This window comes from Chiloscyllium plagiosum, unplaced genomic scaffold (genome assembly GCF_037043375.1).
Source record: "Chiloscyllium plagiosum isolate Xiang-an unplaced genomic scaffold, Cpla_swu_hap1 HiC_scaffold_18, whole genome shotgun sequence".
Classification (NCBI taxonomy): Eukaryota; Metazoa; Chordata; class Chondrichthyes; order Orectolobiformes; family Hemiscylliidae; genus Chiloscyllium; species Chiloscyllium plagiosum.
Genome location: NW_028270156.1, coordinates 31,824,741 through 31,896,829, shown reverse-complemented (window position 1 = coordinate 31,896,829; position 72,089 = coordinate 31,824,741). Strand labels below are relative to the sequence as shown.

Here is a 72,089-nt window from a genome sequence, read left to right as displayed (position 1 = left end):
CACTTCCCGCTCCTCCGCCCTTGAGCCCCGCCCCTCCAACCGCCACCAGGACAGAACCCCACTGGTCCTCACCTACCACCCCACCAATCTCCATGTACAGCGCATCATCCGCCGTCATTTCCGCCACCTCCAAACGGACCCCACCACCAAGGATATATTTCCCTCCCCTCCCCTATCAGCATTCCGTAAAGACCACTCCCTCAGTGACTCCCTCGTCAGATTCACACCCCCCACCAACCCAACCTCCACTCCCGGCACCTTCCCCTGCAACCGCAGGAAGTGCAAGACTTGCGCCCACACCTCCCCTCTCACCTCCCTCCAAGGCCCCAAAGGAAACTTCCATATCCGCCACAGATTCACCTGCACCTCCACACACATCATCTATTGCATCCTCTGCACTCGATGTGGCCTCCTCTATATTGGGGAGACAGGCCGCCTACTTGCGGAGCGTTTCAGAGAACACCTCTGGGACACCCAGACCAACCAACCCAACCACCCTGTGGCTCAACACTTTCCAATTCCCCCTCCCACTCCACCAAGGATATGCAGGTCTTTGGACTCCTCCATCGCCAGACCACAACAACACGACGGTTGGAGGAAGAGCGCCTCATCTTCCGCCTAGGAACCCTCCAACCACAAGGGATGAACTCGGATTTCACCAATTTCCTCATTTCCCCTCCCCCCACCTTGTCTCAGTCAAATCCATCGAACTCAGCACCGCCTTCTTAACCTGCAATCTTCTTCCTGACCTCTCCTCCTCCACCCCAGTCTGGCCTATCACCCTCACCTTGATCTCTTTCCACCTATCGCATTTCCGACGCCCCTCCCCCAAGTCCCTCCTCCCTACCTTTTATCTTAGCCTGCTGGACAAACTTTCCTCATTCCAGAAGAAGGGCTTATGCCCGAAACGTCGATTCTCCTGTTCCCTGGATGCTGCCTGACCTGCTGCGCTTTTCCAGCAACACATTTTCATATCAGGTAGTGATGCATCCTGACAGAATGCTCTCAATGGTACACCTATAAAAGTTGGCAAGGATATTCACTGTCATGCCAAATTTCCTCAGCTGCCTGAGGAAGAAGAGATGTCGTTGGGCCTTTGTAACCAGTACGTCCACATGAAGAGTTCAAGAAAGCTTGTTGTGGGTGACCACTCCCAAGAGCTTGACACTGTCCACTTGTTCCGAATCTGTGCTGTTAATGTGTAGGGGGGTCTGAATAACATCCCACTGAAAGTCAATAATGAGTTCCTTGGTTTTGCCAGCATTGAGAGCTAGGTTGTTCTCAATGCACCATTTTTCCAGGTCTTCCACCTGTCTGTAGTCTGTTTTGTCACCATCTGAGATTCAACCAACAATGGTGGTGTTATCAGCGAACTTGTAAATGGCATTAGTCTGGTATTTGGCGACACAGTCATGGGTGTACAGTGAGTACAGTAGGGGGCTGAGTACACACACCTTGGGGGCTTCAGTGTTGAGTGTTAAGATGAAATATTATCCCCAGTCTTCACTGATTGTGGCCTGTGGGTTAGGAAACTGAGGATCCAGTTGCAGAGAGTGGGGCTTATTCTGAGATCACTAAGTTTAGTAATCAGTCTTGGGATAATAGTGTTGAAGGCTGAACTGTAGTCAATGAGTAGGATTCTTACATAGCTATTCTTGGTGTCAAGATGTTCCAGGGAGGAGTGAAGGGCAAGTGATGCGGCATCTGACGTGGATCTGTTGGTCTGATAGGCAAACTGGAATTGTTCAAGAGTAGTGGGGAGGCTGGAGTTGATTAATGCCATGACCAGCCTTTCAAAGCACTTCATGACCACTGAAGTTAGGGCCACTGGGCGGTAGTCATTGAGACATGCTGCATAGCCTTCTTAGGCACAGGGATGATGTTGGCCTCTTGAAACAGGCAGGGACAGTGGCCTGCTGCAGGGAGAGGTTGAAGATGTCTGAGAAGACCTCTGCAATTGATCTGCGCATGCTCTGAATGCACGGCCTGGTACTCCGTCTGGTCCCATCGCTTTCCTTGGATTCACACGAAGGAAAACTGAAGGAAACTGAGATTGTAATTTAAATACATGCTGAGGATGTTGTATTTCTTTCTTTTTGCATTTTTACTTTATTACTGCATTGCTTCTTTCTTTCTACCATTTGTTTACATGCTTGGTAAATATTTAAGGAATGAAACTAATTGGTTGTAATTGCTTATCACTTATTTCAACTGTGACTTAAAACAGTTTTGGCATCAGTACAGGCTCCTCCTTTTGACATGCTTTTTTTAAAACATTGGTACACTTCCTGATTGATTCTGAAATAACAGCAAACCTAAACCACATTTCAACACAATGACAATGAAGGAATGACATTGTATTTCTAAGTCAGGATGGTGAGTGGCTTGGAGGGGAACTTTCAGATGGTGGTGTTCCCCTATAACTGCTACCCTTGTTCTTTCAGATGGTAGTGGCCATGGATTTGAAAGGTGCTGATTAAGGGGCCTTGATCACTTGACGGAGTACCAGGCCGTGCATTCAGAGCATGCGCAGATCAATTGCAGAGGTCTTCTCAGACATCTTCAACCTCTCCCTGCAGCAGGCCACTGTCCCTGCCTGTTTCAAGAGGCCAACATCATCCCTGTGCCTAAGAAGGCTATGCAGCATGTCTCAATGACTATCGCCCAGTGGCCCTAACTTCAGTGCATCTGGAAGATAGTACAAACTGCTGCTACTGAGCATCAGTGGTGGAGGGAGTGAATGCTTGTGGATGTGTCACTAAACAAGAGGACTGCTTTATCCTGGTTGGTGTTGAGCTTCTTGAACATTGTTGTAGCTTCATTCATTCAGACATGTGGGGTTTATTCCATCACATTCCTGACTTGAGCCTTGTAGGTTATGGACAGACTTTGGGGAGTAAGGAGTTGAGATACTCGCCAGAGTTAAATGACTCCCTCACTTGATTTCTTCCCCTTTTCCTTATTTCCACCCAAACTCATTCCACGTCACAATCAATTGCGCCTATCTCATTACTCACCACCATAGTAGTGTTAGAACATAGAACATAGAAAAGTACAGCACAGAACAGGCCCATTGGCCCATGATGTTGTGCTGAGGTTTAATCCTAATGTAAAATATAGTAACTTAACCTACGCACCCCTCACTCACTGCTCTCCATGTGCATATCCAGCATTCGCTTAAATGTTCCCAATGACTCTGCTTCCACCACCACAGCTGGCAACGTATTCCATGCATTCACAACTCTCTGCGTAAAGAACCTTCCTCTGATGTCTCCTTATACCTTCCTCCTAATATCTTCAAACTATGACTTCTTGTACCGGTCAATCCTGCGCTGGGGAAAAGTCTCTGGCTATTAACTCTATCTATTCCACTCATTATTTTGTACACCTTGATCCGGTCTCCTCTCTTCCTCCTTCTCTCCAGAGAGAAAAGTCCAAGTTTATTCAATCTTTCTTCATAAGGCAAGCCCTCCAGTCCACACAGCATCTTGTTAAACCTTCTTTGCACCTTCTCCAAAGCCTCTGTATCTTTCCTATAGTAGGGTGACCAGAACTGGACACAATATTCCAAGTGTGGTCTCACCAGAGACTTGTAGAGCTGCAGCAAAATCTCACAGCTCTTAAACTCAATCCCCCTGTTCGTGAAAGCCAAAACACCATATGCTTTCTTAACAACCCTATCCACTTGGGTGGCAACTTTGAGGGATCTATGTACTTGCACACCCAGATCCCTCTGTTCTCCACTCTGCCAAGAATCCTGTCTTTAATCCTATATTCAGCATTCGAGTTCGATCTTCCAAAATGCATCACTTCGCATTTATCCGGGTTGAACTCCACCTGCCATTTCTCAGCCCAGCTCTGCATCCTGTCTATATCACTCTACAGCCTACAGTAGCTCTCTATACTATCAGCGACACCTCCAACCTTTGTGTCATCTGCAAATTTACTAACCCACCCCTCAACCTCCTCATTCAAGTCATTTATAAAAGCTACAAAGAGCAGAGGCCCAAGAACAGAGCCCTGCGGGACCCCACCCAACACTGACCTCCAGGCAGAATACTTTCCAGCTACAACCACTGTCTGCTTTCTGTCAGCCAGCCAATTCTGAATCCAGAGAGCCAAATCTCCCTGTATCCCTTACTTCCTGACTTTATGAATGAACTGTGTTAATTCATAAAGTGTGAAATCATAAATTAGTGTTAACTGCTTTTAGTAACAATGCTACCCCATCTCTTTTTTTTTCTTCTTTTCTGCCTGTTCTTCTAAAACATTGAGAAACCTTGAGTATTGAGTTGCCAGTCCTGGGCACTCTGCAATCATGTCTTTCTTGTTGTTATCAATTTCACATTCATTTATTTCTGTTTGTGTCATCAAGCTAACTATTTAGTTACAAACACCGTGTGCATTTAGATAAAGAGCGTTAAATGTTGCTATTATTATTTATTCTCATTCTAATTTCTGTACAACCTGACTCCTGAACTCATGGTCCATACATGGAAAGGTGACATGAATTTCAGATGTAAGGTGAGATGCCTTTGACAACAAGGCAGAATTTGACTGAATACAATAAAATTGACGTCAATGTAAATCAAGGTGGAGGGAGGACTCTTCACTGTTTCCAGGCACACGTGGCATAAAGGGAGATGGTTATGGTCATTCAGCTTAATCACAAGACATTTATGCAGGTGTTTCTCAGGTTGCATCCTATCCTCAACTATCAGCAGCTGCTTTCCTCCATCATAAGGTTGGATGTGGGGATTTATACTGATTAATTTGCTGATTAGCAGTACTATTCATCAATTGTCAGATACTGAAGCAGTCCACACCCACATGCAGCATAATCTAAACATCACAGCTGTGCTGATAATAGTCAAATAAAGTTCAAGCCACAAAGGTAGCAAACAATAACAATCTTCAACAAAAGAGAATCTAGCCTATCTCCTCTTGATATTCAACAAACATTAACTGAACTGCACTAGCTATGTTAACACTGTGACTACAAGAACAGATTAGAAGCTAGAAATCTTGTGGCAAGTAACCCACATCGAGACTGCACAAAATCTGTTTGTCATCTTGAAGACACAAGTCCGGAGTGTGATGGAATGTTGTCCACCCGTGGTCGAGTGCAGCTCCAAAAACATTCAAAAGGCTCAACACCATCCAGGACAATGGTGTGCTTGATAAGCACCCCGTCCCTCACCTTAAATATTCACTGCCTCATCACTGACACATGTATGTGGCACCTACAGGATACACTGCAACAACTCGCCAAACCTTCTTATCAGCATCTTCCCAACCTGCAACCTCGACCAAGTAGAAAGGTAAAGGCAGAACTACACCATCATTTGCAAGTTCCTCTCTAGGTCACACACCATTTTTATTTTGAAACATGCCATTCCTTTACGAGGAGAAAGTGAGGACTGCTGATGCGGGAAAGTCAGAGTAGAAAAGTGCACAGCTGGAAAAGCACAGCAGGTCAGGCAGCATCCGGGGTGCAGGGGCACAGTCAACATTTTGGGCATAAGCTGATGACAGGCTTACGCCCCCATAACCCTTGACTGTTTCACCATTCAGAAGTTATTGTAACTCAGTCTAAGTACATTCAATGATCCAGCTTTCAGCGGGCTGTGTAGTCTTTCCTACACTATGGTCATTTCAAGGAACAGAGGAAATTGTCCATTTTGATAATGGAATTAAGTTGGTTTATACTGAATAAGTCAAATCAGTTTCAACTAAAGATCAAAGTTTATCACGGTGAATAAAATTTACAGTTTGGTAAGGATTGAAGATTACAGTTAAAGAGGGAAATTTGCAATTAAATTGTTCACAATTTCAAATCAGTGGGAAGACAATGAGCCACGTAAGGAGATGTTAGTTCAGATTACATAAACTTGGTCAAACAGGTAGGTTTTAAGCAATGTCTTTATGAAAGAAAGCAAAGTGTAGAAGTGTGAGGGCAAATTCAGGAGCTTGAGGCAGTTATCTGAAGCCACATTGACAAATGATGGAGCCTTTATAATTGGAAATCAGATCACAGGAGATCAAATGGAGTGGAATGCAGATATTTCAGATGATTGTGGAGAGGAGATGACAGTGATAAGGAGGGAAAAGGGCATACATAAAGGTACTTGTGAAGACTTTGAAGTAAAGACGTTGCTTGATTGGAAGCCAATATGAGCACAAAGCTAACAGTGGAACACAACCTTGTGTGAGTTAAGGTAGACAGCTGAGTTCCAGATAACCTCCAATCTACGGAAGGTGTAATGTGGGAGATCAGCTGTGGATGCATTGAAATACTTGAGTCTAGAAGTAACAGACATTAATGAGGATTTCAGTAGTACATGAGCTGAGGCAGACAGAGCAGAGTGATGTTATGAAGGTGAAATAGATGGACTTGGAGAAGACATGAAAATGATATCAAAAGCTCATCTCTGAATAAAATGTAATGGCAAGCCATTGAACAGACTGACCACATTTCAAGTGTTTTCAGGGAGTGAGATGGATATGGTGACTAGGGAATGGATTTTAGTGCAGGATGCAAAAACAATATCTTCAATCTTTCTAACATTTAATTGGAGGAAATATCTGCCTATCTGGATATCTGCCTTAGCAACAGTGCAGGATTTTGGAAAAGTGGTTTTGAGGTGTAAAGTTGAGTACTATCAGTGTATGTGTGAAAACTAAACTTTGGATCATACTGGCCAAGTTTTCATTGTGATGAAAGATAGGAAAGGGCCAAGGATGAATTCTGAGCTACACTAGAGGTAACAGGAACACGAAGAAAAGCCCGTGTGATTATCCTCAGGGAATGATTGGATGGATAACGACAGGATCATGAGAGCTATCTCTGGATGACAGTGGAGCAGCTCAGAGAAGGAATATGTGATCAGTTAAGTTGAATGCAGCAGACAGGGGAGGATCGAAGAGGAGACACAGTTACCTTTTGTCACAATCACATAGCAAGTCTTCCAAACAGAGTGGGATGGGGGAATCCTAATTATTGGGATTTCCAACCTAAAGTTCTGGGAAAGATAAGAAGGCACTTGGGAGTGCAAGGACTTTGGAGATGATAAGGCGGTAGGAGATGAGACAGTATTTTTCCAAATCAGTGGGTTAAGGATTATTTTCTTTGGGGGGGGGGGGGGGGGGAGGGGTAATGGCAGCAGATTTAAAGAAAACACTTGAATTGTTTGCAATATCAGCTAATGTGGGACCAGGAGAGTTGAGTGACCAGCAGTTTATTAGAAATAGGATTGAGGGAATAAGAGATGAGTCTCGTATAACATAAGCTCAAAGAGAGGATGAGAAATGATAGGAAAGAAACTAGAGAAAGGCGCAAGTTTAAGACTAAGGCAGGGAAGCATCAAATAGGTTTGACAAGTCGGGATAATAAAAGGGATGATTACATTTTCAGTTAAAGGGAGTGATTTTCATTTTGGTCAGAGAAGTGAGGCTGGTTTCAGCAAAGTGATTTACACTTTCAATTCAGAAGGATGAATGGTTCTTTCCTCAGCAGCCTTCACTCTCAGAAGAAAATGATTTGTACCAAGATGGTCAACTCTGCATTAAACAAAACAAGGAACTGCAGATGCTGAAGATCTGAAACAAAACAGAAATCACTGAACTGTCACCAGATTTGAAACGTTAACTCTGTTCTCTCTCCACAGGTGGTGTCAGACCTGCTGAGTTTCTCCAGCAATTTGTGTTTTTGTTTCTGCATTAACCATCATTTGGCAAGGCTCTGTATTCCCACCCTGGCATGCCCCATTCGCTGCTGTGGGAGACAACCAGCTGAGAGGGTGCAAGATTTGCTCTTCCCATTTTTTTCTCCCATGTCATCTTCTCAGTCAGCTGAGCTTTCTGTTACTGCTCACCTCTTTCAGTAGCGTTCCAAACAGTCAACATCCTGAGGTGGCTGAATTCCAGTTTGTGTTTTTAATGTACATTATTTTCATACCTCACTTACAGGTGATTTTGTAACAGAAGTGTCAACATTTAGCAGATCCTGACCCAGTGGCCAGTTCATTCTACAGATGAATACATGGCCGTACTTCATCCAAAGATGTTGTTGGCTTCACAATAAGTGAATGATGATATAATTGGCGCTGGGGTCTCATACTGGATCCAATGTGGCTGGTTGAAGTCACTGTTTCTGGGCATGGTAATGTAAAGTCAGACTCCTTCAAGAACTGTCTATCTGTGATGAGGTTTTTCAGTGAGCTTTCAACTCTAAAATATTGGTGAAAGGGTTTTGAGAGAAAGAGAGAGGGTTTCTGCATTGATGAGCCTGTCCTACCAAGAGATCTGAAGATGCATCTAAAGGGATGCTAAATGTTCAGCCTTTTCTCCAGCCTAGCATACGCTGTCTAGGTCTCAGTACTGCAGAATTCACGGAGGATGAAGGCTTCCTAGACATGCAGTTTAGTGTTCTCAGTCACTGTTGTTGTTCCACACTTTCTTACTCACTTCAACATAAACCCAGCTACCACGTTTACATGATTTGGAGATGCCGGTGTTGGACTGGGGTGTACGAAGTTAAAAATCACACAACACCAGTGATAGTTTCACTTCTTGAAAGTGGGGTTGAAAGAAGTGAAACTATCACTGTATTCTAACAGATGAAAGGCTTAACAGACAATCAATTTTTCAATATATAATTTCAGTTACATCACACTGTAAATTTTTGCTATAAATTCTGTGCGTTAGGATTGAGCTTTCCACTATCACCTGATGAAGGAGCGTCGCTCCAAAAGCTAGTGTGCTTCCAATTAAACCTGTTGGACTATAACCTGGTGTTGTGTGATTTTTAACTTTGTACCACTTTTACAATGTACCTGATGATTACAGTATCAAGTTACAGATAACTGAATTGGAAGTTCCAGTAAAGCTAGTATCAGTAGATTCAGTTTTGACCTGATAACACAGTAGAGAATGCCAGTAAAACTTATGATGTTCACATTAACAGTGGTAAAAGTGGAAGTGAAACATGTAGAATTGCCAAACTTTGTTATTTTTCCAGTTTATTGTGTGATATTCCTGTCTCCAATCATGAACTGTGTTTATTGCTGCCATACATATATGTTGCAAGCTTGAATGAGAATCGACTGATGAGAGTAGTGGGCTGAAAGTGCACAGTCCTTTTCCACTGTGTGAGAGAGAATTAAGGTGCTCTGAATTAAGATGTGGGATTTGGCAGAACTTGAGATGGCACTTCCACATGTCCAGGCAAAATGGTCAAGGTTTGAGTAGAACCTTTACAAATTATGAAGATGTGTATCCAAATTATTTATTTAAAATATCATTGGTTAGTCTTATATACAGATCGTTCTACTCTAACGCATGTTGCCCCAGTGCGAATTCGCTGTAATGCGATTGATGAATCGGGGATGCTATTTGTAAAGCATGAACTTTTAAAACGTATGTTGGCTGTAGTGATTATCTCACCAACACTTTAAGCACTGTTTCTAAAGTGCAATTTTTCTATAATGTTGGGTTGCACAAGAACACAATCATCGTGTTTTAGAAGAACTGACTGTATAGCTTGATCTATTTTTTGGAAAGAACCCTTCATGAAACAAAAGATATTGATTCAGCAGCAGTAATGTTGCACTTACATTAAATAAAATCAGCTGCCTGGATGGAGACACTGAGTACAACATGTTCAAAGAGAGATCATATCAGCCGGGTAGTGGGTGTAAAATATATTCATTTCAAACATAGACATAACTTGCCACAGGAGAAGTAGCCTTTTCCCTATCTCTCTCTCTCTGAGACCCCTCTCATCAAAGTTTAAGTTGAAAACCCATCATCATGTTATCATGCCCCTTGACATTCAATAACATTATTATCACTGAAATCCCACTTTCAAGTCACAGCATTAACATTGGTACCAGCTAGGTTGCAGGAATTTCCAGAAAGGTGGCATGGTGGCTCAGTGGTTAGCACTGCTGCCTTACAGCACCAGGGTCCCAGGTTTGATTCCAGCCTTGGGTGACTGTCTGTGTGGAGTTTGCACGTTCTCCCTGTGTCTGCGTGGGTTTCCTTCTACAGTCCAAAGATGTGCAGGTCAGGTGAACTGGCCATGCTAAATTGGTCGTAACGTTAGGTGCATTAGTCAGAGGGAAATGGGTCTGGGTGGGTTACTCTTCGGAGGGTCAGTGTGGACTGGTTGGGCCGAAGGGCATGTTTCCACACTGTAGGGAATCTAATCTAATCTAATTTACACAGACTGCCTTGAGCTTCTCTCCAGAGAGTCTCTTTTTGCCAAAATTTACTCCCCTTGCCTTCAGCCCTCAAGGCATCCACAAGACAGTTCAATCATTGAGCACACAGGCAAGTCTGCAAATTTCTTCTGAAGGCTGACGCTCAGAATGAAGTAGAAATCTCTCAGTGGAATAGACTCATAGGCTCTGTTCTGTCTCTGGGCTTTTCTTGAGTTCTAACCTGGTTTTCTGGGCATCTCTTGACCATTACTCTCTGGGCTCTCAGCCTGTTCTCGCTTCCTGAACAGGTGCCTTCTGCCAACCCTGAGAGGTAACCCATTCGCCTGGTTCTGGTGCTCCTCCTCTGGCTCTTGCTAGATTTTGAGGAGGGGGTGGGTGTGACTGAAAGAGTGAGTGAGTAAGGGTGATTGGAGATTGAATGACTGACAGACTGAAGGGGTGTGTGTCTGTATGGGAGTGTCAGGCTACACCATGCAGTCAGTCCCCAATTCAAAGCTCCCTATGGCTGGTAAAGCACAACTAGTCCCTGCCCAGCTCTGCTGATATATTTAGGTACAAAGTTATTTCTAGTTGGATTTACCTTGTCCCAGGGACAATCCAGTACCTCTGGTGATAGAATGGTAGAGTCATACAGCATAGGAACAGACCTTCGGTCCATCTAGTCCCCGCCAGTCATGTTCCCAAACTAAACTAGTCCCACCTGCCTGTATTTGGCCTGCATCCCTCCAAACCTCTCCTATTCATGTACTTATCAGAATGTCTTTCAAATGTTGTAACAGCAACTGCATCCACCACTTCCTCTGACTGTTCATTCCACACACGAACAACTCACTGTGTAAGAAAGTTGCCCCTCAGGTTCCTTTTTAAATTTTTCTCCTCTCACCTTAAAAATATGCCACTGAATTTTGAACTCCCCCACCTAGGGAAAAGACACTTGACAGTCACCCTCTCTATACCCCCTCCTAATTTTACAAACAGCAATAAGGTTGCCCCTATGCTCTTGTGAAAAACATCCAAGCCTTCCCAGTCTATTTTTATATCTCAAACTCTCCAGTCTTAGCCACATCTTGGTAAATATTTTCTGAGGAGAAAGTGAGGTCTGCAGATGCTGGAGATCAGAGCTGAAAATGTGTTGCTGGAAAAGCGCAGCAGGTCAGGCAGCATCCAGGGAACAGGAGAATCGACGTTTCGGGCATAAGCCCTTCTTCAGGAATGAGGAAAGTGTGTCCAGCAGGCTAAGATAAAAGGTAGGGAGGAGGGACTTGGGGGAGGGGCGTCGGAAATGCGATAGGTGGAAAGAGGTCAAGGTGAGGGTGATAGGCCAGACTGGGGTGGGGGTGGAGAGGTCAGGAAGAAGATTGCAGGTTAGGAAGACGGTGCTGAGTTCGATGGATTTGACAGAGACAAGGTGGGGGGAGGGGAAATGAGGAAACTGGTGAAATCCGAGTTCATCCCTTGTGGTTGGAGGGTTCCTAGGCGGAAGATGAGGCGCTCTTCCTCCAACCGTCGTGTTGTTGTGGTCTGGCGATGGAGGAGTCCAAAGACCTGCATATCCTTGGTGGAGTGGGAGGGGGAGTTGAAGTGTTGAGCCACAGGGTGGTTGGGTTGGTTGGTCCGGGTGTCCCAGAGGTGTTCTCTGAAACGGTCCGCAAGTAGGCGGCCTGTCTCCCCAATATAGAGGAGGCCACATCGGGTGCAGAGGATGCAATAGATGATGTGTGTGGAGGTGCAGGTGAATTTGTGGCGGATATGGAAGTTTCCTTTAGGGCCTTGGAGGAAGGTGAGGGGGGAGGTGTGGGCGCAAGTCTTGCACCTCCTGTCCAGCAGACTAAGATAAAAGGTAGGGAGGAGGGACTTGGGGGAGGGGCGTCGGAAATGCGAGGTACAAAACATCGATTCTCCTGTTCCCTGGATGCTGCCTGACCTGCTGCACTTTTCCTGCAACACATTTTCAGCGCTAAATATTTTCTGAACCCACTCCAAATTTATAATATCCTTCCTATAACAGGGTGAACATGAAACTTGAAACGGTTCAGATAAGTTTTACAAGGATGTTGCCAGGGTTGAAGGATTTGACCTATAGGGAGAGGCAGAACAAGCTGGGGCTGTTTTCCCTGGCGCGTCGGAAGCTGAGAGGTGACCTTATAGAGGTTTATAAAATCATGAGGGGCATGGATAGTGTAAATAGGTCTTTTCCCTGGGGTCAGGGAGTCCAGAACTAGAGGGTATAGTTTTAGAGTGAAAGGGGAAAAATTTAAAAGGAGCCTAAGGGGCAACTTTTTCACGCAGAGGGTGGTATGTGTATGGAATGAGCTGCCAGAGGAAGTGGTGGAGGCTGGTACAATTACAACATTTAAAAGGCAAATGGATGTGTATGTGAATAGGAAGAGTTTAGAGGAATAGGGCGAAGTGCTGGCAAATGGGACTAGATTGGGTTGGAATATCTGGTCGGCATGGATGGGTTGGACCAAAGGGTCTGTTTCCGTGCTGTACATCTCTATGACCAGAACTGCACCCTGTGCCCCAGAAGAGGACTCACCAAAGTCCTGTATGGCCACAACATTATGTCCAAATTCCTACACTCAAAGGTCTGAGTAAATGAAGGCAAGCATTCTAAATGCCTTCTTATCCACCCTATCTCCTGTGACTCAACTTTCAAAGAGTTATGTACCTGAACCCCTAGATCTCTTTTCCAACTCTGTCCAGAGCCCTACCATTAACTGTATAAGTCCTGACCTTTTTGAATTACCAAAATACAATATCTCACGTTTATCCAAAGTAAACCCCATTTGCCACTCCTCAGCATATTGACCCAATTGATCAAGAACTCTTTGTACTCTGAGATAACATTCTCCACTGTACACTATATCACCAATTTTGGTGTCATCTGCAAACTTACTAACCACGTTCTCCTATATTCGCATCCAAATAATTTATACAAATAATAAATAAAAGTGGACCAAGTACAATCCCTGTGGAACAGTGCTGGTCACAGGCCTCCAGTCTGAAAAACAACCTTTCACCACCACTCTGTCTCCTGCCATCAAGTCAATTTTGTATCCAATTGGTAAGCTCACCCTGAATCCTGTCTGATCTAATAACTAGACATAATTGCATTTTCCTATTGATTTCAATGGATTTTTCCTTTGGGGGTATTGTCCACAGAGGTCTGTCCATGGGTCCTTGGTTCATGAGTACCAGGGTGTGTTAACATTCGCAGTAGGAGCCTTGCAGCTGAAGGGACCAGTTGGTTGGATGGCTGCTTTGTGATGCTCTGTGACACCAACAGCACAGATTCAATTCCCACTTTCTCAATCTCTCCGCTCCACCTGAAGAGTGCTGACCCTTGGGTTAAACTCAGCAGCATTCACCTCTCTCTCTCTCTCTAAACAGAGACTGTCCCTCTGGGACTATGGAGACTTGACCTTCATCTTATAACTGAGGGGAAACCCTTCCTCCTTCTGAAAGGAAGGAGCCTGGATGACCCTGGAAGAGACACTGTGGAGGACTCCATCCCCGAGGAGGGGGGTGGGGGGGAAGCGGGGAATAGAAATTGACACACAGACTGCCCTTTGAAAGTGAGAAGGAAACCAGCTCACAAAACCAGAAAGCACAATACAACTCTGTCCCCACCCTCCCCCATGGCAGCCACTGGAGACTCACAAGTTTACAGTGTCCATTTAAGGACTCAAGTTTTCAGGAGTGAAGGTGAGAGTTTCAGTTCAGCGGCTCGTTGTGATTGTCACATTGGGAGAGGGACAGAGAGAAGCAGAGAAACTTGCCGTGTGTCTCCCCTCACCGCCCAGTCTCAGGGAAACCAGGCTGACACAGTGTCCTGGCAGCACTTTCCATGGAAGTTCGCCTCACAAGGAATTTCCAGAATAAAAACGAGGGTTCACGTCCGGCTGAGGGAGGAGAGGCATGAGGAGGGGCCGAGGCAGGAGGCGGCGCTGCTGAGAGGGAATGTCACATCCCAGCCCCAGACTGTACTGTCTGCAATCTCACATCCCCAGCGAGCCTGCATCAGCTGAAGGTAGGAAGGGGTAACCTTGTTTTCTAAAAAAAAGAAAAAAAAATTGGAGAGGAAATGCCTGAAGCTGGCGACGACTTTCCAAACAGGGATTTGGGTGCTAGTTCAGGGCGAGACGGGGGATGGATGTGGGGGATAGTTATTTAGCAGCAACCCCAGGACGGTGAGCTCGTCCCACAGCACAACATGTTTTGCAAAATCAGGTAGTCTTAGTGAGGAGAGAAATTGAGATTATATTTTAAACCTGTGCCCTCTCATTGCGACATATCCTCGAACTTGTATCCCAGCAAGGGTTTAGAAGTATGGACAAATTCACGAGGAAGAAAGTCACGAGAGCAATATTTTTCAAGTTCTAGGTTTCTGTTTGTGTGTGTGTGTGTGTGGGGGTGGGGGGGGGGGCTGCTGCAGTCAAATGTTGACTGTAAAGGAAAACACTTAAAAGGTCCCGTCCTTCAGCTCTCTGGCAGTGTTTTGCAGCAGTGATGTTAGTTGTGTAACAGAGCTGAAGTTCCCAGTGTGAGGAGGGAACAGCCTCTCTCCCCCCCCCCCCCCCCCAGTGAATTAGTGAGGCTCCAGACTCCAACCACTGGAGCACCTCATCCAGACTGACCCACCCACTATATTACTTTGTCTTTTGGAGGAGTTCTCTCAGCAGAACAGTAAAGAACCATATTATTTCACAGAGAAGCTATTGGCCATTTAGCTCTGAACCACTGGAAGAAGCAGCTTATTTGTTCTGATGACATTGCTGTGGGTGTGAGCCTTAGCTGGGTGAGATGATAACAGCCCTGATGAAGGGCTTTTGCCCAAAACATTGATTCCTCTGCTCCCCGGACACTACCTAACCTGTTGTGTTTTTCTAGCACCACACTCAACTCTAATCTCCAGCTTCTGCAGTCCTCACTTTCACCCTCAGATAGCAACAGTTTAAAGGGTGGGCAAGCTGAGAGGTCTCAAGGCCATTTTCCAGTTTAGCAAGTTTACAGGCCAATGAGGAAGTAAGTGTTACTGGATCAGTTTCTAACAAATGAGATGGGTTCAAACAACAAAGAACATTACAGCACAGAAACAGGCCCTTCAGCCCTCCAAGCCTGTGCCGATCCAGATCCTCTATCCAAAACTGTTACCTATTTTCTAAGGACCTATATCCCTCTGTTCCCTGCCCTTTCATGAATCTGTCTAGATACATCTCAAATAACGTTATCATGCCCATCTCTACCACCTCCGCTGGCAATGCATTCCAGGCACCCACCAGCCTTTGCGAAAAGAACTTTCCACGCATATCTCCCCTAAACCTTTCACCTCCCACCTTGAACTCGTGACTCCTAGTAATTGAGTCCACCACTCTGGGGAAAGTGCTTCTTGCTATCCACCCTGTCTATACCCTCTCATGATTTTGTAGACCTCAATCAGCTCCCTGTCAACCTCCGTCATTCTAATGAAAATAATCCTAATCTACTCAATCTCTCTTCATAGCTAGCACCCTCCATACCAGTCAACATCATGGTAAAACTCCTCTGCACCCTCTCCAAAGCATTCAAATCCTTTTGATAATGTGGCAACCAGAACTGTACGCAGTATTCCAAATGTGGCCAGACCAAAGTTGTATACAACTGTAACATGACCTGCTAACTCTTGTACTCAATACCCTGCCCAATGAAGGAAAGTATGCCGTATGCCCTCTTGACCACTATTGACCTGCATTACCACCTTCACGGGACAATGGATCTGAACACACCAATCTCTCTGTACATCAATTTTTCCCAGGACTTTTCCATTTACTATATAGTTCGCTCTTGAATTGGATCTTCCAAAATGTATCACCTCACATTTGCCCGGAATGAACTCCAGCTGCCATTTCTCCACCCAATTCTCCAAGCTACCTATATTTGGAATTCTGTGACTCTCCCCTTCGTTATCTGCTACTCCACCAATCTTAGTGTCATATGCAAACTTACTCATCAGACCACCTATACCTTCCTCCAGATCATTTATATATAATCACAAACAACAGTGGGCCCAGCACGGATCCCTGTGGAACACCATTGGTCACAAGTCTATATTTTGAGAAACTCCCTTCTACCACTACTCTCTGTCTCCTGTTGCCCAGCCAGTTCTCTGTCCATCTAGCTAGTACACTCTGAACCCCATACGACCTTACGTTCTCCATCAGCCTAATATGGGGAACCTGATCAAATGCCTTAATGAAGTCCATGTCTATGACATTTACAGCCCGTCCCTCATCAAAAAACTTTGTCACTTCCTGAGAAAGGTCTATTAAGTTGGTAATGCATGACCTTCCCTGCACATAACCATGCTGTCTATCGCTGATAGGCCCATTTTCTTCCAAATGGGAATAGATCTTATCCCTCAATATCTTCTCCAGCAGCTTCCCTACCACTGGTCTATAATTACCTGGATTATCCCTGCTATCCTCCTTAAACAAGGGGACAACATTAGCAATTCTCCAGTGTTCCGGGTCCTCCCCCATTTTTAAGGATGCTGCAAAAATATCTGTTAAGACCCCATCTATTTTTTCTCTCTCACTTCCCTCAGTAACCTGCGATAAATCTCATCCATACCTGGGGACTTGCCCACCTTAATGCCTTTTACAATACCCAACACTTCCTCCCTCCTCATGCCAACTTGCCTAGAGTAATCAAAGATCTATCCCTAACCTCAACATCCATCATGTCTCTCTCCTCAGTGAATACCGATGCAAAGTACTCATTAAGAATCTCACCCATTTTCTCTGACTCCACCCATAACTTTCATCCTTTGTCCCTGAGTGGGCTAACCCTTCCTCTAGTTACCCTCTTGCTCCTTATATATGAATAAAAGGCTTTGGGATTTTCCTTAACCCTGTTTGCTAAAGATATTTCATTACCCCTTTGAGTCCTCTTAATTCCACATTTCAGGTTGGTCCAACTTTCCCGATTATTCTTCCAAAGCTTCATCTGTTTTCAGTCACTTAGACCTTATATATGCTTCCCTTTACTTCTTAGCTAGTCTCACAATCTTATCTGTCATCCATAGTTCCCTCATCTTGCCATTTCTATCCCTCATTTTCACAGGGACATATCTCTCCTGAACTCTAATCAACCTTTCTTTGAAAGCCTCCCACATATCGAATGTGGATTTCCCTTCAAACAGCTGCTCCCGATCCACATTCCCCAGCTCCTGCTGAAGTTTGGTATAGTTGGCCTTCCCCCAATTTAGCATCTTCCTTAGGATCACGTTCGTCTTTGTCAATGAGTATTATAAAACTTATGGAATTGTGATTACTATTCCCAAAATAATCCCCTACTGAAACTTCACCCACCTGGCCGGGCTCATTTCCCAACACCATGTCCAGTATGGCCCCTTCCCAAATTGGACTATTTACATACTGCTCAAGAAAACCCTCTTGGATGCTCCTTACAAATTCTGCTCCATCCAGACCTCTAACACTAAGTGAGTCCCAGTCAATGTTGGGAAAATTAAAACCTCCTATCACCATCGCCCTGTTGCTCCTGCATCTTTCCATGATCTGATTACATATTTGTCCCTCTATCTCAAGCTTGCTGTTGGGAGGCCTGTAGTACAGCCCCAACATTGTTATCGCACTCCTCCTATTTCTGAGTTCTGCCCATATTGCCTCACTGTTTGGATCTTCCATAGTGCCCTCCTTCAGCACAGCTGTGATATCTTCTTTGACCAGTACCACAACTCCTACACTCCTTTTACCTCTCCCTCTATCCCACCTGAAGCATCGATATCCTGGGATATTAAGTTGCCAATCATGCCCTTCCCTCAACCAAATCTCAATAATAGCAATAGCATCATACTCCCGGGTATTAATCCAAGCCCTAAGTTCACCTGCCGTACCCACTACACTTCTCGCATTAAAACAAAAGCACCTCACACTACCAGTCCCTCTGCATTCATCTTCTGCTCCCTGCCTACTCTTTCCCCTTAGTCACACTGACTTCATTATCTCGTTTTCCTTCCAGGCTTTAGTTATTATCTCCGTCCTATCCATTAACCTCCTCATTTGGTTCCCATCCCCCTGCCACATTAGTTTAAACTCTCCCAACAGTGTTTGTAAAAGCACCCCAAGAACATTGGATCCAGTCCAGGTGTAGACCGTCCAATTTGTAATAGTCTCACCTCCTCCAGCCCCGGTCCCAATGGCCCAAAAACCTGAACCCCCTCCCTCCTGCACCATCTCTCAAGCCATGCAATTATCCTGCTTATTCTATCATTCCTACTCTGACTAGCACGTAGCACTGGTAGCAATCCTGAGATCACTACCTCTGAGGTCCTACCTTTTGACTTGGTTCCTAACTTCCTAAATTCTATTTGTAGGACCTCATCCCATTTTTGGCCTATGTGCACCATGACAACTGACTGTTCACCCTCCCCCTTCAGAACGCTCTGCAGCCGATCTGAGACAGCCCTGACCCGTGCATCTGGGAGGCAAAATACCATTCGGGAGTCTCGTTTTCGACCACAGAACTGCCTATCTGTTCCCCTTACAATTGAATCCCCTATGACTATAGCCCTTCCACTTTTTTTCCAGCCCTCTGTATAGCAGAGCCAGCCATGGGGCTATGAACTGGGTACTGTTGCCTTCCCCTGGTGAGCCATCTCCCCCAACAGTATCCAAAACGGTATACTTGTTTGGGAAGGAGATGACCACCAGGGACACCTGCACAGCCTTCCTGCTCTTTCTTTGCCTTTCACTAAACATGCTATCCAAAACCCTCTCAACATATCGGATGCTCCGCAGCTCCAGAGCCGTCATGTGGTCTAACCAGCTGCAGCTGGACACACTTCCTGCAGGTGAAGGAGTCAGAGACATCCGCCGTGTCCCTGGGCTCCCACATTGACCAAGAGGAGCATAACATGGGTCTGAGATCTCCTGCCATTTTTAATCTAGGCTTATCTCAGTCCAACTACAATATCAAATAATGGATAAAAGAGAAAGGAAAGAAAGAAAAATTTTTACCAAACGCATGATAAAAAAATAGAAAAGCCTCCTCTATCAACACACCACTGAGTCTTTCCTACTTTGGTTAGAGGGGGTGGGTGCATGATGCTACACGTGTAGTATCTCGGGTTCAGCTGGTGCCCAAATATGTCAGTTTGCTCACCTTCCCAGAATGCAGTTTGACAGCTCCCACTCAGCTCCTCGCTCTCACTGCGCCCGCTGCTGTTGCAAAATGAAGGCTGCTGACTCTCGACTTTAGTCCTTTTCAAGGGAAATTTACCTTCCCAGCAGCCTCCTGATCCTTGCTCTCATCACTCCCACTGCTGCAAAACGAAGGCCGCTGACTCTCAAGGTGAAAAAATAGAAAAACCTTATCTCATCAACACACCACAGAATGTTTTTTTCTTTGGTTAGAGGAGGAGGGTAGGTGGGAGACGTGGTGTCAATAAGGGAATATTTGGGGATTTTAGTATCTGACAGCTTAGGATAGCTATCGAATGGAACAAGGGGCAGTCTGGAGTAAAAATGTCCAATTGGAAGAGCAGCTGTTTCTGATTAAAATAAATGTGCCTTGAGTGAAGGAGAATGGAAGATGAGCAGACTGACATGTCGGTAAATAATAGACTGCCTTTATAACGGAGGTGGTTCCAATATGGTCAAGAGCCTTCTAACTTGGTGGAAAGGGAATGCAATGGAAAAGTCCTTGAATGACAAAAAACAGTAAAATGACACATAAGGCAGGTGTTAAATGATAATACAAGTGAAGATTAGGCTGGAAATAGAACATGCCATGGGAAACTGAGAACAAAATAACAGCAAAAGCAGTAGGAGAGTGCAGTAACAACCAGCATTGAGTACATCCAAAAGTTCTTTATACATAGAGGTGCGTTGAGGCCAATTAATGATTTAAAAAAAAGGGTGAAGGCAGGGTAATGGTTAAGAAACAAAATGAATAATTTACTGCCTTTACCAGGGAAGATGATGTTTTGAAGTCAGAGTGAAAAAGGTCATTGACACTTTGAGTGGACTAAAGATCACTAATGAGGAAGTAATTAGCTCTTGTTAAAGTTGGTAAGTTGCTTGCACCTTCTCAGATGCATCAAGGATAATGAGCATGGTATTGGTAGAACATGGGGAGGTGCTGGCCATAATCTTCTGAACGTTCTTTGACATTGATGATACCAGAAAATAGGAGATTTGCAAATGGTTACCCCATTGCTCAAGAAAGGATCACCAGTTTAACCTCAGTGGTGAGAAAGCTTCTTGAAACATTAACACAGAAAGAAAATTAGCAGTTACTTGGGCGTGTATGGATTTGTTAAGGAAAGTCGATCTGAATTTAACAGGAAGTAAATATTAGGTCAGTTTATTTGATTAGAGTCGTGAAGGTAGTTAATGAAGTGCATGAGGGCTTCCAAAATGTGGTGTTACATAACAACCTTCTCAGTAAATTTGAGATAAAATGGAGAAAGGCAGCATGGATACTAAATTGATGAGTGACAGAAAAAATTGCAGTGAATCATCGTATTTTGGACTGGAGGGAAGTATTCACTGGGTTTCCAGTGATTGGTGTGAGGATCCCTACTTTTCTTGATATCTAGGAATGACTTACACTTGGGGATGTAGGACACAGTTTCAAAATTTGCAGAAGTCTGAATATTTCCTTTATTGGTCAGAGTATAAGGGTTGGGAGGCCCTGTTGCGGCTGTACAGGATGTTGATGAGACTGTTTTGGAATATGGTGTGCAATTCTGGTCTCCTTCCTATCGGAAAGATGTTGTGAAATTTGAAAGGGTTCAGAAAAGAGTTACAAGGATGTTGCTAGGGTTGGAGGATTTGAGCTACAGTGAGAGCCTGAGTAGGCTGGGGCTGTTTTTCCTGGAGCGTTGGAGGTTGAGGGGTGACCTTATTGAGGCTTAAAAAATCATGAGGAACATGGATAGGATAAATAGACAAGGTCTTTTCCCTGGGGTCAAGGGTGAGAGGGGTAAAATGTAAAATGGACTAAAAGGGCAACTTTTTCACACAGAGGGTGGTACGTGTATGGAATGAGCTGCCAGAGGAAGTGGTGGAGGTTGGTAAAATTGCAACATTGAAAAGGCATCTGGATGGGTATATGAATAGGAAGGGTTGGAGAGATATGAGCCAGGTGCTGACAAATGGGATAGATTGGGTTGGGATATCTGGTCGGCATGGATGAGTTGGACCGAAGGGTCTGTTTCCGTGCGGTACATCTCTATGACACTATTTGTAAATACTATTGAGTGGACGGTAGTGATAAGCACCCAGATGGTATAAACAGGCTAGTGGAATGGATGGAATGACAGTCAGGAGTGTGGTGTTGGAAAAACACAGCAGATCAGGCAGCATCCAAGGAGCAGAAAAATCGACATTTCAGGCAAAAGCCCTTCATCAGGATGGAATGATTTATGAAACTTAATATCATACTCCTGAAGTGATGCATTTTGGTAGGAAAATCTCTGTAAGCACATTAATATCTTCCTATGTTTGAGCAAAGATAACACAAAGCACTGAGCTTGGAAGTCTGGATTAGAGTGGTGCTAGAAAAGCACAGCAGGTCGAGCAGCATCCAGAGAGCAGGACAATCGACATTTCAGGCAAAAGCCCTTCATCAGGAATGAGCTTGGACATGGCAGGCTTGCTGACGAATGCAAGGTGTTTATTCAATTCCTCTGCTAATTCCTGGTTTCCTTTAATTATTTCCCCAGCCTCATTCCCTGAGGAGCAAATGTTGACTTCAGCTTTCCTCTTCCTTTTTATATATTTAAAGAAGCACTTGCTGTCTGTCTTGAAATTGTTTGCAAGTTTATCCTCAAAAGTTTGTTTTATCGCTTTTTTTGTGGTTGTCTTTTGACATCTTCCCAATCCTCTAGCATACTACTGATCGCTGTCACATTGTATGATTTTTCCCTTCAATTTGATGCTCTGCTTAACTGCCCTGGTTAATTGTGGTTGGTTTATCCCTTCCTTGAATCCTTCTTCCTCACTGAAATATGTCTTTGGTGTGAGCTGTGCACCATTTCCTTACACCTCTGCCACTGCTCCTCAACCATCTTTGCGGCTGATTTCCTCGAATTCCAGGAGCAGCAATTACTGTTTTATATGCTGTGGCATTGTTTTGGAACTTTGGGAGAGAAAAGATCAAGACAATGGCACTTTGAGAAGGAGGAAGACAGACAAAAGGCAGCAACCAGGTGGTCAGAGAGAGAAACCTACATTGCTGTCTGACACAGCAGTGAATCTGCACAGTTACTATAGCCTTTGCTGTTTGGGTTCAAGTATCTCTGGACATTGGAGTGTGTCTGGGAAAAATGAACAAACAGCAAAATTCCCAGCTGACCTTAGACAAACCTGTGTAGGAGATCTTACAATACTAGAGCAGTTAAGTGCATAGTTTTTAAGTGTAACCTTGCTGTAAATCTACAATAGTGAGTAGCGTGAGCTCTTTCTTGATTATATGTTTTATTGAGATGTGTCCCTTGAATAAATTTGACCACAAGTACTAGTTTAGCCTGGAGCAGTGTTTTTAGAGCTGTAAGATGGGTTATTTTCTGGGTCTGTAGATTGTGAAGGAGCAACGATAGAGAGTGATATGCTGTTCCTGTCGGATGTGGGAGATTAGGGAGAGTTTCCATGTTACTGATGATTATGTGTGCAGGAAGTGTGTTTGGTTGTGCACGCTATCAGATCGCATGGATTGGTTGGGCCAGCAGTTAGAGCCAATGAGGAATTTACAGGAGCTGGGGGTGGTGGTGTGTGATGGATGATAGGAAGGAAGAAAAACCGCAGATACAGTCAGATAGATGGGTTTACTCCAGGAAAGGTAGATGGGTTAGGGAGGTAGTGCAGGAGTCTCCTGTAACTATCCCCACCTCAAACAAATATGCTGTTTTGGAAAACATAGGGGGTGATGGACTCATTCGGGATTGTACACAAACAGTTTCTGGTATCAAGACAGGCTGTAATGTAATGAGGGGTCCATCAGGTTCCAAGCAATTAATTGTGATAGGCGACTGTCTAGTCAGAGACACAGGCCGACGTCTCTGCGGCAAGTAGCGAAAAATCAGAATTGTGTGTTACCTCCCTGGTGCCACGATCAAGGATGTCTCAGAGAGGCTGCAAAATATTCTCAAATGGGAGAGAGACCAGCAGGACGTCATTGTACATATTGGAACTAACAACATAGGAAGGGAGAATATAGAAAGTTAGCCTAGAATTTAAAAAGGAGGTCCTCGAGAATAGTAATATATGGATTACTCCTGGTGCTTTGAGCTGGTGAGGTCAGGAATAGGAGGATAGAGCAGATGAATGCATGACTGAGGAGCTGGTGTTTAGGAGAAAGAGTCATATTTTTGGATCATTGAAATCTCTTCTCGGGTAGGAGTGACCTGTACAAGAAGGATGGATTGCACCTAAATTGGAAGGGGACTAATATACCGGCAGGCAGATTTGTGAGAGTTGCTCGGGAGGATTTAAACTAGTGAGGTGGGTGGGTCCCAGGGAGATATTGAGGAAAGAGATCAATCTGAGACTGATAAAGTTGGGAAAAGGAGCAGTTAAACAGTTAGGGCAAGCTGGGACAAAGCAGAGAACAAGGTAGGACTGATAAATTAAACTGCATTGATTCAATGCAAGAGACCTAACAGGGAAGGCAGATGAACTCTGGGCATGGTTAGGAACATGGGACTGGGATATCATAGCAATTACAGAAACATGGCTCAGGGATGAACAGGACTGGCAGCTTAATGTTCCAGGATACAAATGCTATAGAAAGGATAGAAAGGGAGACGAGAGGAGGGGGAATGGAGTTTTTGATAAGGAATAGCATGACAGCTGTACTTGGGAAGATATTTCTGGGAATACATCCAGGGAAGTTATTTGAGTGGAACTGAGAAATAGGAAAGGGATGATCACCTTATTGGAATTGTATTATAGACCCCCTAATAGTTAGTGGGAAATTGAGAAAAAAATTTATAAGATCTCAGCTATCTGTAAGAATAATAGGATGGTTATGGTAGGGGATTTTGACTTTCCAAAAGTATACTGGGACTGCCATAGTGTTAAGAGTTTAAACGGAGAAGCATTTGTTAAGTGTGTGCAAGAAAACTTTCTGATTTAGTATGTGGATGTACCAACTAGAGAAGGTGCAAATCCTGACCTACACTTGGCAAATAAGGCAGGGCAGGTGACTGAGTTGTCAGTGAGGGAGCACTTTGGGGCGAGCAACCATAATTCTATTAATTTTAAAATAGTGATGGGAAAGGATAGACTGGATCTAAAAGTTGAAGTTCAAATTTAGAGGAAGGCCAATTTTGACAGTTTTAGGCAAGAACTTTCAAAAGCTGATTGGGCACAGATGTTCGCAGGTAAAGGGACGGCTGGAAAATGGGAAGCCTTTGAAAATGAGATAACGAGAGTCCAGGGACAGTATATTCCTATTAGGTTGAAAGGAAAGGCTGGTAGGTGTAGGGAATGCTGGATGACTAAAGCAATTGAGGGTTTGGTTAAGAAAAGAAAAGAAGCATATATCCGATATGTACAGGATAGATTGAGCGAATCCTTAGAAGAATATAAAGGCAGTGGGTATATACTTAAGTGGGAAATCAGGAGGGCAGAAAGGGGACATGAGATAGCTTTGGTAAATAGATTTAAGGAGAATCCAAAGTGATTCTATAAATACATTAAGGACAAAGGGTAACTAGGGAGAGAATAGGGCCCCTCAAAGATCAGTAAGGCTGCCTACGCATGGAGCCGCAGGAGATGGGGGAGATACTAAGCAAGTATTTTGCATCAGTATTTACTGTGGAGAAGGACATGGAAAATATAGAATCTGGGGAAATAGATGGTGACATTTTGAAAAATGTCCATAGACCATAGAACATAGAAAAGTACAGCTCAGAAAGATGTTGTGCCGAGATTTAATCCTAATGTAAAATATAGTAACTTAACCTACTCACCCCTCACTCACTGCTATCCATGTGCATGTCCAGTAGTTGCTTAAATGTCCCTAATGACTCTGCTTCCACCACCACCACTGGCAACATATTCCATGCATTCACAACTCTCTGCACAAAGAACCTTCCTCGGACGTCTCCTTTATACCTTCCTCCTAATATCTTCAAACTATGACTTCTCGTACCAGTTAATCCTGCCCTGGAGAAAAGTCTCTGGCTATTGACTCTATCCATTCCACTCATTATTTTGTACACCTCGATCAGGTCTTCTCTCTTCCTCCTTCTCTCCAGAGAGAAAAATCTGAGCTTATTCAACCTTTCTTCATAAGGCAAACCCTCCAGTCCAGACAGCATCCTGGTAAACCTTCTTTGCACCCTCTCCAAAGCCTCTGTATCTTTCCTATAGTAGGGTGACCAGAACTGAACACAATATTCCAAGTGTGGTCTCAACAGGAACTTGTAAAGCTGCAGCAAAACCTCGTGGCTCTTAAACTCCATCCCACTGTTAATGAAAGCCAAAACACCATAAGCTTTCTTAACAACCACTTGGGTGGCAACTTTGAGGGATCTATGTACTTGAACACCAAGATCCCTCTGTTCTCCACTCTGCCAAGAATCCTGTCCTTAATCCTATCTTCAGCATTTGAGTTCGGCCTTCCAAAATGCATCACTGCACATTTATCCAGGTTGAACTCCATCTGCCATTTTTCAGCCCAGCTCTGCATCCTGTCTATGTCGCACTGCAGCCTGCAGTGGCCCTCAATCCTATTGCTGACACCTCCAACCATTGTGTCATCTGCAAATTTACTAACCTACCCCTCAACCTCCTCATCCAAGTCAACTGCAAAGAGCAGAGGCCCAAGAACAGAGCCCTGTGGGACCCCACTCAACACTGACCTCCAGGCAGAATACTTTCCATCTACAACCACTCTCTGCCTTCTGTCAGCCAGCCATATTACAGGGGAAGTGGTGCTGGATGTCTTGAAGTGCATAAAAGTGGATAAATCCCCAGGACCTGATCAGGTGTACCCTAGAACTCTGTGGGAGGCTACGGAATTGATGGCTGGGCCCCTTGCTGGAATACTTGTTTCATCAATAGTCACGGGTGAGATGCCAGAAGACTGGAGGTTGGCTAACGTGGTGCCACTGTTTAAGGAAGGTGGTAAGGAAAATCTAGGAAACTATAGACTGGTGAGCCTGACATTGGTGATGGGCATGTTGTTGGAGGGAATCCTGAGAGATAGGATTTACATGCATTTGGAAAAGCCAAGGACTGATTAGGGATAGTCAACATGGCTTTGTGAGTGGGAAATCATGTCTCACTACTTGATTGAGTTTTTTGAAGAAGTAACAAAGAGGATTGATGAGGGCAGAAAGTGGATCTGATCTATGTGGACTTAAGTAAGGTGTTCAACAAGGTTCCTCATGGTAGACTGGTTAACAAGGTTAGCTCTCGTGGAATACAGGGACAACTAGCCATTTGGATACAGAACTGGCTCAAAGCTAGAAGACAGAGGGTGGTGGTAGAGTGTTGCTTTTCAGACTGGAGGCCAATGATCAGTGGTATGCCGCAAGGATCAGTGCTGGGCCCACTACTTTTTGTCATTTATATAAATAATTTGGATGTGTACATAGGAGGTATAGTTAGTAAGTTGGAGATGTAGTGGACAGCAAAGAAGGTTACCTCCTAGTACAATGTGATCAGATGGGCCAAAGGGCTGAAGATTGGCAGGTGGAGTTTACACATTAGTTAGGCCAGTTTTGAAATATTGTGTGCAATTTTGGTCTCCCACCTATTTGAAGGATGTTGTGAAACTTGAAAGGGTTCAGAAAAGATTTGCAACAATGTTGCCAGGATTAGATGGTTTGAGCTTTAGAGAGAAGCTGAGTGGGCAGGGTCTGTTTTCCCTGGAGCGTCAGAGGCTGAGGGGTGACCTTATTAAGGTTTATAAAATCATGAGGGGCATGGATAGGGTAAATAGACAAGGTCTTTTCCCTGAGGTGGGGGAATCCAGAACTAGAGGGCATAGGTTTAAGGTGAGAGGGGAAAGATTTAAAAAGGACTTAATGGGCAACTTTTTCACACGGAGGGTAGGGCACGTATGGAATGAGCTGCCAGAGGAAGTGGCAGAGGCTGGTACAATTGCAACATTTAAAAGGCATCTGGATGGGTATATGAATAGGAAGGGTTTGGAGGGATATGGACCAAGTGCTGGCAAATAGGACTAGATTGGGTTGGGCTATCTGGTCAGCTGGATGAGTTGGATCGAACGGTCTGTTTCCATGTTGTACATCTCTATGACTATGACTTACTTAAGCTTAGTGCATGGTTTTCAACCCATGATCCTCCCTCTCAAACTGAATGCTAAACTTTACCACATTGCACTCACTGTTTCCCAGGGGATCTTTTATACTGACATCATTTATTAAACCTGCCTCATTACACATCACTGTATCCAAAATAGCCTGACCCCTCTTTGGACCCACCACATATTGTTCTAGGAAACTGTTCCAAATACAGATAATAAGTGGTTAGGATTATTGAGATTTTACCTGGTTGTATTGTATAGCTGATGATAGCACAGTCATTAATAAGAGCATGATTACAGCCTTCACCTACTGTTAACAGAAACGCATTAAATGCCACGTCTCCATCAGCCGGATCAATTTCTTTGTATGTACTTACTCTATTCATGGAGTCATAGAGTCGTAGAGTCACAGAGATGTACAGCACAGAAACAGACCCTTTGGTCCAACTCGTCCATGCCGACCAGGCATCCCAACTCAATCTAGTCCCACCTGCCAGCACCCACCCCGTATCCCTCCAAACCCTTCCTATTCATATACCCATCCAAATGCCTTTTAAATGTTGCAATTGTACCAGCCTCCACCACTTCCTCTGGCAGCTCATTCCGTACACGTACCACCCTCTATGTGAAAATGTTGCCCCATAGGTCTCTTTTATATCTTTCCTCTCTCACCCTAAACCTATGCCCTCTGGTTCTCGATGCCCTGACCCCAGGGAAAAGACTTTGTCTATTTACTCTATCCATGCCCCTCATGATTTTATAATCCTTCATAAGGTCATCCCTCAGCCTCCGACACTCCAGGGAAAACAGCCCCAGCCTATTCAACCTCTCCCTATAGCTCAAATCCTCCAACCCTGGCAACATCCTTGTAAATCTTTTTTTGAACCACTTCAAGTTTCACAGCATCTTTCCGATAGGAAGGAGACCAGAATTGCATGCAGTATTCCAAAAGTGGCCTTATCAATATCCTGTACAGCCGCAACATGACCCCCCAACTCCTGTACTCAATACTCTGACCAATAAAGGGAAGCATACCAAAAGCTTTCTTCACTATCCTATCTCCCTGCGACTCCACTTTCAAGGAGATCTGTACCTGCACACCAAGGTCTCTTTATTCAGCAACATTCCCTAGGACCTTACCATTAGGCATAAGTCCGAAAATTTGCTTTCCCAAAACGCAGCATCTCACATTTATCTAAATTAAACTCCATCTGCCACTTCTCAGCCCATTGGCACATCTGATCAAGATCCCGTTATAATCTGAGGTAACCTTCTTCGCTGTTCACAACACCTCCAATTTTGATGTCATTAGATTAGATTACTTACAGTGTGGAAACAGGCCCTTCGGCCCAACAAGTCCACACCGACCCGCTGAAGCGCAACCCACCCAGACCCATTCCCCTACATTTACCCCTTCACCGAACACTACGGGCAATTTAGCATGGCCAATTCACCTAACCTGCATGTTTTTGGACTGTGGGAGGAAACCGGAGCACCCGGAGGAAACCCACGCAGACGTGGGGAGAATGTGCAAACTCCACATAGTCAGTCGCCTGAGGCGGAAATTGAACCTGGGTCTCTGGCGCTGTGAGGCAGCACTGTGCCACACTGCAAACTTACAAACTATACCTCTTATGCTCACATCCAAATCATTTATATAAATGATGAAAAGTAGTGGACCCAGCATCGATCCTTGTGGCAGTTCACTGGTCACAGGCCTCCAGTCTGAAAAACAACCTTCTACCACCACCCTCTGTCTTCTACCTTTTGAGCCACCCATCCTGATCTGGGGAAAATCGAGGAGGTTAAGTAAATAACAACTCCACAGAGTAAAGAGGGTCTAAGATATTGCCTCATTTTAAAATTTCCTCTCATTGTATCTTCCCAACTTTGAGAAGACAGTATCTCTGCTGGGACATTTGTTCAAGGATGATGTCCCATAATTGTGTCAAGGTGACCACCAATATGTATTCAATTATCTCTAGCAGGATTTGTCAATAAAACCTTGCTCACTGAAACTGTCCACCACTATTACTCAGTAGCAGCACTGTGCACCATCCACATGATGCACTGCAGAAATTCACCAAGTCTTCTTCAACAGTACCTTCCAAACCTACAACCCCTACCATCTAGAAGCACAAGGGCAGCAGATTCCCTTCAAGCAACTCACCATCTTGACTTGGAAATGTGTCTCCTTTCCTTCACTGTCGCTGAGTCAATATCCTGGAAAACTCTCCCTAATGGCATTGTGAGTCTACATACAGCAGGTGGATTTCAGGGTTCAGCTTAGCACCACTTTCTCAAGGGCAACTAGGGATGGGCAATAATTGCTGGTCCAGCAATGCCCATGTCCCAGGACTGAACGATACATCTACCACCCCAAAAAAGACATGGTTTGTGAATTGGATGCTTTACAAAAAGACTCAGTGGAGTGTCCTTTCTGAGACAGAGAACCTACTGCTCTTGGTTTGAAGCCTCTGAAGCACAATCTGATATTCCAATTTTGAGCACAAGACATTATCTGTAGTATTTGGCATCATGTAATCTCAAATAATGGCAAGAAATGCACTAGGTACCAGCATGGCTACTTCTAACAAGCTGCACAGATTACCTAGCTCTCACAAATATGAAGACATTCCACTTGATCTACACTTGTTCTTGAATACAAAGTTGTAGACATTCTCAAATTTGGAGTTGACCAAAGAGTAATAAACTAGTGTGATCAGTTGCAATTGGCATTTTGTGAAGATGAGCAACTACAAAAGTTACAAAGATCATTATTCAGGTATGGCCTGACAGTATTAAAGAGGTACCTGAGAAGATTCATTCACTTTGGCCGTACAGAAAACAATTTCATATATCAACTTCATGGGTAAATAAGTGCTAATACCAAAAGCATTATGCCGAAGGATCATGCCCGCATAACATCAGGGGCACATGAGTATAATCTGGACAAGATGGCTGGTATGTGAATCTGTGCAGTTGCCAGGAGAGAATCAAGATACTCAATAACTTGTGAATTCATATGAGGCCTTGAAAACATACCGACCCCAGCAGCAGAGGGAACCTCTACACCCTCACGATGTTCCATCCATCTTTGGATAACTGCAGGAACAGACCTATTCACAGTGCTCATGGAAGATTACATACATTTGATGGATCATTTATCTAATATCGGACAACAACTTAGCAAAACAATGAGCATGATTTCGCTGACATGATGAATGCTATTTTTAGTTTAGTTGGTGTGTTGGACAAAATAATTTCTGACAATACCGTGCTCAGCATTTCAATTGCTCTTTCAATTCTTTCAAGACTGCAATCTTTTGTTTAGAGTTGAGAAGCACGTGTCTTCCCTCAAATACCAACAAACTAATTCAACCTATTTTCTTAGGAATAAAATAAACTTTTTAAAACTTCTGTAAATTCCTTTTATTCCCACCTATTTCAGAGTAAGAACTTCAAACTTTCCCTTTAAAAACATCTTATAACCTTTGTAAAAGGTCTCTGACGCAAGATCAAAACAGCACAGGCTTAATCATTACCAATTCACATAACTCCAAACCCAATCTACGCTGTTAAATATTAAAGCAAACCTCTTCCAACATAAATTCAAATCTGAATTGGAATCCTTACACATTTATCAAAATAAATTTGGTTTTGTGATCTGGTTAGCAGTCCTGACTCAAACTTTGTAAAATAAAAAATTCACTTTGTTTGAACCACACCTCCTCATGAATGCAAGGCAGACCTTTGTAGTGTAAAAACTTCATGCATGCAAAGTATCTGTGTCCATACACACACAAACGCGGAGGTTGGCGTGTGGGGGTTTGGTGAAAAGTGCTTGCTTTTAAAAATAAAATTATATTACTATACTTGTTTTCTTTCTTTGAGGTTCTGAAGTGCCCGCAACAAAGGCAAGTTGCCTAAAATTACAGAATAACCCTGATGTTACATTACACCATTGACTACTGTTTGAAGTTGTAAAACCTGTTGGGACATCTGAGTGCGTTGTGCTGAAAGCATGCAAGTTTTTTAAAAAAGTACCATTGAACTACTATTTGTAGTCTTTTGTTATTCACATGGGACGCGGGTGTTGCTGATTGGCCAGTTTTTATAGTCCATCCCTAGTTGCCCTTGAGAAGGTGATGGTGAGCTGCCTTCCTGAACCACTGTAATCCATTTACTGTAGGTTGACCCATAATGCCATTAGAGACGGAATTCCAGGATTTTGATTCAACGACAATGAGGAACAGTGATATATTTCCAATTCAGAACGGTGAGTGGCTTGGAGGGGAATTTGCAGATGATGGTATTTTCACATATCTGTTGCCCTTGCCTTTCTAGATGGAAGTGATTGTGTGTTTGGAAGGTGCTGTCATTGGTGAATTTCTGCAGCGCATCTTGTAAATAGTATATACTGCTGGTCACAGTTGGTTTTGCATATTTGACAATTTGCATAATTTCTCTGTAAATGAACAAACTGTAAATGAATGAAATAAAAGTAAAATACTGTATATGTTGGAAATCTGAAATATTAACAGCTGAATTTCAGAACTGGAAATGTTAGAGATGGAAGAGGTTTTCAATAATTACAGAGACAGGAGTAAGAGAGGAGGGGTAGATCTGTAGTCGGGTGGAAGACGGGAGGAACTAAATAAACAAAATGACTTACATTTATTTAGACCTTTCAAACCTCTAAACACCCCAAGGAATTAACAGCCAATTTGCACATAGCTAGTCCCAACAAGTAGCAATGAAATAATGACAAGGCAGCTCATCATCATCTCAAAAACCTTTAGGTATCTGTAACAAATGCTGGTCTTTCCAGCAATGACTACACATTGTAGAAGGATTGTTATTATTACAGCAAGACCTGGACCTGGACCTGGACCTTTGGGCTGACAAATGGCAAGTGACATTCAAACCCCACAAATGCTAGGTAATGACTAACTCCAATAAGAGAGAATCTAACCATCACACCTTGGCATTCTGTGGCATTATCATTGCTGTCAATCTTTTGGAGGTTGTCATTCACCAGAAACTGAGCTAGACTAGCCAAATGAATCTCATGGCTACAAGAGCAGGTCAGAGATTAGGCATTCTACGGTGAGGGATTCATCTCCTGATCTCCTAAAGTCTGTCTGCCATCTACAAGACTCCAGTCAGGAGTGTGATGGAATACTCCCCACTTGCCTGGGTGAGTGCAGCCCCAACAACACTCAAGAAGCTCAATGACATCAGGATAAAGCAGCCCACCTGATTGGTGCCACATCTGCAAACATTAAGTCCCTCCACCACCGACATGCAGTGGCAGCAGCAGGGACTACTTAGAAGATGCACTGCAGAAATTCTCCAAGCTGCCTGAGATAACACAGAGTCATTGTCACCTAGAAGAACATGGGTAGCAGATGCATACCTTCCTGAAGACATTGTGGGCCTACCGACAACAAATAGTTTGCAGTGCTTTCAGAAGACAGCTCATCACCACCTTCACAAGGACGACAAGGGATGGGCAATAAATGCTGGGCCAGCCAGCGATGCCCATATCCCATGAATGAATAAAGAAAAAAATTCATAAGATGTGAGAATTGAAGGAAAATTGAGACCCCAAAAGGTTGTAAGGCCAGAGGGGTTACATTGGGATATATGATAAATGCTTACCAAAGTTAGGGAGAGATGAAGCCATGGAGAGTTTGATCACAAAACCATGAATTGTACATTTAAAGTATTGTAGGACCAAGAGCTGGTGTAGACCAGGAAGAGGACGGGGGTGTTTGGGCTAACTTGAGTCTCTGTAGAGGATGAATGACTATTGTTTATTGAATAGACAATAGACAATAGGTGCAGGAGTAGGCCATTCAGCCCTTCGAGCCTGCACCGCTATTCAATATAATCATGGCTGATCATTCCTAATCAGTATCCTGTTCCTGCCTTATCTCCATAACCCTTGATTCCACTATCTTTGAGAGCTCTATCCAACTCCTTCTTAAATGAATCCAGAGAGTGGGCCTCCACTGCCCCCTGTGGCAGAGCATTCCACACAGCCACCACTCTCTGGGTGAAGAAGTTTCTCCTGAGCTCTGTCCTAAATGGTCTACCCCGTATTTTTAAACTGTGTCCTCTGGTTCGGCACTCACCCATCAGTGGAAATATGTTTCCTACTGCCAGAGTGTCCAATCCTTTCATAATCTTATACGTCTCAATCAGATCCCCTCTCAATCTTCGAAACCCAAGGGTATACAAGCCCAGTCGCTTCAGTCTTTCAGTGTAAGGTAATCCTGCCATTCCAGGAATTGACCTCGTGAACCTACGCTGCACTCAATAGCCAGAATGTCTTTTCTCAAATTTGGAGACCAGAACTGCACACAGTACTCCAGGTGTGGTCTCACCAGGGCCCTGTACAGCTGCAGAAGAACCTCTTTGCTTCTATACTCAATTCCTCTTGTTATGAAGGCCAGCATGCTATTAGCCTTCTTCACTACCTGCTGTACCTGCATGCTTGCCTTCATTGACTGGTGTACAAGAACACCCAGATCTCTCTGTACTGCCCCTTTACATAAATTGATTCCATTGAGGTAGTAGTCTGCCTTCCTGTTCTTGCTACCAAAGTGGATAACCGTACATTTATCCACATTAAACTGCATCTGCCCACTCGCCCAACTTGTCCAGGTCACCCTGTAATCTCCTAACATCCTCATCACTTTTCACCCTGCCACCCAGCTTTGTATCATCAGCAAATTTGCTAATGTTATTGCTGATACCATCTTCTATATCATTAACATATATTGTAAAAAGCTGTGGTCCCAGCACGGATCCCTGCGGTACCCCACTGGTCACTGCCTGCCATTCTGAAATGGAGCCGTTTATCACTACCCTTTGTTTCCTATTAGCCAACCAATTTTCAATCCAATCTAGTACTTTGCCCCCAATACCATGCACCCTAATTTTACTCACTAACCTCCTGTGTGGGACTTTATCAAAAGCTTTCTGAAAGTCCAGGTACACTACATCTACTGGATTTCCCTCGTCCAACTTCATAGTTACATCCTCAAAAAATTCCAGAAGATTAGTCAAGCATGATTTCCCCTTCATAAATCCATGCTGACTCTGTCCTATCCTGTTACTACTATCCAGATGTGCAGTAATTTCATCCTTTATAATAGACTCCAGCATCTTTCCCACCACGGAGGTCAGACTAACTGCTCTATAATTACCTGCTTTCTCTCGCCCACCTTTCTTAAAAAGTGGTATAACATTAGCCACCCTCCAATCCTCAGGAACCGACCCCGAATCTATTGAACTCTGGAAAATAATCACCAACGCATCCACGATTTCCCGAGCCACCTCCTTCAGTACCCTGGGATGCAGACCATCAGGCCCCGGGGATTTATCAACCTTCAGACCTAACAGCTTCTCCAACACCAAATCCTGGCAAATATAAATTCCCTTCAGTTCAGGTCCTTCAGCCACTGTTACCTCAGGGAGATTGCTTGTGTCTTCCCAAGTGAACACAAATCTGAAGTACCCATTTAATTCCTCTGCCATTTCTTTGTTCCTAGTAATATATTCCCCTGTTTCTGTCTTCAAGGGCCCAATTTTTGTCCTAACCATTTTTTTGCCTTGCACATACCTAAAAAAGCTTTTACTATCCTCCTTAATATTCTTGGCCAGTTTACCTACGTACCTCATTTTTCCTCTGCGTATTTCCTTCTTAGTAATCCTCTGTTGCTCTTTAAAAGCTTCCAAGTCCTCAGTTTTCCCACTTATCTTATGGGAGACTGAGCAGGACAGCACTGGAATAGTTTCTGCAACAGTTTCACAGGGTTATACAGGTCTGTGTTTACCTCACAAACAACATCACGAAAACAGGTTGTCTGCTCATTATCAAACTGTGTCACTGACTACATTTCAGAAGCATTTCATTGTTTGTAGAGCACTTTGGTACTTCCTGAGGATGTGATAGGCGCTGTAGAAATGCACATTTTGCTCTTTTTTAAATATTTCTGTGCTTGTGTATACGTTTTAGGGGACTAAGAGGCATAATGAAGTGTAGACTGTTCCCTCGATGCATTCGATGCCGGAATTTGTGTTGGCTCATCCTATTCCTGATGGTCATCTTAATCCTCTATAACGGAATGGACATTAGCAAAATCGAGACAGCAGTCAGCCTCGGGGTAAGACAAGAGAATATCAAGGTAACGCAATAGAAGAGCTAGTGCGGTGCACTTCGGAAAGAACTAAAATAGGGAGGTGCGATCTGAAATTGACACAAGCATTGGTGAAAATGCACAATGGGTCTGTTGGTATGTGAAAAGAGAACGATGAGTCAGTGCATTGTGTTTAACTAAATTGTAATTATGGGTTGAGAGAGATCAAGATTGCATTTATCAGTCATGGCTCCGTGGGTAGCACTCTTGCTGTTGAGTCAGAAAACTGTGTCTTCAAGTGCTACTACAGAAACTTGAACTGGAAATCGAGCTGCTATCTTTTGGATGAGCTGTTAAACTGACTCCCTGCCTGTGTCTGAAAGATTTTATGTCGCCAGTTTAAAGAACCCGGGAGTTATCCCCTGATGTCCTGATCAGCATTCAACGCTTAATCATTCACTCTCCAAATACAAATTGCTGGGTCATTTTAGCATTGCTGTTTGTGGGAGCTTAGTGTGTACAAGTTGTCTAATATAACAGTCTAACCCTGATGCTACATTACAGCAGTGACTACTGTTATAAGTTGCAAAACCTGTTGAGACACCTGAGGTTGTCAATAGTGCTGAAAACATGCAAGTTTTTAAAAAATAAGTACCATTTAATCACTATTTGAAGTCTTTTGTCATTCACATGGGACATGGGCCATGGGCATCGCTGGCTCGGCCAGCTAACTGGGGTACATCTACTAAATGTTTTGATGGTTTAACAAAATTCTCTTTTTAAATGTCACTCTCAGTGACTTCAAATCAAATTACTCAGGCGATGGTAACAAAAACAGAAACTTCTGGAAAAGAGTGGGTCTGACAGCATCTGACGGGAGAAAGAAGAATTAATGTTTCGGGTCCAGTGACCCTTCTTCATAATTGGACCAGAAATGTTAACTCTGCTAACTCCTCACAGATGCTGCCAGACCTATTGAGTTTTCCCAGCAATTTCTGTTTTTGTTTCTGATTTCCAGCATCCACAGGTCTTTATTTTTGTTTGATGGATTCCAGACCTTTGTCAAGAATGCTAACTTTAGTCAATAAACAAGTTGCCAGCTGCATTAAAGTGTTTCCAGGATAGTTTTTCCAAATGTGTGCAGGAATATTTTTAAATACAGAGAAAAGAGACATCCATATGCTATAACATAGAGCATAGAGATGTACAGCATGGAAACAGACCCTTCGGTCCAAACTGTCCATGCCGACCAGATATCCCAACCCAATCTAGTCCCACCTGCTAGCACCTGGCTCATATCCCTCCAAACCCTTCCTATTCATATACCCATCCAAATGCCTCTTAAATGTTACAATTGTACCAGCCTCCACCACATCCTTTAGCAGCTCATTCCATACACTTTGTCTATTTATCCTATCCATGCCCCTCATAATTTTGTAAACCTCTATAAGGTCACCCCTCAGCCTACGACACTCCAGGGAAAACAGCCCCAGCCTGTTCAGCCTCTCCCTGTAGCTCAAATCCTCCAACCCTGGCAGCATCCTTGTAAATCTTTTCTGAACCCTTTCAAGTTTCACAACATCTTTCTGATAGGAAGGAGACCAGAATTGCACGCAATATTCCAACAGTGGCCTAACCAATGTCCTGTACAGCTGCAACATAACCTCCCAACTCCTGTACTCAATACTCTGACCAATAAAGGAAAGCATACCAAACGCCTTCTTCACTATCCTATCTACCTGCAACTCCACTTTCAAGGAGCTATGAACCTGCACTCCAAGGTCTTTCTGTTCAGCAACACTCCCTAGGACCTTACCATTAAGTGTATAAGTGCTGCTAAGATTTGCTTTCCCAAAATGCAGCACCTCGCATTTATCTGAATTAAACTCCATCTGCCACTTCTCAGCCCATTGGCCCATCTGGTCTAGATCCTGTTGTAATCTGAGGTAACCCTCTTCACTGTCCACTACACCTCCAATTTTGGTGTCATCTGCAAACTTACTAACTCTACCTCTTATGCTCGCATCCAAATCATTTATATAAATGATGAAAAGTAGTGGACCCAACACCGATCCTTGTGGCATTCCACTGGTTACAGGCCTCCAGTCCGAAAAACAACCCTCCACCACCACCCTCTGTCTTCTAGCTTTGAACCAGTTCTGTACCCAAATGGCTAGTTCTCCCTGTCTTCCATAAGATCTAACCTTGCTAATCAGTCAAGTGTAGATGTACAAGGGGACCCACATGTCTTTCTCAAAAAGTAAAGGAAGGTTAATATACAGGTGTAGCAAGCTTTTCGTAAGGCTAATGAAACGCAAACCTTTATTGCAAGAGGATATGAATACACGAGTAGTAAAGACAATGCTTCAATTCGTTAGGAGTTTGATTAGACCACACCTGTAATACCGTGTGTACAACTTAAGTCTCTTATCTCAGGAAAGACATTATTATCATAGAGGGAGTGCAATGACCGTTTACCAGACTGGTGTCTGGGACTGGTCCTATGAAGAGAGATTAGGCAAATTGGACTTGTACACTATAGGTTGTCTGATAATAATGGGCCATTGTCAATTCCATTAATTGCACCCAAAACTGAAACCCTATAACCATTGTATTTAGTGTGAATCCATTTTGTGTGCTAAGTTATGAGCCGCTTCACCTTCACAACAGATTGTAATAGAAAAAATATGATAGCCACGGCAACAGCACTGCTGAGATTTATGAAGATGACATCAAGGATGAGAGGTTTTAGTGATAAGGAGAACTTGGGTTTTTTCTTGAGAATAGAGACGTTTCATAGGTTAAAAGGTAAAAGAATCAGTAAACATATTTTTTGTTTTGAACAGGGTTTTTAGCGTGTAGAATTCTGCAAAATCATTGATCGAAGCAGAATCAATAAAGGAGAAGCATCTGAGATGAGGTTGCACCAGTGACCAATGACAACATTTAATAATAATCCTAATAATGTTTGTGTCCATTCTCTGAATTCTTTCCACTATGATGTGATTTCTTGGGTCAAGCATCATTGCCAGTATGATATCATCTGTGTGCTTCCGTCTTTGCTAGCCCATGTATTGTATACGATATAGACTGGGGTTTTGTTGAGATGGATGCCTTCAAGTTTCTTAATCACACTAACTATTTACACTTTCACAAACTCCTGGATTTAGACATGTTCTGTGCTTACTGATGGTACATCTGCATTACATGACTGTAACGCTGCACATTGTTGACTGTAATGATTACTCTTTATACTGACTCCATTGAATTGCATCCTGGTGAAGTTGAGGCTCAGATCTTTACAGGCAGTTCCTGGGTTCTGAATGGATTGGTTCCTGAGTACATTTGTATGTTGATTTGCCCGCAAGTCAGATCACCATGCAATCCAATATAAAATAACCCTGTGTAAGTAAGACCATAAGAATTAAGAAATGGTGTGTGCTGTTCAGCCCATTAAACCTGCTTCATCATTCAGTAGGATTATGACTGATCCTACACTCCTTAAATCTGCTTTCCTGCCCTTTCCTCATAACCCTTATTGCATCACTATAGTCTTACCAGACCACAGGGACTGCTCTCATTTGAGAGAAGCAACTGGTGGTGATTTAACCTGAGGGCCACCAGACCTCAGGTGAGGGTCGAGGTTGAAAAGGAGAGTCCTTCATTGTAACCTCAAATCAGCAATGGGAATTGAACCCACACTGTTGGCATCATACTTCTCTGTAAACCAACAACCCAACCAACTGAGCTAAGCCAATTCCTAACCCTTGATCCCCCTATTGAACAAAAATTTGAACATCTCAGTCTTAAGTAGGATTATGCCCCCACAACTCTCTGTGGTAAGGAGTTCCAAGGATTCACAACCCTCAAAGAAGAAAAGTCTCCTCATCTCATTCTTAAATTGGCGCCCCTTATTTCTGAGAGTATGCTGTCTGATCCTAGACTTTCCAATGAGGCGAAACATCCTCTCGGTATTTACCCTGACAAGCCCCTTCAAAATCCCAAATGTTTTGGAGAGATAACCTCTCAATCTCCTAAATTACAGTGAGTAGAGCCCCAGCCTGTGTAACTTTTGCTCATGAGACATCCCCTCCACACCAGGGATCATTCCAGTGAGCATTCTCTGAGCTGCTTCCAATGAAATAATATATTTTCTTAGTTAAGGGGTCAAAACTGCACATTGTGCTTCAGATGGGGTCTCACCAGCACCTTGTAGAGTTGCACTAAGAATTCTCCATTCTTGCACTCTAACCCCCTTTAAAAATAAGGCCCAACATTCCATTAGCTTTCCTAATTATCTGTTGCACCTGTGTGCTAGCTTTCTGTGTTTCATACCTGAAATAACTCCAGAGTACCCAGTATCAAGTCATCAAGTCAACCTTTATCTACACATAAACAATCCTTGACTTTAGTACAGCATTCTTCAGAATGGCAGTATCTCTGAAACTCCTCTATTTATTTTTTATTTTTTTTAAAGGGCAATGCTGTGTGATCAAACAGTGAAGGGGAGGGTAGGGACATCTCCTGTTTATTTTTTTTAAACCCCTACACTACCGCCTAACTACAGTAGTGCTTATTTTTTCCCCCCAGCACCCATGGTGAACCCCCCTTTTTATCTATCATCAAGTGCTCCCTGATTGGACCAGATTAAGATTAGATGAGATTAGATTCCCTACAGCTTGGAAACAGGCCCTTCGGCCCAATATGTTCACACCAACCCTCCAAAGAGTAACCCACCCAGATCCATTTCACTCTAACTAATGCAGCTAACACTATGTGCAATGTAGCTTGGCCAATTCACCTGACCGCACATCTTTGGACTGTGGAGGAAACCGGAGCACCCGGAGGAAACCCACACAGACAGGGGGAGAATGTGCAAACTCCACACAGACAGTCGCCCAAGGCTGGAATTGAACCTGGGACTCTAGCACTGCTGCCTCACAGCACCAACCACTGAGCCACTGTGCTGCCCCAAAATCCCCAATCAAGGATCTCATATTCTATGGAGTCCAGCTGGCTGACCTCATTACAATCACAATGAAGAAGGAACCCAAAGTCACTTTGAATTGCTGCTTTCTGAAGTTTTTTTCTCCATTTAAATAATATTGTTCTTTTGCTCCCCCTTCCTAAAATGAGCAATTTTATATTTTCCCACATTATCCTCCATTTAGCACCTTCTTAACCACCTACTAAACCTAACCGTATCTCTCTGTAAACTGTCTGCATCCATCTCACAAACTGCCTTTCCACCTGTTTTTGTGTTGTCTGTATTCACTTCCTTCCACCAAATCATTAATATATACTGATTACAGTTATAGTCCCAGCATTGATCCTTGCGGAACCCCACTGGTCTAAAATCCAAAGATTTTTTGGAAAATTACAACTGATGTATCCATTATCTTTCTAGATACTTATTTTGGGTTCCTAGGATTCAGTTCATCAGGGTCAGTGGGCTTATTTGCTTTTAGCCTGATTAATTTGTCTAGTATGAGTGAATATTTGCATGTCAGATCCTTGAAATTAATAGTAGTATGGGATCTTGTTCGTAAGTATATGAGGCCACAAGTCAGGGACCCTTGGAATATCCAATGTTGTGGTGTCATATAACTGTCTTAAAGTTATACTACCTTTCTGGGTTCAATCCAATGATACAAAGTCCCCTGTTTCTCCTTTCAACAAAGGGAGTCCTTTTCCAATAAACTTTTACAAGGATGAACAAAGGTATATTATCTGTACTCATTAAGATAAAGCTTTGGTGTATGCACAACACGACAGGATCTAGTCTGTTTACTATTATCACAACTTGGCTGTGTGCCTTCACTCTGTACTGTTTGACATCACAGATAGATGATTATCATTTGTCATCGATGTTGTCTGGCATTATAGCTTCAGAATTAGAGTTGTCCTTTGTGGTTAGTGATTGATTACGTACAGCTTGGATATGGTGCAGAATTTAACAATTGCTTTTTACAATGTTACGTGACCTATGTAGGACACGATGATATAGAATGCTACAAACTCATGTATTCATACAGAGATCTCAAACGCTGCCTTCAGTCCTAATACAATGCCTGCATAGACATTGATCATGCTGTTGTGCTATTTTCACCATTCTTTCCAACAATACATTGTGCACATGTGCTTGGCTAGTGAGTGTGTGGGAGCAAGGCAATGTGTGGACCTGTCTCCCAAACATGAGAGATGATGGTGAGAGCGAACCACAGCCTGGAGGAGTAGCATGTGGATATATCACGCTATCCAAAAATCTTGGCAACTCACCTTACACTTAATTATCATGGATTTTAACAAAAGAACAGTGCATTCTCTGAGACTGTTAGGCTGAGGTTAATGAGGAGAAGAGGTAATGAATTGGACACAACTTTCTTCACGTCTTGGAAGGGCACAGATTGTGTTGGACATAATTCATTGTGGAACACCAAACATCCTGGATGTGGTAGTTAATGTGTCAGCAAACATTGCACTAGTGGTATCTTTGTTTTGTCACATAGAATAGTCAGTGAAATAGTCAGTCACCAGAACGGGAGTTTATGTTAGACATGGAAAATATTACTCACAATCCTGCACACAGAGGTACTCTGTTGTTCTTAATCACACTAACTGTTTACACTTTCATAAACTCCGAGATGCAGATTAGTCTGTGTTCTGTGCTTACTGATGTTGCATCCACATTATATGACTGTAACACTGCATATTGTTAATTGTAATGACTATACTTTATATGAATTCCATTGAACTGCACACTGGCTAAGATGAGGTTAAGAAGGAATTTTGTGTAGAACAGGAAGAGGTTCTCTTGATTGTTGATGAGGTTGACATGTTTTTTAATGACTTGATCAGTTGATCAATGTCCTTATTGATGCCATGCCAATAGTTTAATTCACATGCCAATCTATTGATTTTTTTTTTTTCTGTGTCCATGTTTCCTCCATGTACATAGTCTAGAATGTCTTGAAGTAGAGCTTGCGGAATAATCACAAACTTTGCCTTTGAAAATCACATTCCTAGAGTCTTATTTATCTCTTAATAAACAGGAAGTGCATGCTTGCTCAGGGACCTGCTGAATGTGTTCAGGCCACCCGCCAGTGAAGAGCTTTTTGAGCTGGTCAGCATCAAGCATAGCTTACTGAATCTGCTCTGTTCAGCCGTGATCACAATAAATGATGTGAAGACCATCTTCTAGCTCAATTTTGATGCATCCACCTCTGTGTCTTTATTCTTAGTGGGATTCAGGATCATGCGAGAAATCCAGCAAGGCTGTTCTCAATGTTGTAATCAACTCAATGAATCTTTTAACTAAGGCCTGCATGTTGACATGAAATTCTCACTAGGTTACAGTACGTTGTCTGGTAAGGAGGATTATTGCTTATTAATGATCTTATTAACTGAAGATCAGACCTCATTAAATGGGGTTTTCTATCGTACCACCCACCAGAAGTAACATGCTGCTGCTTAGTTAGAATGTCATGTCTAGAACTTAGTTAAGAGAGTTGCAAACATCTACTGCCCTTTGTGGCTTAATATCTCCCCTTAACTGTCTGGCCCTAATTCTCAGCTGTGGCTTGGTAAGGCATTAGCTAAGGCAGAGGCAGACTGGTCAAAAATATAAAAGGCCTTTGGGTATAGGGTGATGTGTTGAATTGGATCCAAAGTTGGCTCAGTAACAGCAAACAAAGGATAATGAGCTATAGCTACCCATGTGAATGGAAAGCTGTTTCAATTGATGTTCCACAGGGTTCAGCTTTGGGACCCCTGCTGTTTGTTTTATACATTCATGATTTGGACTTGAAAGTGGGGCACACCCAATGGGAAATTTGTGGACTCCACAAAAATTGGTTGTGTAGTGGGTAGAGTAGATGATAGTCATAAACTCCAAAATGATACATATGAATTGATGGAGTGGGCACGGAAGTGACAGGTGGTGTTCAACCTTTGGTCACTGTGAAATAATGCATTTCCGGAGGTCAAACAGTAAAAGAGAATATGCAACAAATGGGAATATACCAAGAGGTGTAGATGAAGTGAGAAATCTTGGCGTGCAAATGTACAGGTCCCTAAAGGTAGCAGTATGGGTAGATAAGGTTGTAAAGAAGGCATGTGGAATGGTCTCCTTCATTGGTAGAGGTATAGAATACCAAAATGGAGAATATAATAATGAAACTGTATAGACACTGGTGAGGCCAAGTGAAGTATTATGTGCAGTTCAGGTCACCACATTACAAGGACGTACTTGCTCTGGAGAGAGAGTGCAGAGAAGGTTTATTAGAATGTTGCCAGGGTTGGAGAATTGGAGTTCTGGGGAGATTAGGGCTGTTTTCCTTGGAACAGAGAAGGCAGAGGGTGAGGTAATTGAAGTATACAAAATTGTGAGGGGGTAAGGTAGAGTAGACAGGAGGAGCTTGTTTCCCTTGGCAGAGAGTTCAAAGTCAGGGATTGCAGATTTGAGTTAAGAGGCAGGAGGATGAGACGGGCCGTAAGGAAAAATGGTTTTACAGAGGGTGCTGGGTGTCTGGAATTTGCTGCCTGAATTAGTGGTGGAGGCAGAGACCCTAAAGCTTTTCAAAAAGTCCCTGGATCTGCACCTTCCAGAGAGAGAGAGACAGCTGAACACCAAGGTTCGCCAAAGTCAGATAATCTTAATGTCGGAATTGGGAAACCAAGTCCTGGCTTTCCAGTTTTTTTTCTACATTAGTCAGTAAGCTATTTTCCAAATTTCTTTGTCTATTTTTGAGTGTGTGTGAGGAAACGTTTGTCAGGAGATTAGAGTTTTAGGTAATAGTGTTATATTCTAGTGGATTAAATCTGTTTAACTATTACCTAATTACTCATAATACATAATTTTTGTTTAGTGCAGAAACCTGGCCCACCTTTCTATCAACCTTGGTCTGAAAGTCAGGTAAATTGCGGTACCTTTCAAAAAAACCTTATCATTTGGTATGACTCTGGGGATGGTAAAAACAATGACTGCAGATCCTGGAAACCAGATTCTGGATTAGTGATGCTGGAAGAGCACAGCAGTTCAGGCAGTATCCAAGGAGATTCGAAATCAACGTTTCAGGCAAAAGCCCTTCAGGGCTTTTGAAGGGCTGATGAAGGGCTTTTGCTCAAAGCTCCTTGGATGCTGCCTGAACTGCTGTGCTCTTCCAGCACCACTAATCCATGACTCTGGGGATGGCAGGGCTTTACTTATTTGCTTGTTTATTTATTAATTCATTTGTTGGAGGTGAGCATCGCAGGCTGACCAGCATTTATTGCCCGTTCCAAGTTGCCCTTGAGAAGGTGGTGGTGAGCTGCCTTCTTGAACTGCTGCAGTCCACCTGCTTTAGGTAGACACACAATGCCATTAGGGAGGAAATTCCAGGATTTTGACCGTTCAGTTTCAAGACAATTGCTTCACACTTGCATCCTTCTCGCAATGTGTTAATGGTATCTTCTTTTGATTTGTCCTGACGTGCCTTAGAGAATGACATTAATGGGTGTAGAAACAATGGTCAATTCTACATGAACTGTTCGAATGTTTCATTTTGGTTGTTTGGAGATGAATTAACTCTAACCTGTGAATCCTGAAGTTCACTTAAAGCTTAAACTAATTTTTCCAAAACTGGAATATTTTGTAATGATCTTTATGGTCTTCATTGCAACTGCCAAAGGATTTTATTCTTTCTAACTCATCATTTGAAAATGCAAAAGACATTTTGTAGAATTTATAGCTTCCCTACAGTGTGGAAACAAGCCCTTCGGCCCAACAAGTCCACACTGACTCTCCGAAGAGTAACCCATGCAGACCCATTCCCCTACCCTATTACTCCTGACTATTGCTACACATCCCTGAACACTATGGGCAATTTAACATGGCCAGTTCACCCTAACCTGCACATCTTTGGACTGTGGGAGGAAACCAGACTAACAGAAGAAAACCCATGCAGACACAGGGAGAACGTGCAAACTCTAACAGACAGTCACCTGTCATTTTTTTATCAACTACATATTGATCGATGAAATAGTGATTTATTTTTTCTTTAAATAACTGAATTCTGACAGAATGTCAATGGAGTTGCAATCCATGTTTAGATTTTGCCTTCTATCTTTAATGTGCAGCTTTATGCTGTTTAAAAATGACAGTGTAAATATGATCTGTGTTGCAGTATAGTGCTTTTCTTTCTTTTTGCTGTTGATTTCTCTCTTTTGGTCTCTTTGTTATTGGTGCTACTTTAAAAGTTACTCGTTTAAAAAATAGTTGAGCAATGCCCATTGGTGGCCAGGAAAGTCATACGTGTTTTTTTTTCAGTGCTTTTATGCTGTTGCCACAAAATCAGTGATGCACAGGCACAAGTAATGCTGAAATAACACAGGAGTTTTCCTGTGTACTTCATCCTCTGATTGTTTTGCCAGATTGAGCTGTACCAGGCCTCTTGCAATCCATATATTTTGGCTTCCTGATCCTTTTAAATAAAAAGTGTTCTCATAAGATGTTCTGCCTGTCTTGAGGTTGCAGTGTTTCCGTACAGAATGTAACACTTGGGTTTGATTGTTCTGAACTCAGGTAGAAGGTGAGGGATGTTTATAAATGAACTCTTCGGAACTGCCATTACACTGTCACCTTTACAGCAATGTGCAGCCACTGGGTTTTATTGCCCACTTACTGCCACTTATTGGGTTGAATAGTACTGTCAGTATGATATAGTCCGAGTATTTCCCTAAGTGTTAACCCATATGACAGATACCAAGAAGACTGGGTTTTGTTAAGACAGATGTCTTAATGCCTATTAACCGCACAATCTATTTACTCTGTTGTGTGGTCTCAGATTTACAGTTAGAGTTCTATGATTACTTATGTTTGACTACATTACATGACTTTAAGAACATACATACTAACTGCAGTGGTTACACATTGCGAAGATTCCATTGCACTGCATATTATTGAAGGTGAAGTGAAGACCTTAATACTGGAACATCATATGTTGTGATGCTATCTATCTGTCTGTAAGTACACCATTTTTCTGGTATCCATGTGATATTATAACATATTATATCAGTGTTTCTAAATGTAGGTTGGCTCTGTAATCTCCTCCAGTTCTCTGCACTCCTCCATTTATAGCCTCTTGTGCATCCCTAAATTTAAGCGAAGAAGGTTACCTCAGATTACAATGGGATCCTGATCAGATGGGCCAATCGGCAGACAAGTGGCAGATGGAGTTTAATTCAGATAAATGTGAGGTGCTGCATTTTGGGAAAGCAAATCTTAGGACGTATACACTTAATGGTAAAGTCCTAGGGGGTGTTGCTGAACAAAGACTTTGGAGTGCAGGTTCATAGCTCCTTGAAAGTGGAGTCACAGGGAAATAGGATAGTGAAGAAGGCGTTTGGTGTGCTTTCCTTTTTGGTCGGAGTATTGAGTACAGGAGTTGGGAGGTCATGTTGCGGATGTACAGGACGTTGGTTAGGCCACTGTTGGAATATTGCATGCAATTCTGGTCTCCTTCCTATTGGAAAGATGTTGTGAAACTTGAAAGGTTTCAGAAAAGATTTACAAGGATGTTGTCAGGGTTGGAGCTATAGGGAGAGGCTGAACAGGCTGGGGCTGTGTTCCCTGGAGCGTCAGAGGCTGAGGGGTGACCTTTATAGAGGTTTACAAAATGATGAGGGGCATGGATAGGGTAAATAGACAAAGTCTTTTCCCTGGGGTTGGATAGTCCAGAACTAGAGGGCATAGATTAGATTATTTAAAGTGTGGAAACGCCCTTCGGCCCAACAAGTCCACACCAACTCTCCGAAGACCAACCCACCCAGACCCGTTCCCTTACATTTACCCCTTCACCTAACACTATGGACAATTTAGCATGGCTAATTAACCTAACTTACACATCTTTAGACTGTGGGAGGAAACCCACGCAAACACGGGGAGAATGTGCAAACTCCTCGTAGACAGTTGCCCAAGGTGGGATTTGAACCCGGGTCTCTGGTGCTGTGAGGCAGCACTGCTAACCACTGTGCCACCCACCTTTAGGGTGAGAGGGGAAAGATATAAAAGGGGCCTAAGGGGCAACTTTTTCACACCAGAGGGTGGTACAGGTATGGAATGAGCTGCCAGAGGAAGTGGTGGAGGCTGTTACAATTGCAACATTTAAGAGGCATTTGGATGGGTATATGAATAGGAAGGGTTTGGAGGGCTATGGGCCGGGTGCTGACAGGTGGGACTAGATTGGGTTGGGATATTTGGTCGGCATGGACGTGTTGGACCGAAGGGTCTGTTTCCATGCTGTACATCTCTAGGAATCTATAAATGTGGAGACATAGCCCAGGTTCAATGATACAACTTTGAGGATGTACACAAGCAGAGGTTCACATGCATGAATTTCTGAAGGTGACCAGGCAAGTCCTTTTCAGATTGTAAAGATGTTTGAGAGGGTAGACCTAAATGTTTTCACAAGTAGGGGATTCCAAAATTAAAAGTAATATATATGAAAGACACTAAAACAAAACTATAATTAGTTTACGAAGGCTCCACCAACACAGAATTTAGAATACGGAACTTGCCACACATGGATATTAAGATGAAGGGCACTGATCCATTTAAGTTGAAGTTAGATATGCGTGCACCCAGGGATATTCTAATAGCATTTGAAAAAGTAGAGTGGAAGAAGATCCATTTGGTGTAAAAACATTAGAACAGGCTAGTTAAATGATCTGCTCATATGCTTTGGGTTCTGTCTGAAAAGACTAAAAGGAAAGACAAACTAGTATTTCTACATAGTTCTCTGTTCTGAAGAAGGGTCATTGAACCTTAAAAGTTAATTCTGCTTCTCTCCACAGATGCTGTCAGATCTGCTGAGTTTTTCCAGCAATTTGTTTGTATTCCTGATTTCCAGCATTCATGGTTCTTTTGCTTTTAGTTTCTAAAATAGCACCCTTTACAACCTCAATATATCCCAAAATATTTCATATTTAGGGATGTACATTTGAAGTGGATTCATGGTATTAGCAAAGTCAATGTCAGATAAGACAGAGAAGGATAGAGGTTACAAAAATGAGGACAAAATCTTAGGATCTATCTCCCAATATGCACAGCATTCAAGAACAGAACAGATGAACTGAGAGCACAAACAGAAGTACAATTTGATTGCCAATACAGAGGCTTGGATACAGGATGACATAACTTAGGGCCTGAATACTGGAGGGACATGTTATTTAAGAAGAACAGAAAGCCAGAAAAGTTGGAGGGAGGGTGACTCTTTACTTCATGATGGCAGTCACAAAACAGAAACAATTGCAGAAACTCAGGTAACCATGCTCTCGAAGTGGTTTGGGAACAGATGAAAAGAAAGCAAGTAGCTACTTGTGGGAGTGTTCTTTGAGGCAGTAAATGTGTGCTGTGGTTGAAATGAAGCCACTATACTTAGACTTCCATTATTCACATGAGAAAGTGCCAATTCAACGGTTACTGCGAAAGCGAAAGGCTCATGGCGTTAGAGGTATCATATTGGCAAAGATAGAAGATCAGCTAGATGACAGGAAAGAGTCAACAAATGTGTCATTTTCTGGTTGGCAAAATATAACAAGCGATGGTGTGTCACGAGGATCACAGCTTCAATTTCTTACTCTTCTTATAAATTATTGGATGAAGAGAACCAAAGACAACACAAAGGTCAGAAACTGAGTTTTAAAAAGAAGCTGAGGATGCTCCAAAAAGATTTGGATATGTCAGGTGAGTGGGCAAAGATCTGGCAAATAGAGTAAAATAAGGGAAAATGTGAAATTGTTCATTTTGACAGGAAGAATAAAAAAAAGTATCATCTCATCTAAATCTCTCCAGTGAGAGATTGCAGTTTTGAGATGCAAAGGGATCTGGGTGTCCTAATGCATGAATCCCAAAAGGTTAGTGTGCAGGTGATGAAACTGTATATTGTTTGGGAACTCTGTTCTAAAGCAGTGTTAAAATGGCTTATTGGTTCTAATCCTGCATGGTTGATATTTATTTTAAAAGATGTCAAGAAACTTTTTTCGAATGGAAAGTTTAAAATAGCTTTCCAACAAAACATGTGATTTAAGTTAAATGATTAGCCAGCTATCTGTGAAGATAGTTGGAAAATGCTTACTGAGTGAAACTTTTACAAAATACAGAGATAGATGGCCATGATACATGCCTAGCAGTTCAGAAGATTCATTCCAGCTGAATGACAATTTTTAAAAAATAGTCTGTAGAAGTTTTCAGGCCATCAGACTGAAAAGAAGTTTTAAGCTGTCTTGGATTCAGTGAGAAATGTCAGTTAGTTACCCTGCGCCTTGTGTGTCTCAGATAGAGAATCACATCTGGTGAACGCACAGAGAGTTGACTGTGCTTATGACCCTCATCTCTTGAATAAGAAATTTTAAAGCTTTTGTAACAATGATAATAATTCACTAGGGTTAAGTATTTGTAAAAGATATAGCTTTTTTTTGGCTGTTTGAGAAGACCTTTAAAATTGTTAATTGTATATAGTGTTTTTGGGTACTTTTCCATTAAAAAAGGGCGGAGTAGCCCTTGAAAGGTTGCACGTGGAAATGATGTTCCCTTTTAGTAGTGCCACCTAGTCCTAGGGATTACTCTTTCAAAACAAGAAGTCACCCATTCAAGACGAAGAAAAAGATAACTTTTTCCACAGAGGGTCATAAGTCTTTGCAAGTTCACCCTCAAAAGGTAACGGAAGCGAAATATTTTTAAGGCAATGATAGATAGATAGATTCTTGATAATCAAGTGGATGAAAAGACTAATCAGGATTAGGGAGGAATGTGGCGTAACCGGATCAGCCATGATCTTGACAAATAGCGGAGCAAGCTCAAGGGGTGGGGTGGTTTATTCCAGCTTCTCACGTGTGGTCATATGTAAATAAAACAAAAGTGCAGCCCAGCAATATACACACACCTCTGCTGATATAAAGTTCCTAGCCACAACAGTAATTAATGCAATGAATTGGTAATGTTTCTTTTAGGTTGGAATAAGTGGACATAAAAGAGCCCACCGCCACCAATTCAAAGAAATATAGGGGAATTCTCCCCATTAACTTGGCCATGTTTTCCCCTCAAATAACATCACAAAAACTGACTCTCTGGTCTTTATCACATTTCTCTTTGTGGGAGCTTCCTGTACACTGATTAGCTGCTGCATTTTCAAGGGTCCAATGGAAACTACAGTTCAAAACGTTCACCGTCTGTAGATACTCTGGGACAGCACGAGGCAGTCACAAATATTATGGATTTACAAGTTCTTTCTTTTTATATAGTGCCACAGTACTCCATTTTGTTCTTGGCAAGTTGTTTTTCTTAATCTTTGTAGTTCCTGAATAAAGGCATTTCCACTGATATTACAATCCTTGATTTCAGAACATCGCTTGGAATGAAAAAAATAACAGTGGAGAACTGGGGAAAATATGCAAACAACGATGGCAGAATTCACCAGCAGAGATCACATTTTCCCATCCATTGAATATTTCTTACATTTATTTAGCAGGGAATGCTCCTAAGAGTAGAAGTAAGTATAGTGAACTTTTGTGAGAAATTTTATTTCTTTTAATCAGTTACTTTGTGGATATTATTTAAGATAATAGACAATAGGAATACAGGTCAGGCCCCTCCAATCAATTCCATCCTCTACCACCAGCATCTTTAAGTGCATTGTCCAAAACATGAAGGACACTGAGGATGTCACCCAGACAGGGGACGAAACGTTTGCAACAAAAATTTCCAGCTCGGCGAACAGAACCACAACAACGAGCACCCGAGCTACAAATCTTCACCCAAACTTTGACCATTACCTATCTACCAACCATTTATTTCCTGTCTTCCAAAGGATTAAAATTAAGGTACTTTCCCTCCAAACCATGTCCCTTCCCTTTGTTTTGAAAGGTTAGATATTTTTCAGTTAACCTGTTCAGAGGTGTCATTATACTCCTCTGGAGCAGGTGGAACTTGAATGGAGGCCGCCTGGCTCAGACATAGGAATACCACCATTGCTTCTCCACAGCTCTATATTTTTGAAAGGTTATTCTTTCTCATGATATTGACAACACCTAACAGGCAAGTATTTAATTGTTTATCTGCAATAATATCCAATGTTTCACTTGGCCATTGAAGAGCCAATTACATTGGTGGGGGACTGAAATGACATTTAGCCTGAGACCATGTAAGGACTCCTTCCCTAAAGAATATTATCGAACTATTTGGATATCTACAACAATCCAACAGCTTCATCATCATTTTATTGATCCAGCTTTTTATTTCACATTCTCTAATGACCCACAGTGGGATGTGAGTGCATGTTCTCTATATTTTTAGTTTAGTATTATAGCCATGAGACCACCATATATGAGATGAAGTAGAATATGTTGGAAAACTCAACAGGTCAGACAGCAGCTGTGAAAAGTGAAATATAGTTCATATTTCAATTTCAATAGGACTCTTCAACTCCATCATTACCTCCTCACTGCAGTACCATAACTTGTGCATAATCCATTCAGCCCTGTCTCCCTGAACACACGTTCCAGTCCTGAAATACCTCTTCCTTGTCTGAGGCTGTTGGGTGATTTACACATTAATAACAATGAGCTCCATTAAATCCTATTATGCTCCCAGTGCATTCTGTCAAAATGCGTGCTCTTTCTTCAGTTTCTAAGCAAGAGTGTTTATGTTAAAATCTAAAATTTTGTAATTTTGTTTTGGTCTCTCAAGAATACTTGTCAATAGGGATCTCATCGGTCAAACGAGTGAGAGAAAACTACTTGATGGACACACTTCAGTCCATTTTTGTGAAGTCTAGCTATGAAGAGCTGGAACAGATGGTGGTGGTGATTTACCTTGCTGATTTTGACATGTCCTGGAATTTAAAGACTGCTGCAGAGGTCAAAGCCAAGTTTACATCACATATCAGTGCAGGCCATCTACTTGTCATTCAGTGTCCAAAGCATATTTACCCAACACTAGAGGGTCTCAAGAGAAATTACAATGACCCTCAGAAAAGAGTCCAGTTCAGGTCAAAGCAGAATGTGGACTATGCTTTCCTGGTCAACTTCTGTGCTGACCTATCCGAATACTATTTAATGCTAGAGGATGATGTTTTTTGTGCTAAAAACTTCCTTTCCTCCATAAAGAGGTTTATTACCTTGAGTAAGGGCTCATCGTGGGCAACACTAACCTTCTCAAAGTTGGGTTACATCGGGAAACTCTACCACAGCGTCGATCTCCCCAAGCTGGCCAGGTTCCTGCTGATGTTCTACGATGAAATGCCTTGTGATTGGCTGTTAGAGCTCTTCCACAGGTCCAAGGCCCAACCCAATGAGATGAGGTTCAAGCCATCCCTTTTCCAGCACATGGGCACTTACTCATCATTTCAAGACATGCACAACAAGCTGAAGGATGATGAGTTTCAGGAGCATATGGGCAGTTTGCCTGACAACCCCCCTGCATTGGTATTCACTGATATCCCAGTTTATGAGCAGCATTTGCCTGCCAAAGCTTACGAATTTGGAGTTGGTCAGTTCTGGGGTAAGTCCCTTAAGGAAGGAAACTACTTTCTAGTTGTGCTTGAACACCCAGTCAAGATCACTAAAATCTGTGTTTGGACTGGATCTCCTGAACACAAGGGGGATATTCTCCATTCTGGGATCCTGCAAGTGGGAAGAGACAAGACAACAGAAAATGGTCATCAGAGCTGCAAAACATACCATCAACTTGGCACATTCAATGCAGGCAAGTTTGAAATGGAAAATGTTACAAACCACATCTCTGAGCCAATGAAATGTATTCGAGTGCTGGTGACAGAGGATCAGACAGATTGGCTCATCATTTCTGAGGTGAATATTTGGATTGAAAAGGAGAAATAATGTTCGTCCCCTCTCTTTGAGATCTTTCTGCCTTATCATGCACTGCCCAAGAGGTTGTGATGCTGCAGTTTCACTTTCAAGGACAGGCTGGCCTTTCCTGTAATGTTGGGTCTTGTTGGATAACACTGATACCTGAGAATCCAAGTCTCAGTCTGGGTTCAAGTCTAACTCCAGAGATGTGATCTCGTAATCCAGGTGGATACTCCTGTGCAGGACCGAGGGAGTGCTGCAGGCTTAGAGGTGCTATCTTTTGAACTAAAGTGAGGACCCCGTCTGCCATCTCAGTTGCACACAAAAGATCCCAAGCCACTAGTAACACAGTTACTAGAAGATACAGAACTTTGTGGGGGGGGAAGAGGATGAAATGCAGAGCAAATAGATTCGTTTGAATTGTTCTACCAAACAGCCCCAGTACTGGTATACTGGGATGAATGGCAAGTGTGCATGAAACATCTTTAGTTTTAATAAAACTTTTACATCCATTCTTCTACAGTACAGAAGAACCTATATATCCAAATCATTTAAAAAATCTGACATGTTTTTTGGTAATTGTAACTGATCAGTAAAAACAGAAATGTTTTGCAATTCTGTTAATGTTCCACCAGAGGACAGCATAAGCCAGCAAATAAAATGGCAGCAAACGCATTTTATTGTGCAGGAAGAGCATACTTGCTTTTCTTTCTTTTCTGTATAAAGAACCCTTTTATAATGTTATTATAGCTTCTAAGAATTATGATGAGAATGATGACTTATGGCAGTGACAATATTTAGTCATTTCTACTGACTCTCTACACTAACTGACTCAGTAGTACCACTTTGGTCCAGGCATGAAAACATTGTGGTTCATGTCTAACTCGAATCTTAAGCACAAAAAAAAACAGCTAATACATCAATGTAGTAGTGAAAGGAAAAATCCTCTCCGGTAAATATAAAAGATTCCATGGCCACTATTTCAAAGAAGAACAGGGCAGTTGTCCCCCGTGTCCTGGCTAATACCTATCCTTCAATCAACATTGGTTTTTATTGATTATCAATGTTAATCAATGAACATTAACTGATAGGTTTCACTTTGCTATTTTGGGGAAGTGATTGTGCACAGATTTCCTACATTTTCTAGCAATTACACTTCAAAAAATGTTAATTATTTGTAAAGCACTTTGTGTTGGCACAAAGTATATTCTTCCATTTTTTCTCAAATGAGACTTTAAAATGGATGTAATAAATCAGTACTCCTGAATGCTATGTTATTTTGATTGTGATTTCTGGATTTTGTCATATTTTTGGTGATTTGCATTTTAATGAAGAGTCAACAAAGAGGAATGTTCTTTAATGGATGATTCTAAAATTTGCATGGATCTTTAGAAACCTGTAAACAATTTAGTTCAAAATCATCAAACATTTCACAAGGTTAAGTAGATAATTTCATTTGGTTGGTGAAGTGGCACTGAGGGATTTCTGACAGAGTTACTGATTGAAAAATGGGAGTGGATAGCTAGAAGATTATGGTCAAATCATATAAGGGAATTGAACCCATGCTGTTCCCAGCTAGATGGATGGCAATGCAGAATCACACTAATAGTGGCTGAGGTTATCATGAAGGCCTCTGAGAGTCTTAGAATGTGCAGCACAGAAACAGACCCTTTGATTCAACCCATTGCTAGCATTCGGCTGATATCCCCTAAAACCTCTGTTTCTCAACCTCTTCCCCTCACCTGAAGTTTGGTGATCCTCAGGTTAAACCAACACCAATTGTCTCCCTCTCCCTGCTGAAAGAGCAACCCTTCAGTCTGGTAGGACTTTTCCTATTTACTTGGTCAAAGAAAACATTCATGTGTTGACTGCTGCCTTGTGAATGTTATAAGTTGTGTAAGCTATAGAACAGGAGGAGGCATTCAGCACCAGGAGCTTAATTTACCATAAATTACATTGCATCTGATCTGTATCTTAGCTCACTTGGCCTCCACCGTCTCTCTTAACCTCATCACCACAAAATCTATCCAGTTTTGAAATTGCCAATTGACCCCAGCTCTACCACTGACAACACGTGATCTTTATATTAAAATCTTTAATATCCAAAAGTGCTTCAGTTGTTTGGAAGTGTTCCACCTCTGAAAGTTCTTTCTAAACTTTCACCTTCCCCCCCCCCCCCCTTGACAGAGTCCCTTTAAATAAGGTCCAGTCGATGGATGTCATTAGTTTAGTAAAGTTACATCACCCTTTCGCAGAATGATGGAGCACATGCTATTTTCAAAAGGCTGCTACATTGTAATGTTTTGACCAACTCTCCCTTCTCTCCAACCCACTTCCAGTCTTTGTGGTGGTTGGAGGCCAACGCCAGTTTCGAATAATAAGGGAACCGAAACGTAACGGAGATCCATTGAGAGGAGATGACTCTCTTAAACAGACAGAACAATGTCAGTGATGGATTGAGACAAGACCCTGTAAAAGTCCTCTCCAATGAGAGACGGCTGCCTGAAGAATAGATTGACGGTATCATTGTTATCCCCGTTCATTTGAATGGGAATCGATTGAAAAGCGTCAATCAATGCGGGACATTTAAACACAATATTGATGAACAAATAATTTTAAAAGCTTTGTGGTTAAACGCTCGCTAGGGTTTGTAAATGGATTGAAACTCTGTTGTACGAAGACGTGAAGGAACATTATTTATACTTTTGGATAAACTCTTATAAAAATACCACACACGGTTAAGTTTGTACCGACGGGGGTGGGGTGGGACAACTTTCAGATAGAATATTCCGAGCAAAGACTTGATTCAACCTGAACCCCCATTAAACACAAGATGTAAAGGAGAGACCAGCAGCTTTCAAGCACACTGACTTGTGAGGGAGCCTGTTGTATTATTTTATTAAACAAATTACAAAAACAGTTTACAACAGTTACATTTACAGCTGCATACAAGAGACAGCAATTTTACAAGGGAGAGGAGCAGCAAAGCCAGGCCCCAAACCCTACCATTCAAACAGTTTACAGGGACATGAGGACAAACCTTAAATCCCAGTTTCACATAAAGATATAAAGAGACAACAGCAATGGGAGCCTGGTGTACTATTTTAGCAGGTCCGCTGTGATTAGCCAATAGCTAATCTGAAATCTTGTTCCCGTTTTACAAGGCGTTCTTAAACTCGGATGGGTTCATTGAAAGTCGCTCAAGTGAAGGCATCCGAGTGTTTCAAAGGTTCTTTTTGTTTGAGAAAGACATATACATTGTTTTGTGGGATTAGAGATTTTCAAATGGTTTTATAAAGCACAAATAATTGAGAAATTTGTATTTAGCCAGTTATTAACAATCCGGCAATATCCTATCAAAACAAAGTTATCACTCCCTCGGGGAAGCAGAAAGTTTTAATACTTTCAATAGTGAAATAACGGGCACAAATGTGAAACGAGCTGCAACTTAAACTGGCTAGGATAAATAGACAAAGTCTCTTCCCTGGGGCGGGGGAGTCTAAAACAAGAGGGCATAGGTTTAGGGTGAGAGGGGAAAGATATAAAAGAGACCTAAGGGGCAACTTATTCATGCAGAGGGTGGTACGTGTATGGAATGAGCTGCCAGAGGATGTGGTGGAGGCAGGTACAATTGCAAGATTTAAAAGGCATCTGGATGGGTATATGAATAGGAAGGATTTGGAGGGATATGGGCCGGATGCTGGCAGGTGGGACTGGATTGGGTTGGGATATCTGGTCGGCATGGACTGGTTGGACGAAGGGTCTGTTTCCGTGCTGTACATCTCTATGACTCTATCGTTTAAAAAAAGGGCAACACACTGCGGGCGGTGCCAAACTGGAACAAACACAATTAGTGCTAACTCTGTGTCTCTTTCGGCAGATAGAGTTTCTCCAGCATCCTGTGTTTGTTTGAAGCTAAACGTCAAAGCAATAAGCAGATCGTTGGAGTATCAATCTGTAGGTGGGAGAAGGTGGGGGTGTAGTGGGTAATATCAGTGAATGTGTACAACTCAACCTGTGTGTAGTTTTTTTTTCTTTTTTTAACCCCCATACTACCGCCTAACTGCGGTAGTGCTTATTTTTCCCCCAGCACCCATGGTGTATGTGTGCAGGTGTGAGACACAGTGAAAGACACAAGGTGCACGAATCGTTATTCAGTTTCCACCAATAGGAAGAAAGGAAACACCCGAGTGGCCAGTGACAAACACTGCCCTTCACATCAAAGGGCAATGCTGTGTGATCAAACAGTGAAGGGGAGGGCAGGGACTGAATCAAAATAGAGTTGGAGGGGGAAATAAGGCACTCCACTCACCACGGTGCCCACCTCTCCCTGAACAACTCCAGGGTGTTGGTGGCCACCATGTACTCCTTTTCCAGAGACACCCGGGCTTCAACCTGTGTGTATGTGGTGGTGGTGGGAAAGGTGCTAGTATAGATAGAATTAACCAATCCCCACCTAATTGTGAAATGCAAATTCCAACGATATTTCTCGGACAAAAGTCTGGTCTAACGCTCAATCATCATACTGTGGCCGCTGGAAATCTGACATAAAAGTAATGTTAACTCTGTTTCCTCTGCACAGATACTGCTGAGTTTCTCTAGCACTTTCTGATTTTTAAAGATGAACAACAATTGTTTGGCTGAAGAAACAGGAGCCTTTGAGGGACACAGTGGTCTCTTTCCTTGGGTCAGAACTTCCTTTAATAAGGTGACTAATTTTAAAACAACTCGAGATGAAAGGGGTTCAGAAAAGATTTACAAGGATGTGGCCAGGGTTGGAGGGTTTGAGCTACAGGGAGAGGCTGAACAGGCTGGGGCTGTTTTCCCTGGAGCGTCGGATGCTGAGGGGTGACCTTATAGAGGTTTACAAAATCATGAGGGACATAGGGCAAACAGACAAGGTCTTTTCCTTGGGGTTGGGGGAGTCCAAAACGAGAGGGCATAGGTTTAAGGCGAGAGGGGAAAGATACAAAAAAGGGACCTAAGGAGTAACTTTTTTTCACGCAGAGGGTGGTACGTGTATGGAATGAGCTGCCAGAGGAAGTGTTGGAGACTGGTACAATTACAACAGTTAAAAGGCATCTGGATGGGTATATGAATAGGAAGGGTTTGAAGGGATTATGGGCCGGGTGCTGGCAGGTGGGACTGGATTTATTTAGAATAACGGGTCGGAATGGACAAGTTGGACCGAAGGGTCTGTTTCCCTGCTGACCATCTCTGTGACTCTTTAAGAGCCGGGTTGAAGTCCCCCCCCTGCGGCAGAGATCTGACACATGGGAACAGGTTGATTGCAAAGTCTCAAACTGCAGAGGGCGACCGCGCGGTCCATTGGATCTGGTCTCCGAGTTACGGGAACGCGGGCTGCGCGGTGACTGTCAGGATTTTTAGTCCTTATTCGCTGTTGTCTAGGGGCGGGGAATTCGGGTGCTCCAAGTTACTGAGAGTCTGGGAACTTCTTCAAAGTTTGTCTGGCGGAGGTGGGGTCTGGGGGTCTGGGGGAGGGTGGGGGGGGGGGGGGGTCCGTTCGTGTCGAAATCGAAGCGACTGGAGGGAGTCTGAGAAATCCTGAAAAGGAAAGGGGGCGTGTGAGTGTGGATAAGTGTGAAGGGGGGGGGGGGGGCAGTTCTTGTCGAAGGAGAGCTGTCACATCCTGAGAGAGAGACAGAGAGAGAGAGCGGTCTGGAGGCAGCCGACAAACCCTGGGGCTGGGGCTCAGGGAGGGAGGATGGAGAATGAGGAGGGCAAGCTGAGCGTGTGGCTGTGCCAGGAGGAGAAGCTGGTGTCGGGGCTCAGCCGGCGGACCACTTGTGCCGATGTGGTCACCGCTGTGCTGGAGGAGAGCCGGCGGAGCGGGGCTCCGGCTCTGTCCGGGGACCCCTCCACCTACTGCCTGGTGGAGAAGTGGAGGGGCTTCGAGAGGACCCTGCCCGACAAGACCAGGATCCTGAGGCTGTGGAGCGCCTGGGGGGAGGAGAGGGAGCGGGTCACCTTCGTGTTGCTGAAGAGCCAGGCGGTGTCCGCGACCGGCAGCCCCCGCAGCGCCGAGGCCAAGGTGGTGCTCAGCTCCCAAGGGGGGGCGTCGGTGCGCGGCCCGGGCCGCCTCAGCCTGGCGCTGCTGCCCCAGCACAAGCAGAGGCGGGTGGTCCGCAAGGCCTTCCGCAAGCTGGCCAAGCTGAACCGGGCCAAGAGGAGGGCGGGCTGCCCGCCGGGGGCCGGAGCTGGAGCTGACACCATGGAGACCTTGGTCCACCTGGTCCTCTCCCAGGACCACACCATCCGCCAGCAGCTGCACAGGATCCGGGAGCTGGACAGGGAGATCGAGCGCTACGAGAGCAGCATCCACCAGGACCGGGTCAGGAGGCACGGGGTCAACTACGTGCAGGACACCTACCTGCTGGAGCCCCCCGAGCGGGAGCTGGAGCTGGAGCTGGAGCTGACCCCCGGCTCCTCCTCCCTCCCGGAGCTCCCCCTCCTGCAGCGGGAACTCACCCGGCGCCAGCAGCAGCTGCAGCGCCTCCGCCTGGAGCTGGAGCAGGAGCTGGAGCTGAGGAGCGGCCAGGGAGAGGAGCCCGGGGTCGGCCCCGGGGGGGAGGACCCCCCGCCACTGCTGCTGGAGCAGGAGCGGCTCCGCACCCAGCTCAGCGCCAGCCTCTACACCGGCCTGAGGCTGGACACCGAGCTGGAGCTGAGCAGCCAGCAGCTGGCCGCCAGCCAGAGGCTGTGCCAGCAGAAACACAGCGAGCTGCAGGGGCTGCTGGAGCAGCTCCACTCACTGAGGCTGGACGGGGAGCAGGAGCACGGGAGGACATGTGCCCAGGTCAGTGAGGCCCAGGTCAGTGAGCCCCAGGACACCCCCACTCTGGACAGCAGCAGCGCCTGGCTTGACCCCGGGGGGGTGTCCAGCAGCTGCCAGGTCCCTGATGAAGACTCGGACACTGGCCTCAGCTCCATGAACAGTCAGGATTCCGACACCATCCCAGTTTCTGAGTCTCTGGTATAGCGCCTAAGGAAGCGGCGGTGAACAGGACCACAGTCTCAGGGAGAGCCAAGCTGTGAACATCGAGTGATTAAAGGGGAAATTGATCCACATTACCTTCACCATGGGAGGATGCATTTCAAAAGTTTACTTCCCTTAATAGAACGGCACTGTAATGAAACAAATTGTAATAAATATAATCATTTTTCGTTTGCAAATTGATGCTTGATGTTGACCAGGTATTCTTATACATATATGAGACGTGCCGAACGGTTAATGGTTAAAAACAGATTGAAGCAAATGTGATATAGCGGTAATATCACTGGGCTCGTAATCTTAAAACTCGGGCTAGTGTTCTGTGGGCATTAGTTCAAAATTCGCTATAGCAGATGGTGAAGATAAAAGCCTGTATTCTGTTCCCGTCCAGCTCTGGTTACCTTCCATCTTTGTCAGGTAACCCTTAACTATGACACTGTTTTAAAGTCTTTCCACCACGTTCAGGACATCTGTAAAATGTCCCATTCTTTCCATCATCCGCTGTGGGATTTAGAATGATTTTCAATTCTGTTGTTCACGCTCCTATCATTTTAAGTGTTAGCTTTCGATATGTTTTTTCAGTGAAAGCAATAGAAGCGTCTCACTCACCGGTCTGGGAATTCGATGGCGATCCCACCATTAACCCTTCAGTAGATAAAAAGGGATTACAATCCCCCAAACATGTCTAGCTCAAAGTGTAAATCCTTACCCTTTAAAAAAAAGGAGGCAGTTAAGGGACAAAACACAGTTTCAAGGATGATACCGGAACAGAGAGGTTGGAGTTAGTAAAATAAGGAGGGACAGGCTGAGAGTCCAAGACAGCAGACGCAGCTCAGTAAGATCATGGCTGCTCTGATCATTCTCAACTCCAGTTTCCTGCCTTTTTCCAAAACCCTTTGGTTCACTTTCTAATTTAAAAAAAAAACCTGTCTCAGCCTTCAACATAATTGAGGACCCAGCCTATATAATGCTTTGCAGCAACAATTCTACAAATTCACTATCCCTCTGGAACTACCTCTTCATCCCTGCCTTGAATAGGCAACTCCCGACTCTGATTTGGTGCCCTCTGGTCCTAGATTCTCTCACAGAGGGAAACGACTTTTCTTGTTAAGAATATTGTGTGTTTCAATAAAATCTCATTCTCCAATCCGTAAGTGCCCAACTAACTCAATGTTTCCTCGTAAGAAAATCCCCTTCTCCCCCCCCCCCCCCATACCAGCATGAACCAAGTGAATCTTGTATGGAGTACCTCTAAAGCAAAAATATCTTTCTTTAGATAAGGGCACCAAAAGTGTTCACAGTATAACCTAATGGTGATATTTACAATAAACTTAAGGGCAATGCTACCACTTGATTGAAAACCAAAAGTAGGAAAGAATGAATATGTGATAGCCACTAGTAAATCCCAATAGAAAATTCAGTCTAGAGAGTGGCAAGAACGTGAGGTGAACAGTGTAAGTATTTACGGGAGATTAAACAAACATGAGGGAGAAAGAAAAGGGATATTTTGATGGGGAGAAATGAAGATTTGAAAGCTCATGCAAAAGTTTGGAGGGTTGGGCAGAATGGCCAGTTTCTGTGCTTTGTCAGCAGTTTCCAGTTCCACAAGAAACCGTGGATGATGTAAAAGATACTGAATACAGAGAAAAGATACAATGCATTAGATAATTAACATTGCCTTCTCTGTGTTAAACAGCTTGTGCATAATTCTCTAATTATACCTTTGCCATCGGCTATTAGAATGTACAATTGGAATTAAGTATTTGTCCAACACATTGGAAATAGATAAGTCTTTGCACTGTGTGTATAATTTTTAAAAGGTTGTGCCTTATATCTTCCCTCTTTAACTCAGAGTTGTGTGCTAAGCCCCACTTTAATGTGCACTGGAATAAAGGTCACATCTGGTGTTTTGTCTATAATAGCTTCTTGGGAATAGAAAATAAGGCAGTGGGACCTGGTCACAGCTGAAACCTAAGGACAGCTGGGTACCGACAATTTAAGTGCATTGGAACAGAAGTGGTCCAAGCCTGTTCCTGTCTTCTGGGCCTTCTCATTAATGTGAGCATCCAATTTAATTGATGACTCAGTGAAGCTCAAAGAATTTCCTCTGCTACGTCTGTGCTCTGCATCACAAAGCCTGTTCAAGACCCGAGACAGTGAAAGCCACAATTGGAAAAGTGAACTTGATAGGGATGGTTGGCAATGAGAAGAAACAGATTGAAGTTAGTTGGCAAAAGTACCAAAGATGGATTCAGGTGAACTTTCTTTTTATAGAGTGAGTTAGAATACCTGGAAGGTGCTGTATGTAAAGACAGTGGAAACACGTCAATGGTAACTCTCAAAAGGGAATTGGATATATAGTTGAAAAGGGAAAAAACTGGGTTGGAGGAAATATAGGCAAATGGGAGTAATTCAGTAGCTGTATTCAAAGTGTGAGGAATAGCCCTTCTGCACTGTAAGGTGAATTGGTGAATTGGGCAGATAGTGAGGGACTCTCAAACCTATAAACAGGCAAGACATACAGGCTATTAACTTGAAAACTGGTAAATGATGAGCACTGTTACCAACTGTTGTGTGTAGTAAAATAGGTTGACCCATCTATTCAAATGGAGTTATTGATCTCTTTTAGAATTTGCTATACTTCTAAGCAATCTCTATACTCACCCCTGAGAGATGGTGGCAATTATCAATGCAAAAAACAACACCGCTTCCTGGTTGTTGAGAATCTATTCATGGCACTACAATAGAGCCAAAAGAAACATATGATGAGTTCACAAATCATAACCTTAACTTATCACTAAATAACAATATCTGGTTGGCATGAATAATGTGGAGAAATTAAAAATATGTGGGTTTCTTTTCTGAGTGACATTAATAAAGCAGCTACAGTGACTTTACTCTGCTACTGATTATGCTCTACATGGGTGGAAAATCTTGGCTAAATGATTGTACAGGACCAAGCAAGCTCCTGTTTTTTTGGATGTCATGTTAAGCTAAACTGTACTCCCATCTACCTCTTTAACTAAATGTAAAAAGTCCCAAAGAGGAATTTCTTCTGATTGCTGAGACCAATACTTGTCCTTCAAAGTGCACAACAAAAAACAAAGTTATTTGGCTGCATCACATTGTAGTCTGTGAAAGCTTATTGTATATAATTGACAGTCTCAGCTGCCCCATTTATTAAATTGCAACAGTGACTACACTCCAAATATACTTTTACTCGCTGCAAAGTGCTTTGGAACAGCCCTGAGGTTGTAAAGGATGTCTAGAAATGCAAAACTTATTTATACTTGACTTGGGAGTGCTTACTATGAATTCCATTCCATGGCACCCATGCCCCTCTCTTCAAAATTACAAGCCTTTTTTTGAAGTTCTAATATTTACAAAACAAAAATTGACAATCTGAAAAATGTGGTATTTGTAATGTGTGAGCGAGCCTGCAGATGTTACTGGAAGGTCTCTTCTACCCTGTTTTTGTGCTGTAAAACTTAACTGAAGAAGCAATGCTGTGTTTTGCTGCACTGACTATAGTTTGATATGACATTTTTTATTTCATTCATTATGAGGAGGTGGGCACTGCTGACAAGGAGGTGGCACTTTATTGCACATCTTCTAGTTACCCAGATATAATGGTGGTAAGGCGTATACTCAAACAGCTGGTAATGGTTTAATTCAGTTGAGGGGTTTACCTGGTCACTTCAGAGGGTAGTCCTGAATTAATCAGATTGACGGCTGGGCTGGAGTCTTGTATAGACCCTGACCAGGTAAGGGCAGCAGGTTTAAAGGGCATTGGTGAACCAGCCAGTTTTACTGATTTCAGTATTTTGCTTCCAGATTGGAGAGAAAGAGACACAATTCAAATTCTGACACTGCAATGCTGGTATTTGAACTCATATTGTCTGGTTAAACCTCAATACCACAGGTTCGATTATAAACCACTCCACAAGTTATTTATCCCTTCAGTCTCTATTTGTTTTAATGATTTTTATGAAGGAATGGGAAGTTGTATAGTCAATTTGGCAGATGACTATGTTACAGAGTGGTTGCAAGAGGGACCCAGTCAGGTTAAGGGAGGCAACTGAATAGTAACAGAGGGAATTTTATGTGGGGAAATATGAGATCACTTACTTTGGATCTGAGGAAGAGAAATCAAACTTTTCTTTTAGGGTGAGAGATTTGGAGATTGTAAAAGAGCAAAGGGAATTCACAAAAAGCCAGAAAATAGGTTTAAAAAGAAAACAAAACTTAATAGGTAGAGTGTAATCTTGAGGGTTGGAAGGGATGTATAAGATTGTCCAGTGTTTTGGGCCTTTGAGGGGGTGCAATGTGCATACTCCAGAGTAATGTCAGGTCTAAAAATGTTACATTATCAGAAGAGGTTGTGTTGACTTGACATTCCCCTAAATTTAGAAGTCTGCAACTGTCTTCCCCCAAAGTATTTTTTGGGTTGGGGCAGGTCGGTTGAAACTTTTAAGATAGAAATCTATAGATTTTCTCAGCTACCAGTACTGAAACCATTATAGCGGAACTGGGTGGAGTGGATGTCTAGGCTAATCCTAATCTGGTGAAAATTACTTCCCTGGTTTGAGAGAACTCTGTCCTGTCTCTGTATATTTGCTTCAGTTGAAAGATACAGAACATTCTCTATAAATTGCTTGTGGAACTGTTTGCCTGACCTTGAAAGGCACTCCAGATGATTGTGAGGTGAGAGACACATTGAAAGGCTTTTTGGTTTAGCTTAAAGTGTGCTGCAGCCCTTTGAACTTGGTGCTGCAGTGAGATTAAAACCTTGACAAGGCCAACTGATCTCTTTAGAGCAGAGCAGGGGAGATGCCATTGAAGCAAGTTCTGAATGGCTTTGATGGAGTAGATTAGGAGAAGTTGTTGCCACTGACATGAGGTTCAGTAACCAGAGGGTGTCGATTTATAATAAGTGCCAAAAGAGCCAGGAGAGTTTTGTGTTACGCAGTAAGCCTCTGTGATCTTGAGTCTGAAATGGGGATGGAGCTGGAAACAGAATCCAAGGTCATGTATGAACATATTGATAGTAGAGTAGGAGACAATTGGCCAGTCCCTCTCCTTGTTCGTTCCCCTGATAGTAACTTTCAAAGAAATAAATACTTGAAAAGGAAAAACAGGGAAAAGAGCAGGGGAGTGAAGTGCTCATACTCCTACCAAATCATAGGGCTGCTCTGTCAGAGCGCAGCAGGTCAGGCAGCATCCAAGGAGCAGGAGAATTGGCGTTTTGGGCATCTCTGCATACCTCGACACGGTCCTGTCCCCCTTAGTCCAAAACCTCCCCACCTACGTTCGGGACACCACCCACGCCCTCCACCTCCTCCATGATTTTTGCTTCCCTGGCCCCCAACGCCTTATCTTCACCATGGACATCCAGTCCCTATACACCTCCATCCCCCATCACGAAGGCCTCAAAGCCTCCGCTTCTTCCTTTCCCGCCGTACCAACCAGTACCCTTCCACTTACACTCTCCTTCGACTGACTGAACTGGTCCTCACTCTGAACAACTTCTCTTTCCAATCTTCCCACTTCCTCCAAACCAAAGGAGTAGCCATGGGCACCCGCTTGGGCCCCAGCTATGCCTGCCTCTTCATCGGATATGTGGAACAGTCCATCTTCTGCAGCTACACTGGCACCATACCCCACCTTTTCCTTCACTATATCGATGACTGTATCGGCGCTACCTTGTGCTCCCATGAGGAGGTTGAACAGTTCATCCACTTTACTAACACCTTCCACCCCGACCTCAAATTTACCTGGACCATCTCAGACTCCTCCCTCCCCTTCCTAGACCTCTCCATTTCTATCTCGAGCGACCGACTCAACACGGACATTTACTATAAACCGACCGATTCCCACAGCTACCTAGACTACACCTCCTCCCACCCTGCCCCCTGTAAAAACGCGATCCCATATTCCCAATTCCTTCGCCTCCGCCGCATCTGCTCCCAGGAGGACCAATTTCAATACCGAACAACCCAGATGGCCTCCTTCTTCAAAGACCGCAATTTCCCCTCAGACGTGGTTGACGATGCTCTCCATCGCATCTCCTCCACTTCCCGCTCCTCTTCCCTTGAACCCCACCCCTCCAATCGCCACCAGGACAGACCCCCACTGGTCCTCACCTACCACCCCACCAACCTCCAGATACATCGTATCATCCTTCGTCATATCCGCCACCTCCAAACGGACCCCACCACCAAGGATATATTTCCTTCCCCTTCCCTATCAGCGTTCCGGAAAGACCACTCCCTCCGCAACTCCTTCGTCAGGTCCACTCCCCCCCATCAACCCAACCTCCACTCCCAGCACCTTTCCCTGCAACTGCAAGAAATGCAAAACTTGCGCCCACACCTCCCCCCTCACCTCCCTCCAAGGATCCTTCCATATCCGTCACAAATTCACCTGCACCTCCACACACATCATTTCCTGCATCCGCTGCACCCGATGTGGCCTCCTCTCCATTGGGGAGACAGGCCGCCTACTTGCGGAACGTTTCAGAGAACAGCTCTGGGACACCCGCACCAACCAACGCAACCGCCCTGTGGCTGAACACTTTAACTCCCCCTCCCACTCCGCCAAGGACATGCAGGTCCTTGGCCTCCTCCATCGCCAGATCATGGGAACACAACGCCTGGAGGAAGAGTGCTTCATCTTCCACCTAGGAACCCTCCAACCGCAAGGGATGAATGCAGATTTCTCCAGCTTCCTCATTTCCCCTCCCCCCACCTTATCTCAGTCCCAACCCTCGGACTAAGCACCACCTTCTTGAGCTGCAATCTTCTTCCCGACCTCTCTGCCCCCACCCCCTCCCCGGCCTATCACCCTCACCTTAACCTCCTTCCACCTATCGCATTCCCAACACCCCTCCCCCAAGTCCCTCCACCCTACCTTTTATCTTAGCCTGCTTGGCACACCTTCTTCATTCCTGAAGAAGGGCTTATGCCCGAAATGTCGATTCTCCTGCTCCTTGGATGCTGCCTGACCTGCTGCGCTTTTCCAGCAACACATTTTTCAGCTCTGATCTCCAGCATCTGCAGTCCTCACTTTCTGCTCTGTTAGAGCAAGCCAGGCTATTGATGGTGGCTTAACCTGAGCATCACCATACCTCAGGTGAGGGAAGAAGTTGAAAAAGAGGATCTGTCAAATGAACCCATCCTGTTGATGTTGCTCTCTATCACCAACCAGCTATCAGCCAACTGAGCTAAACTGACCCCTAAACAGGGGTGGGCAACTCATTCGATAGCTTTTTGCAAAAGCCAGCACAAATATGATGGGCCAAATAGCCTCCTTTGACAGTGGACGATTCTGTCAGAGTTATTTTCTAATCAACCTGTTCCAAGATGTTACTACACTCCTCCGGGGCAGGTGGGACAATCTCTCTCAGCCCAGAGATTGGGACACTACTACTGCACCACAGGAACCCCTGTAAGATTCTGTGAGGTATTTTCTAATTAGCCAGTTCAGGGATGTTATTATACACCTCTGGAGTAGGTGGGACTTGAACCAGAGCCTCCAGATTCCATGAAATGCTCTTCCACACAACTGACTGGGTATTCATTTGTGGGCGGCACGGTGGCACAGTGGTTAGCACTGCTGCCTCACAGTGCCAGAGACCCGGGTTCAATTCCAGACTCAGGTGACTGACTGTGTGGAGTTTGCACATTCTCCCCGTGTCTACGTGGGTTTCCTCCGGGTGCTCCGGTTTCCTCCCACAGTCCAAAGATGTGCAGGTTAGGTGAATTGGCCATGCTAAATTGCCCGTAGTGTTAGGTAAAAGGGGTAAATGTAGGGGAATGGGTGGGTTGCGCTTTGGCGGGTCGGTGTGGACTTGTTGGGCCGAAGGGCCTGTTTCCACACTGTAATGTAATGTAATCTAATTTAATCACGAAATCACCTGTGATTAGTTTTCATCTATTAACCCCCCATCAGTAAATCTGTGTTTTCCAGATATTAATTTACGTGCAAAGCCCATTAAGGGCAATACAAACCAAGTTGAGGGAGGGGGAGAGTTCTAAATCAAACTGGTGTTGGAAGGGGATTTCACCGGGTCAATTAAATCAATCAAGTGAGGGGTGTAGTAACCCAGTTATTGAATCAGCAATCCAAATGTTGAGAGTTGAATCCCATGAGAAGATGCTGTTGAATTCTGTGATTCCATGATGTGGAGTAGTCTGTAATGTGGCTCAAGGTTGTTTACATGGTGCCCAATTCCCAGGATGGGGAGACTTATTGACCATCTGGTTCTCTGCTGAAGGAGCAGCTGGAAGGTGTTGGATCCAGTCCCTCATCCATCTGATCTCTGGAGGGTCCTAGCCAGGGTTTCTGTTCACACCCCCCCCTTATCCCAAACACCCATTAGCCAGCATCTTTTGGTGGCCTCCCTCAGTTTGCTATCCTGACGACAAGACCAGAGTCAAGTGAAACATTGTTTGCTGGTACAGAGGGAGAACACATATTTCTATAGTGCCTTTCACCAGGATATTGCTAATCCGTGATGGCTGTAATGCAGGTGAGGTGATTGCCAATTTGGACACAGCAAGATCCCACAAAGAGAAATGTGATAACGGTTATATGGTGCAATGTTGATAATGTCACAGGATTAGCAATCCAGATGCCCAGGCTAATGTTCTGGGGACATGAGTTTGAGTCCTACCATGACAGAAGATGACATTTGAATGGAATACAAATCTGGAATTAAAAGCTAGCCTCAAGGCAACCATGTCACCACTGCTAATTGTCAGTAAAAAAAAAATCTCGTTAACTAATATGCTTTTAGGGGTGGAAATCGTCTGTTCTTTCTTGGTCTGGTCTACATGTGACTCCAGACCCACAGCAATGTGGTTAACTCTTAACAGCCCTCTGAAATGGCCTATCAAGCTACTAAACTATATCAAACTGCTACAAATCTGAAGAAAGGAATTAAACTGTACAGACCCACCAATCATTCACCTAGACATTGGAAACAATAATGGGCAAATAGACCTTACAACCCTGCAACCATCTCATTGCCAACCTTTCGGTGCTTGTGCTGAAATTAGGGGAGGGGTCCCAAAAAGTAGTCAAAGCACAGTCTGATGTTTTCTGGGTATGTTCTGCTCCTCTGGCAGGATACACCCATCAGAGGGGGGTGATATAGTAGTATACATTCAGAAGATGTTTCCATGAGTGAAGAGAAATCAGAGTTAATGTTTTGGGTCCGGTGACCCTTCCTCAGAACACTGAGTTCTGAGCAAGAGGCATCAGAACCAAAACATTAATTCTGATTTCTCTGCAGTTTTAAAATCTGATTTACAGCATCCGCTATTCTTTCAGTTTCTATGTTTCCATGCGTGTCAAGTGGATGATTCACCTCAGCCTTCTCCTGAGGTATTAAGCATCATGGCCTTTAACCAATTTGATTCACTCCAAGTGATATTGAGAAACTGCTGAAGACACTAGATACTGCAAAAGCTATGGATCACAGCACCATTCTGACAGTGGTAATGAAGACTTGAGCTGGCATTGCTCCTAACCAAACTGCTCCACTCCAGTTACAATGCAGGCATCTACCTAATAATGTGGAACATTGCTCAGGTATGTCATGTGATACAACGTAGAGGCAATTCAGCTCCCAACCTCACATGGACAAAACGTTTTGATTGGCACTCTGTCCACTATTTTCAATCTTTTCCTTTCACCATAGTGGAAATAATGTGTGCCATCTGCAAGATGCACACCAGTAACTCACTGAGGCTCCTATGTCAGTGCCTTCAAAACCTGTGGCTCTTAACAGCTAGAAGGGTAAGGGTTAAAACTGCATGGGAACACAACTACCTGCAAATTCCTTTGAATGATATTACCATTTGTTCACTGTTGCGAGGGTTTAATTTCTGGAACTCCTTCCCTGACAGCACTGTGGGGGTCTCTACACCCCAGGGAATGCAGCAGTTCAAGAAGGCAACTCACCACTCCATCTACTCAAGACTAATTAGGAATGGACAATAGGTGCTGTACTAGCCAATGGTGTCCATATCACATGAATGAATGAAAATAAAAGATCAGAATTTGTTTTATTGATTATGTTTTTGAGGGGCACATCCCTGAAATACAATTGTTGGGCTGTGCTGTAAACTTTGGGTAACTCATGGGGTATGTTTCTGTTTCTTCAATTCCCCTCCTCACACCATTTGAGAACACACATAAACTCTCCCTTCCTACTCTACATCCTCCCAGCTCCTTCACATCGTCTTCTCCCAGCAGTTTCCACAATGAGATGGCACACTTAGAAAATGTCCCACATGTGGAGTGTGGGGTATTTAATATTTATAAATAGTCATAGACCAGTAAATGTCACTATTAGAATTGATTGACAGATCAAAACTTGGTTCTAACTTGTTGATTTCAAATAGAATGCACCTCCTACAATATTAATTCTCTGTTCAATGTGAACAAAATCCCAATGAAGAGAATGGCCAATTTGCTTCCAAGTCTTGTGGTAGTGTCCTTATCTCTGCACTATGAAGTCCAGTTTCAAGTCCTACCTGCTCTGGAGGTGTGCAATAATATCTGTAAACAGGACGATTAAAAATATAAAAACTGAAACGTATAAAACCGATTAAAAATATATACATCTCCCTACACCCATGGTGAATAGACTGATAAATGTTGCGCAGTTAGTTGGCCGTGGCTCAATTGGTAGCCATTCCTTCCTCAGACAGAAGATTGTGGGTTCAATCTTCATTTCAGAAACTGGATTGTATAGTCTGAGGCTAATATTTTGATGCATTACTAAGGGAATGGCATTTTCTGCGATACCATCTTTCAGATGAGCCTTCAGACTAAGGCATTGTCCATTTAAGGGAATGGTAAAGATCCCTTTGCACTATTTGGCCTTCTTAATCCAACTGGTCCTCATTACGATTTGTTGGATCTAAAATGTGAGCAATTTGACAGTTAGATTGGCTGTCTCCATTACAACAGTGAATCCATTGGAGCTGAAAGAAATGCACTTTTTTATGATACGTAGTTGATCTTTGATACAAAGTAATTGAAGCAAAGGAACTAGGAGACAGTGTGAAATGGGCTATCTATCTCTATCACTCCTTTTGCTCCACTGTAACAGATCAATTTCAGCTCTGTTCTCTCCTTCTGTCCACGGTTGGCCAGAAAAATCAAATCACATACCCACATCTTCTTCTTGCAGGTGTTTGGTATGCAATTTTAAACCATCTGGGGGAAATTAGGAAGCAAATTAGGAATTAGGAAATTAGGAATGCATACAGGTTATTAAAAATTTGACATCAAATAATTTTTTTTGTAAAAATAAAAATTGAGTGTTTTTTACAAAATTCCAAAATTAATACAAAATAGTGTATCCACTTTACAGACATCAAATAATTTAAACATTGAAATTCCAAGTTGAAAAGGATCCAGTTACAATCAATTCACACCTTGGAATAATGTTCTACCCTCTGATCCAGTAATAATGGAGCTGGTGACTAATCATTCTCTATCAATGAACGTATAAAGCCACTGGTATGGGTGAGGAAAATCCCCATTGAGGGAAGTCTATGG

The 72,089-nt window shown here is 43.4% G+C and overlaps 2 protein-coding genes across 4 annotated transcripts; both read left to right on the top strand.

Annotated features, from left to right (window-relative positions):
- Window positions 1-14,132: 14,132 nt before the first annotated feature.
- On the top strand, window positions 14,133-55,663 carry LOC122557725 (alpha-1,6-mannosyl-glycoprotein 4-beta-N-acetylglucosaminyltransferase-like). Of its 3 annotated transcripts, none has more exons than XM_087996405.1 (4): window positions 14,133-14,256; window positions 35,539-35,707; window positions 51,039-51,186; window positions 52,383-55,663. In XM_087996405.1, exons 2-4 carry the CDS (start codon window positions 35,555-35,557, stop codon window positions 53,531-53,533), a joined length of 1,452 nt encoding a protein of 483 aa, XP_087852531.1. In that variant the 5' UTR covers window positions 14,133-14,256; window positions 35,539-35,554; the 3' UTR covers window positions 53,534-55,663. The 3 variants fall into 3 exon arrangements, with proteins under 3 accessions (XP_087852531.1, XP_087852532.1, XP_087852530.1); XM_087996406.1 differs by lacking the exon at window positions 14,133-14,256 and adding an exon at window positions 31,697-31,788 and having other exon boundaries at window positions 35,539-35,686; XM_087996404.1 differs by lacking the exon at window positions 14,133-14,256 and adding an exon at window positions 31,697-31,788.
- Window positions 55,664-59,171: 3,508 nt separating this feature from the next.
- On the top strand, window positions 59,172-61,719 carry LOC122557726 (ras association domain-containing protein 10). The gene has a single exon (XM_043705645.2). The coding sequence runs from the start codon at window positions 59,229-59,231 to the stop codon at window positions 60,501-60,503; it is 1,275 nt and encodes a 424-aa protein (XP_043561580.2). The 5' UTR covers window positions 59,172-59,228; the 3' UTR covers window positions 60,504-61,719.
- Window positions 61,720-72,089: the final 10,370 nt, after the last annotated feature.

What these genes read in the sequence shown, in the direction of transcription:
- LOC122557725 (XM_087996405.1), top strand. Translation starts at nt 35,555, where the DNA reads ATGAAGTGTAGACTGTTCCCTCGATGCATTCGATGCCGGAATTTGTGT. An exon ending in TAAGACAAGAGAATATCAAG is followed by an intron (nt 35,708 to 51,038) that starts GTAACGCAATAG and finishes CCTTGATTTCAG; the next exon opens with AACATCGCTTGGAATGAAAA. An exon ending in GAATGCTCCTAAGAGTAGAA is followed by an intron (nt 51,187 to 52,382) that starts GTAAGTATAGTG and finishes TGGTCTCTCAAG; the next exon opens with AATACTTGTCAATAGGGATC.
- LOC122557726 (XM_043705645.2), top strand. Translation starts at nt 59,229, where the DNA reads ATGGAGAATGAGGAGGGCAAGCTGAGCGTGTGGCTGTGCCAGGAGGAG.